The 72,089-nt window shown below is 36.2% G+C and overlaps 4 protein-coding genes across 4 annotated transcripts; all 4 read right to left on the bottom strand.

Annotated features, from left to right (window-relative positions):
• Window positions 1–5,953: 5,953 nt before the first annotated feature.
• Window positions 5,954–7,057, bottom strand: LOC131079282 (dihydroflavonol 4-reductase-like). Its single transcript, XM_059218796.1, has 4 exons — window positions 6,869–7,057; window positions 6,624–6,783; window positions 6,270–6,462; window positions 5,954–6,143 (listed from the first exon to the last, which is right to left on the bottom strand). Exons 1-4 carry the CDS (start codon window positions 7,055–7,057, stop codon window positions 5,954–5,956), a joined length of 732 nt encoding a protein of 243 aa, XP_059074779.1.
• A 9,381-nt stretch (window positions 7,058–16,438) lies between these two features.
• Window positions 16,439–18,792, bottom strand: LOC131079272 (dihydroflavonol 4-reductase). The gene is made up of 6 exons (XM_059218622.1): window positions 18,594–18,792; window positions 18,004–18,173; window positions 17,645–17,848; window positions 17,400–17,559; window positions 16,990–17,182; window positions 16,439–16,846 (listed from the first exon to the last, which is right to left on the bottom strand). The coding sequence occupies exons 1-6, from the start codon at window positions 18,727–18,729 to the stop codon at window positions 16,657–16,659; spliced, it is 1,053 nt and encodes a 350-aa protein (XP_059074605.1). The 5' UTR covers window positions 18,730–18,792; the 3' UTR covers window positions 16,439–16,656.
• Window positions 18,793–34,842: 16,050 nt separating this feature from the next.
• LOC131874866 (dihydroflavonol 4-reductase-like) lies at window positions 34,843–35,495 on the bottom strand. Its single transcript, XM_059218797.1, has 2 exons — window positions 35,281–35,495; window positions 34,843–35,136 (listed from the first exon to the last, which is right to left on the bottom strand). Exons 1-2 carry the CDS (start codon window positions 35,493–35,495, stop codon window positions 34,947–34,949), a joined length of 405 nt encoding a protein of 134 aa, XP_059074780.1. The 3' UTR covers window positions 34,843–34,946.
• Window positions 35,496–35,575: 80 nt separating this feature from the next.
• On the bottom strand, window positions 35,576–37,110 carry LOC131079273 (bifunctional dihydroflavonol 4-reductase/flavanone 4-reductase-like). Its single transcript, XM_059218798.1, has 5 exons — window positions 36,931–37,110; window positions 36,364–36,533; window positions 36,015–36,218; window positions 35,770–35,929; window positions 35,576–35,604 (listed from the first exon to the last, which is right to left on the bottom strand). The coding sequence occupies exons 1-5, from the start codon at window positions 37,064–37,066 to the stop codon at window positions 35,576–35,578; spliced, it is 699 nt and encodes a 232-aa protein (XP_059074781.1). The 5' UTR covers window positions 37,067–37,110.
• Window positions 37,111–72,089: the final 34,979 nt, after the last annotated feature.

Below are 72,089 nucleotides of genomic sequence, written 5' to 3' on the forward strand. Positions count from 1 at the left end.
AAGAGAAAAAAATGAACAAAGTAGAAGATAAGATACTCATGGGATCATGGAAGTAGTGGATAGGGGTTTTCGTAGATTCAGAGGGAGCATCAGGAGGTATGGGTATCCTCTGGAATGTGAACAATCATAAGGTGGAGGAAGGTTGTGCTTCCAATATGTGGTAGGTATGTAAGGTCCATTCCTACCCTCTAAATGCTGATTTCATATTGATCAATGTTTATGGACCCTCAAAACCCAATCTTCAAAGAAATTTTTGGAGACCCTTGTCTTCCCTCATGTGAGATCTGGATGGTGGTGTTATTATTATTGGGGGTGATTTCAATGCTATATTGGACTTGAGTGATAAATCGGGGGGCAAGGGAGGACTTTCTGTGAACCAAGTTAATTTCCAAAATTTTGTGGCAGACAATGGACTCAGGGAAGTCAAATCTAAGGAAGGACAGTTCACATGGTCTAATAGAAGGATCCTAGGACATCATGTAGCAAAGAAGCTTGACCATTTTTTCTTGGGTGGTCCTTGGGCGGAAACCAATCTCCTTTTTGCCTTGAATATCCATTAAATGGTTGCCTTGGATCACTTACCAGTAGAGCTCACTATAGCCTTTGATGGGCCCCCCATCAGATGTCCTTTCAAATTCAAAAAAATGTGGTTGAGGGATAAAAACTTGAGGGAATTAATCAAGGAATGGTGGTTAGGGCCCCTAGAAATATGGGGTACTAAGGCCTTTGTTTTCGTCAAGAAGCTATAGTTCATTAAGTCAAAAATTAAAGAGTGGAACCGAACCAAGTTTGGTAACATTTTTCCTAATAAAAGAGATTTGGAGGACAAGCTAGCGACCTTGCAAGAAGATATAATACAAAAGGGGATGACATCTGAGATGATCTGGCAGGAGCGAAACCTCAAAGGACAATACAGTGAAGTGCTAGCTCCAGAGGAGATTTACTAGAGACAAAAGTCAAGAGAGTGCTGGTTACAGGAAGGTGATAGAAACACAATTTTTTTCCATAACTCGGTTAAGGCGAGACAATCCAGGAACAAAATCACAACCATTTACAACAATGATAATGTCCTACTAGACAACTTGGAGGATATAAATAAAGAGGCGGTTGAGTTCTTTCTAGCATTACTATCCAAGGATAACAAAACCAACGTGGAACATCAACAAAATGGCCTAAGCGTTATCCTAAAACTGATAACAGAGGTGCAAAATCAGGCACTGGTGAAACCCATTCAAGCTGAGGAGGTCCGAAATGTAGTTTTTAGCATGGAAGGAGATAAAGCGCTAGGGTCGGATGGTTTCCTGACTTTCTTCTATCAAACTTTCTGGGAGGTTGTAGGAAATGAGGTCTGAGTAGTAGTGGAGGAATCACGGAGCAAGGCAAGTGTTGCAAAGGAGCTAAATTGCACACTACTTACCCTCATCCCCAAGGTGGAGCACCCTATTAATTTCAATGAATTCAGGCCAATCTCCTTGTGCAACACCATTTACAAAGTGATAACTAAAGTGATCTCAAATAGAATAAAACCATTGTTGAGTCATATTATCTTAGAAGAACGGAGCGGCTTTGTCCCAGGCAGGTCGATTGTGGAAGGAATAATAATTGCCCATGAGGCCATCCACACAGTTAATCAATCGAAAGTGGATCGAATGCTAATTAAATTAGATATTAGAAAAGATTATGACATGGTGGATTGGGAATTTCTTCTCCAGGTTTTGTAGAGTTTTGGCTTCTCTAAAGAATGGATTAGCTGGATATGAGCTTGTATAGGGGGGGTGTGGACTTCTATTTTGGTCAATGATAGCCCACAAGGCTTCTATCAAACCACACGGGGGCTTAGACAAGCGGACCCTTTATCGCTGTTCCTATTCATAATATTAGCAGAAGTCTTGGGAAGACTTATTCGATCACAACAATAATGAGGAAGATAGAAAGGAATTAAAATTGCGGAAGGAATGGAGCCAATTACTCATCAGCAATTTGCAGATGATACCCTACTGTGTGGACAGTCTTCAATTCAAGAGGCCCAAGTGATTAGAAAGACAATAGATATCTTCTACAGAGCAAGTGGGCAGCAGGTTAACTGGACCAAATTAGAAGCTATTTTCTTTAATACAGAGGTTGGTAGGCAGCAAGAAATTTCAAATATCCTAGGGGTCAAAATGGGTACCCTACCTGGAAATTTTTTAGGTACCCCTTTATTTGGTGGGAATAATGGTCCTACCTTATGGAACAACCTCATTGATGCTTGTGCAAATCACCTTGAAGGGTGGAAGAGTAAATGGCTTACTCTTTCCAGGTGGATCATGCTACTCAAAGTGGTCATCTCTGCCCTCCCCATCTTCTCTATGACAACCCTAAAGATTTCGAAGAAAGTGATTAATTGTATAAATAGGGGGATGAGAAAATTCTTATGGAATGAAAAAGAAGCAAATGAAAAAATCCCCTTGGTTGCGTGGGATAAAGTCTGTCAAGGCAAACAGGTAGGAAGAGTAGGACTGAGAAACTAGAAACTTTTAAATGAAGCAATCAGGGCAAAACTGATTTGGTAGATTTATGCCCGGCGGAATCAGAAATGGGTACAAATCTTAAAACATAAGTATTTAGATCAACTGAGTAGGCAACACATATTCACTATCACCACCTTACCAAAAGGCTTAGCCATATGGAATTTTATTACCTCTTGCAGACATTTCATTACGGAACACATTACTTGGGAAATAGGCAATGGGACAATGGCCAATTTCTGAACAGATTCATGGGAGGGGAGACCAGCTCTTTTAGATAGACAAGACATTGAAAATATTAAACAGGTTACTAGAGTCCAATGGGGAGAAAAGGTAGGAGATTTTCTCTTGAAAAGAAGGATTCAGGGGGTAGATATGTGTGAATGGAAAGATATAGAAAATCTACCATTACCAATAAATCAAAAAGAGTTATTAAGAGGGATCATGCAAGAGTACACCCCTATGCTATCCATAAAGGAAGACACTATAAGATGGTGTGGTTCAAAATCAGGGCAGTACTCGGTCAAGATTGGTTATAGCATCCTTGAAAATATGGAAGAAAGAAGGGAATGGCCAAAAAGACTTATTTGGAGTTCCCCAATATGACCAAAAGCAGGAGTCTTCACTTGGCTGGCTTTGAAAAAGTGTATCCTGACAGGGGAAAGACTGTGTAGACTAGGCTTCTTGGGCCCTTTCAGACACATAATGTGCAAGAAGGCAGAGGAATCTCTGGATCAATTGCTTCTACAATGTGAGGAAGCGCAGAAGGTATGGAGCTTCCTTTTAGGGAAGCTAGGATGGATGGCCCCCCTACCTAACACAGTCCTTGCCCTTTTTTCCAACTGGAATATATTGAGCTGTAGGTTATTTTTTTCCAGTTTATGGCTAGTGGCGCCATCCCTTGTTGTATGGGAGATCTAGAAGGAGATAAACAGAAGAGTATTTCAAGAGAAAGAGGAATCAATGGAGAGTTTGTTACTAAGAGTTGAAAGAGCGATAGTTGAAGCAGTATTAGTGATAGCTAGAAATCACAATCTGGCAAAACTCCCTTATACTAGTGAGGACAAAAATATTTAGGCCAACTGGCCACTTGTGAACTGTCAACCCGTTAATGGGTCTTTGTGGGTTAATCCCCCTCTAGAAAAGAGGAATTTAAATGGGAGCCGCCAACTAAGGAGTGGATAAAAATAAACTTTGATGGGGCATCTAGAGGAAACTTGGGAACATTAGGAGTCGGAGTAGTCATGAGAAATGATAAAGGTGACATCCTTTTCAAGGGTGCATGACGGTTGCAGGATGGAACAAATAACGAAGTAGAGTACAGGCGGCACTAATGGCAATTGAATTGGCTATAAGCATGAAAATTCCAAAGTTACACTTGGAAGGAGACTCACAAGTGATCATCAACACAATTGCTAAGGGCAACACCCCATCATGGAAATTATCCCATTGGGTGGAGATAATTCAAGAAAAACTCAACCTCTTTGAGGAATTTCGAGTCTCCCATGTTAGGTGAGGTGCCAATGCAGTGGTGGACCTCCTCTCCAACATCAGATGTGACATGACAAGCCAGTTGGCCAAGTGGTGGAAGGGAGATGGCAGAGTGTGGATGTGGAGTTAATGTAGTCCTAGAAGTATGAAATAATCACCAAGCATGCAAGGTATCCCATAAAGACAAGTACGCTCTATCAACAACAATGCAATTAATGAGATAGTTACCAAGTGTAGTGTATCGGTTCGAGACAATGGTGAAGGGTAGTAAATCTGCTGTGAAATCTTTTTCCCTTCATATCAATGATCATGCATTTATGACCCATTGCAAATGATGGTGGAGGAATTACTATTTTGGTTTATGAGCAAAGTATTATCAAATAACCGAATTAATGTGAGTTTTATGTCATTTGCATTGTAGTGTCTGGAGTTAACAGGTTTTGTGCAGGTTCAATGGAGGCAAATTTCACTCTAAGAACTGAGAAGAAATTGGTTCCTTTTTTGGGGACGATGTAAGATAAAAGAATACAAGGACTCTTCAAATACAAAGAAGAGAAACTATGGAGTCCAGTGCATCTAATGCTGGGGGAGGAGCTGGTGCACATTCACTTCCGGTATAGGATGAATATGGAGGTCCATTCCTTGATTATGGCTTGGGCTTGCAAATTCGAACCAGAGGTGGAGAAAATAAAGCTCAAGATGACAAAGTTGATTGATGGGGATTATCTGATAAACCTGGACTCTATTTTGGAACGGGTTATCCCTCAGACTAGAATCCACATTCGGGAAGGAGATGTCGAGAAGGAGATATTACCCTTTGTTCGAGGGCCAAAAAACTAAATAAAGGAGCAATGCCGGGAGCGAGCACGCATAGGCTGGGAAGCCATGAAGCTATGTGTCAAACTAATAAGAACAAATGAAGTGCTGAAAGCCCTCAAGGTGGTGGCGCATATGGAGGTGGGGAGAGAACTAAGAGATCGATTTGAGGAAGGGCGGGCGGACCAGTTTTTAGCAAGTCTAGAAGGAGACCCTGATTTCGGGAATTTGGATTGCATCTCGAAAATGAAGACTGAAGCAGCAAAAGGAAAAGCACTGACAGACATTATAGATGAGGAGAAGCAGACGAACCAAAGTGACACCAAATGAGAGGCAACGGGTTTAAAAAATTCTTTTTTGCTTTACAAATACTGTTGGTTTTTTAAAAAACAATATTTTATGGATGACTGTAATATTTTAGTGCAGAGATGCATAGTACTGGTGTTGTATTTCCTCTTTTTAGTTTGAATGCCCTACTTAGTAGGCTAGGACTGTTAGTTTTGTGGGTCGATGTTGAAATCTGGTATGGCCTCGGATTAATGTATTTCTTTTTTGGAAATCAATATAATACAAAAATTACCGATAAAAAAAAACAAATACAATATTTAAAATATTAAACAAAAGAAGTTAAATTAACTATTAAGAAATTCAATATATAAATAAAATTATCAATTACAATTACATAATATTAATGAATAAATTATATTTTTATTTAAAAAATAATTTTCAATTTTGATATAATTTAAAAAGAATGAAGTGGTTTTATTAAATTCTGTCTAATTTTTTTTTTCTCATCATAGTATATATAGACTATACAAAAATTCAATTTTATAACAAAATAAATAAATACTAGATTCTAAGAGATTCAATTTTATTGAATCACCACTTAACTTTAACAAGTCTGAAACAAATACTACTAACATTACTTTAAAAAATAAACATATAGAAACCAACATTTAAGAAAAGATAAAATCTATTTAAATTCTTTTTTAACACATTATTAATCTTTCCATATAACATTTTAAATCTCACACACTAAACTTTGACTTCTAAACTTAAAAATATTAAACACTGAAAATTGACTTACAGAATTGCTTAATGATAACCTATTTTAAACACTTATTAACCAACAATGGAAGCTACTCAGTATTATTGACGATGCCACTTGGTGCTCCGATTCCTATTTTTGGCAAAAGTCCCTTCTCCACACAACTTTGAATGGCCCCATCAAACATGTCATCTATGGTGGACTTGAATTGGAAACCCATGTCAACAAGCTTTTTTGATGAATATGGTACAACTGGCAAAGACTCATCTGCATCTTTAAATCTGTAAACATCAATTGTACTCTACTTAGCAATATAAAAATCAATGTAAACATCAATGTTTTCTATGGCGTTTTCCTAGTTTGAGGTCAATCTTAGTAAGCCTTAGAATGTTAGTATGTTCACTTACTCGGTTGGAATATTGTACTCTGGATATTTCTGAGCCAATATTTTGGCCAACTGAACAATGGTGACATCATGCGAGGAAGAGATATATCTGCCCTTTGTCCAGGGACGTTCATACAAGAAAATGAGTGATACGCCCAGATCATATAAGGGAACCAGCTGCACTTGTCTCAATATCTTGTAATGTGCTTCATTTCCTGCAATGCATATGAGTATCCATTTCATATCATATATTAGGTTTTGATTTCTAAGCTTAAAAATGATAATCAGAATTGACTTAATATGTTGCTTAATGTGTGTGATTTAAGAATGATCAAAGTATACTGATTTGAAAGGTTTACAAGAGAATGGTACATACTTGTTAACAGTGCCAATGCTGTAACTAAGCTGGGAGGCATAGTCTGCGTTAAAAAAGACCCAACTACCAAAGTTGGTACAACTGTAATGAGATCAACATTGTTTTTCTCTGCAAACTCACACGCAGCCCTTTCTGCAAGTGTTTTGGACACGAAGTTCATCTGTACATAAAACACAACATATCTCTATCATCAAACAAGTAAATGTGGATAGAGGAAAAAAAATGAAGTACTGTAATGATCGTACCCAGCCAGGCATTTTTAAGCTCCTACAAAGCTCGACATTGGTCCAGCATGTTTCATCATAAATTTTGCCTGGTGTTCCAAAATCATCAGTAAAATTCACTGCCCCAGTACATGAGATGAAGACAACTCTTCTCAATGATTTGGCCTTGGCACATGATCTCATTGTTGATAAGTGATGCTGTTCTAGCATGCAGTTCTATGCAACTCCAGTTTGGACATGAAGCTATCCATTCATCAGCATGCATAAGCTATTTTTAGTTAATAGTTTTTTTTTTGTTTATTCATGCAAATAAAGCATGTACTCCAACATGCATGAATCCTTAGGACTATTTTTAGTTTTGCTTTTTGCATGAGTTTGTTTTTAGTAAATAAAGCATGTTGTGCATGCACTTATTGTATTCTTAATTTAGGGAGTAGTTTGCTTTTTTTAGTTTGAGAGCCTTAGTAGCTTTCCATGCAAAGCTAGGAATATATTTAGAACTGCAGTTATTATTTATTCTTTTAGACTGCAAATTCTTTATATATACAGCTTCTATGTAATTTTTTAATTAAGCTTCAATAAAGATATTGGTGTTTTCTCTTTTTTTGTTGTTATTGTTTGCTAATCAGTTGGTTCAGAGATGATAGGTCAGGTTCAAAATTCTACAAGTGGTATCAGAGCAGGTAAAATTGTTTTGGGTTAAAGTTTTATTGTTGGAATTTCGCCAAAGTTAATCATGTCGAATTCTAATCATATGCCCGTTCCAGAATTTGATGGGAATGATTATGATTATTGGTGCATTAAGATGCTGACCTTTTTGATTGGAAAAGATTTGTGGGAGATTATTGAATCAGGTTATGAAGAGCCAACTAATTGGAATGCCCTTACAGCCAATGAAAGAACAGCAAGAAAGGAAGCAAGGAAAAAGAATGCTCAAGCTTTGTTTCAAATTCAGATAGCTCTTGATAAGAGCTTATTTCCAAGAATATCAGGAGCAACAACTGCCAAAGATGCCTGGAAGATTCTACAAGAAGCTTACCAGGGTAGTGATCAAGTTAAAGTGGTCAAGCTTCAGACATTGAAGCGAGAGTTCGAGAATTTGAAGATGCAAGAAGCTGAAAGTATAAGTGATTATTGTGTCAAAGTCAAAGATGTGGTCAATAAAATGACTACACTTGGAGAAATTGTAAGCAATGAAGTTTTAATTAAAAAGGTGTTGAGATCTTTGACACCCAGATGGAATCATGTAGCAATAATCATAGAAGAAAGCAAGGATTTGACAAAACTACAATTTGATCAACTGGTTGGATCCCTGATGTCTCATGAAGAAAGATTGAAAGATTCTTTTGAAGGTGTAGAGAAAGCGTTTTCCTCTAAATTGCTAATCACAAAAGATGAAGATACAAGCAACAGTAGTGCCAAAATCAATCAAGGCCAAGGTAAAGGGCAAAGCCAAAATTCTTCAAGAGGTAGAGGTAGAGGAAGAGGTGGCTCAAGAGGAAGTGGTGGTTTCAAAGGAAGAGGTAGAGGCAGATTTGATAAGAGAAAAGTTCAATGTTACCATTGTAATAGGTATGGCCACTTTGAAAGAGAATGTAGATTGAAAGAAGGTAAAAGTGCTAACTATGCTCAAGAAAGTAGTGACAATCCTCCTGATCACTTATTTTTATCTTATGCCAAGGGTGAAAATACTAGTAAAGATGTTTGGTACCTAGATTCTGGATGCTTTAACCATATGATAGGGAATGAGAAGTTGTTCTCAACAAAGGATGGAAGTTTCAAATCCAAGATCCAGCTTGGTGATGATAAATCATTGGAGGTTGCTGCCAAAGAAGCTATGGAGGTCCAAACAAAAGAAGGTATAAAGAGTATTCATGATATTTATTATACTCCACAATTGAAGCACAATTTGTTAAGTGTTGGGCATACATTCCAATTTCTTTTTCCTTGCTTCCTTTCTTGCTGTTCTTTCATTGGCTGTAAGGGCATTCCAATCAGTTGGCTCTTCATAACCTGATTCAATAATCTCCCACAAATCTTTTCCAATCAAAAAGGTCAGCATCTTAATGCACCAATAATCATAATCATTCCCATCAAATTCTGGAACGGGCATATGATTAGAATTCGACATGATTAACTTTGGCGAAATTCCAACAATAGAACTTTAACCCAAAACAATTTTACCTGCTCTGATACCACTTGTAGAATTTTGAACCTGACCTATCGTCTCTGAACCAACTGATTAGCAAACAATAACAACAAAAAAAGAGAAAACACCAATATCTTTATTGAAGCTTAATTAAAAAATTACATAGAAGCTGTATATATAAAGAATTTGCAGTCTAAAAGAATAAATAATAACTGCAGTTCTAAATATATTCCTAGCTTTGCATGGAAAGCTACTAAGGCTCTCAAACTAAAAAAAGCAAACTACTCCCTAAATTAAGAATACAATAAGTGCATGCACAACATGCTTTATTTACTAAAAACAAACTCATGCAAAAAGCAAAACTAAAAATAGTCCTAAGGATTCATGCATGCTGGAGTACATGCTTTATTTGCATGAATAAACAAAAAAAAAACTATTAACTAAAAATAGCTTATGCATGCTGATGAATGGATAGCTTCATGTCCAAACTGGAGTTGCATGGAGCTGCATGCTAGAGCAGCATCACTTATCAACACCCTTTTATTCTAATTCTCATGGAGTAACTCCAATGAAAATGGAAGGGTAGATAGAAGAGTGGTAGGCATCTGGTATCACGTTTAAAGCAAAGAGGAAAAAGTAAAAACATGCACAAATATTCGGACCAGAAGATAGATGTTAGGAGTTAGATGATAGAGAGAGCCAAAAAGCTGAAGAAAAACATGTTCGTTATCTTTCTAAAATTTAATAAGGGAGAGGGGTTGTAGTTGTATAGGGTTCAATAGTGCTTATAATATCTGATCTTGTCACATATTTATACTATATATTGTAAATAAATATTAAAAATATTTATTGTTTAAGTGAGCATCTTTTTTTATAAATATACAATATATAGTATAAATATGTGGCAAAACTAGATATTATAAGCACAATTACTATAATGACTATTAGACCCTGTACAACTACTGACACCTCATTAAATTTTAAAAAGACGAAGAACATGTTTTTCTTCCGCTTTTTGACTCTCTCTGTCATCTAACTCCTAACATCTATCTTCTGGTCCAAATGTTTGCTTGAAACGTGATACCAGATGCCTAGCACTTTTCTATCTAGCCTTCCATTTTAATTGGAGTTACTCCAAGCCTCTTCAATTTCAAGCAGCGACCAAATCCCACATTTCTTTTCTTGCTGCAATTTCTAGCCTTGCAATTTCTTTTCTTGCTGCAATTTCTTGATGACAGAAGTGATAGGCACAGGAGCTTCTGGTTTCATTGGTTCATGGCTTACAATGCGTCTACTTGAGCAACTGTAAGAGACCCAGGTTGGTTTCTATGGCTGTAAGCTAAAAAGGCCTTTAAAATGGGAAACCTGCTTTGAATGAAGATAATTTCTATGTAATTGGACTGTTATACTTACCTAGTGTTTTATTGATTCTTAGTTCAAGATTTGCATACTACAAATTCACTTGCTTAACAGAAAATTAATGTTGAAATTATTTAAAGAAAGATGATCCTCTGACTTCAACTGCACACCAAGATTGAAATTTCAATGTAACAGTTGTTTGAGTACTACACCGTTATTTTAAATTAGACGCTTTCTAACTGCCATATTAGTTATATGTAGTAATTATAATATTCTTTAGTGGATTTTATCAGTTGATCCTTATCGAAGATATAAATGGTAGGTGTCGTGGCTGCTTATGGTTTTATTAGTTGATTCTTTCTAAAAGGTCGATATCGGATTTCCATTGTTTAAACCTTATATTTCAAGTTGAACTACCTGAAGCCAAGGAGAGGCTGACTCTTGGTAAGCAGACTTGGACGATTGCAGTGTCATTGATGGTTGTAAAGGTGTTTTCCATGTTGCAAAGGCAATAGATTTTGAGTCCCAAGATCCAGAGGTTTGAGCTTCTCCACTCTTTCTCTCCTGGATGTAGAAATACTCTTATTTTATATATATATATATATACCACAAAAAATTGAAAGTTCTTTTGTAGAGTAACCATTAAATGTGGAAGGAAAAATCAATATCAATTTCATAACATTTTCTGTTCAAAGTTACTGTGGAGTTTAGGTTGCAGTCATACATATATGTGTATATATATATATATATATGTATGTATGTATGTATGCATGTATGCATGTATGTATGTATGTGCACACACACACACAATGAATAGTCTTTGTGATTGATCGAAACCACTAAAAACTGGAAATCTTTTTGCAGGGTATCCATTATATATGGAAGGAAAAATCAATAACAATTTCATAACATTTTCTGTCCAAGGTTACTGTGGAGTTTAGGTTGCATACATACATACATGCATACTTACTTACATACATGTATGCATATATGTATGTATATGTATATGTATTTATATAAATCTATACATACATACATACATACACACACACCTGTGTGTTTGTGAGTGTGTGTGAGTGAGTGTGTGTGTGTGTGTGTGTGTGAGAGAGAGAGAGAGAGAGAGAGAGAGAGAGAGAGAGATGTTGGAACACACAAGATACCCTCTCATAAAAAATAGAAGACAAAACTTACTAATTTTTCCACTATATTTAGCTTTTCTATGTTATTGTGCGTTCCATGGGTTTTGTTTTTATACAAATAACCCCCTCATAGAAAAACATAAGACACAGCTCACTGATTCTGCCACTATTTTGCCCCTCTATTTTAAAGCCATGGTAATTTTTGTTTCTTTTCTACATTTCTGTTTCTTTTAAGATATGATGAAATTAATCATTAATCTTTCCAAGAAAGACTCCCTTGCATTCATTACAAATAGCTAATTATTTTGCAAAACTCAACACATTTTCTTAACTTTTTCATTTTTGTTACAAATCTAGTTGTTAAAAATTGTGAAGACATATTGCTACATTAGCCTTAATCTATAGAAAATTATAACTCTTGATCCAAGTATGCTTATCTACTCATAAAGAACAAGAGACATAACTTCCTAACTTTGTCACTTTATTCAACTTCTACATCTTATTCTTACAAATTTGGTCACTCTATTCAGCTTTATCATCTTATTGCTCATAGAGAACACAACTTTTGTTCATATTCTATATTTTGTGCTTCATAGTAATATCATGCTCTTTGGTAATAATAGTAAATTCTATTTGTAAGGTGCATAATCTAGACAATGTGAAACATTCCAATACACACCAACATGAAGAAAAGTATACTTGCTTTGTAGACAACTAAAAGTCATAATTTTGTTTGAATATTAATGAATGTTATTTTTTATTGAAAAATTGTAGTTTCCAACCCATTACTTCACATGGCTCTAGAAGTTTCTATCTAGCCACATCTCATTTTCTATGTAGATATGTCATTCACCGATTATTTTTTTACCCACACTTATTTTTTTTAATATGGCTTCTACATGCTTCTATCTACACACAACTCATCTCACTACATACGTGATATTCTTCCTAAGAGATCAATGTCTCCCATTGCAAGATTGACACTTTTGAAATAATATAATATGTTTTCCATTGTTCATGTCTTTCACTCATTATTTTTTAAAACATTCTCAAGTTCTCTTTGAATATTAATAAATGCAGGTAATTTTCCTCTAATAGCTCATTGTTTCCCATTCAAATCCCACCCCTTTCAAAGACTCCATTTTTTTATTTTTAATATTAATAATTATTATTTCATATTGGAAGATTGCAATTTTCAAAGGATTACTTCATAGAGTTCTACAAGCTTCAATCTATGCACATCTCATTTGTCCATGTGGGTAATTTCTTCCATTCAAAGATTGCAGTTTTGAAATAATATATTTTGTCTTATTGATGTCACACTTATAATTTTTAGAAGATTGTAGCTTTTAAAGACTCTACTCACTATGCAACACCCTCTCTCATTGTACCCATAACCTTCTCACTCTACAAGTACTTTGCCACCCTAACAGGTTATTGTTTCATATTGGAAGCTCATGGTTTTGAAAGAATATAGTTTATTTCATGTTGTTCATGTCATTCACTAATGGGTGAACCCACAATAGTGGGTTACACTTTTTTGCCAACTTTGACACTACAATATTCATTTTTTCAGAAAAAACTTCAGCTTCAAATACCTATTACTTCTAAACCGTAAGGAATTTGTAGATGGTGTGAACGAATGATTTGTCTCATTTTGTATGTAGATTCTAAATTTTTTTTTTTGATAATTTTGGGAATCAATTTTCTTCCATTTTTCTATCTCCCTCGAAAACTAGTTTTTTTTCAAAAAATAACATTTTTAAAGAGTGATACTCACTCTATATAGCATAACTTTTTTTCAATAATAGATATGAATATTATTCTTTTGAATTTGGTTTTGAAACATCCATATATAGTGTTTTAAATTGGTTTTGTAACATTATCTTCAATATTTCATATTTTATTAAGATTTGAAGTCGAGTTAACTATAATTTTGACATATGTCCATTTGATATTACATAACTTGTTGTATATGTAATGAAAATCAAATTCTTTTTTGTTTTTGGAAAGAGGACTTCAATACCTAGTGCGTAAATATTTTCCAATTTTTTTTGGGTGATGTTTACTATTTTTCCATAAGCATTGCACAAAGAAGTTCATGTTTGGTGAAAACCCTACATTCATAAGAAATAAAATAAAAATATATTAATGAAATTAAATATATTAAAATTATACCATTTGGAAAGATTATAATATGGGATAAATACTTTAAAAAAAAAACCTATAAATGAATTCATTTGACCCCCCAAAAGCTAATGTAAATTTGGTTTTTTATTAGCATTTGATAGATGCAAAGGAGACTCCATTGCAAGTATGATTTAGAAATAGAGAGCTTCTATACAAGAAATTTTGATCTAAGAGTCTTTGATCTAACTCTCTTCAATTAATTACTTCAAATGGGACCTCTTAAAGCTTAAATATTTTCTTAAACATGTATGATTTCAGCAAAAATCAGGATGTACAAAAAATTGGGAACCAACATTGTGAGTTCACCCTAATAATTTTTTTTCTCACACTCAAATATTTTTTCAATATTAATGAATGTTCTTTCCCATTGGAAAATTCAAATTTCAAAACCATTACTTCACACATTTCTACAATCTTGTATCTAGGCACTTCTAAAAAATATAGTATGTTTTGTGTTGTTTAAGTCATTCACTCATTTCTTTAAAAACATAATCAAACTTTCTTTGAAAATTAATAAATGTATTTTCCTACTCAAGGATTGCACTTTTTAAATGATTGCATCATATGTTTCCACAATCTTCTATATAGCCACAACTTCTCTCTCTTCACATGTAATTTCCCCCTTATTGGTCATTGTTTTCCATTCAAATATCACACTTTTAAAACAATATAGCCTTTTTTATGTAATTCATGTCATTCACTGATAATTTTTTTTTTTAAATGTTAATTTATATTGTAAAATTGTAGTTTGCAAGGGATTGTCTCAAAGGATTCTACAAGCTTCTCTCTAGCCATGTCTTGTCTCCTTGTACATGTAATTTAACCCTAACATCTCACTCTTTCCTGTTCAAATTCCACACCTTTCAAATACTTAATTTTTGTTTGAATATTAATAAATGTTATTCCATAATAGGAAGATTGTAGTTTTCAAAGGATTTCTTCACAAGTTTCTACAAGCTTCAAGCTACACACATCTCATTTCTTTTTGTAGTTGATTTATACTATATTTTTTCTTATTAATATCGTTCATTGATAATTTTTTGGCTTGCAAGAAATCTTTGTTGCACTATCGCTAAATTATAGCTCTCAAAGGCTCCACTCAATACACAACATTCTCTCTTAGTTTCCATTTCAATTGTATCCCCATTAGAAGCTTGCACTTTTCAAAGGATCATCTTCAAATAGGTCTTATCTTCCTCTAAGTGCACACTATTAACCAAATCTATTGACATATATGTCATTAACTCATTTCTTTTATTACTAACTTATATTTGTATGGTATATAATATCGACATTTCAGAAAGCTCTCATACACTAACATGGAACATGGTGACTTTATTTCATTCACAGTCGCTCATATTGAAAGAAGTGTTGTAGTTTATAACCTGCATTATGGACAAAATATTGACAATATTTAAAACTGATTCTATGGTCACCAAAAACATTCATCATTATATAGTTGATCAATCTATTTTACTGGAAGTTGATTTAAATTAACTTTCATAAGAGATGTATACAAACGTATGCATTCTTAATTACCAATATCTTCCAACGATTCCTTTCATTCAATCTTCCTTTTGACTTATACATTGTGGATCATTGCAAATTTTCTTCACATAAATAAATGATTTCTAACACTTCAAATAATTATTAAAACATGTAATTTTTTTAACTTCATTGAATTGGTTGTTTCTATAATATTGATATGAAATTGGATTGCTTCCATATGTATACCCTACTTCGATAAAACATATTTTATGTTATATTTTTTATATTTTTCAAAGGATCATCTCTAGATAGGTCCTATCTTCCTGTAAGTACAAACTATTAACCAAATCTATTGACATATACACCAAGTTTCATGTGAGATATATACAAATTTATGTGTTCTTAATGACCAAAATTATGAAATTAAATAGGTATTAAATATTAAATATTTATACCAGTGCTTTTAAAAGTCATTTAATTCAAATACACACATGCAAACAAATTTCTAAAAAAAAAAGAAGATAGAGTTTACAATTGCAACTACAAAATATCAACTACATTAAAGTTCAAGGCTACTTGTGTAGCATATCCGAGATATATCCTAATATATTTTTCTAACACTCGAAATAATTATTAAAAAATGCAATTTTTTTTCTCTTCATTAAATTGGTTGTTTGTGCAATATTGATATGAAATTGAATTGCTTCCATATGTATACCCTACTTCAATAAAATATATTTTATCTTATATTTTTTATATTTTTAAAGGATCATCTCTAGATAGGTCCTACCTTCCTCTAAGTACACACTATTAACCGAATCTATTGACATATATGTCAAGCTTCATGTGAGATGTATACAAAAATGTATATGTTTCATTGGATTGGTTGTTTGTGCAATATTGAGATGAAATTGGATTACTTCCATATATATTAACCAAATCTATTGACATATACATCAAGTTTCAAGTAAGATCCATACAAATGTATGTATTCTTAATTACCAAAATTACAAAATCAAACAAATATTAAATATTAAATATTTACAAAATTATAAAACTAAACAAATAATATATAAATTTAAATACCAAAATTAAACTATAATACTTAAATTTTCTACGTCTATTATTCTAATATACAACAACTTCACAATTATATTTAATCTAATTATTAAAATGACTACTTAAAAAACAAAAAACAAACAAAAAAATATTATAATAAATACCAAACAAAAACATTCCATTAAACGTTTAAAACATCCCCTCAAATAATAAACTTAAAACTTCATATGGTTATGCAACTGCTAGTATTAACATTACTTAAAATAAACATATAGAAGCTAGCATTTGAGTGAATAAAAATCACCTTATACCCTTCTTTATCAGATCACTTATCTTTCTATATATGAGAATTTATTATAGAAATAAGTTGTTCTAAAATGATAGCCAAGATTATTTATTATAAAATCTTACACAAACAAGGGAAGCTAATTATTATTATTGAGAACGCCTGTTGCTGCCCCAATTCCTATTTTTGGCAAAAGTCCTTTCTCCACACAACATTGAATGGCCCCATCAAACATGTCATCTATGGTGTGCTTGAACTTGAAGCCCATGTCAACAAGCTTTTTCGATGAATATGCTACTACTGGCAAAGACTCGTCTGCATCTTCAAACCTGTAAACATCAATCATATTGTACTTAGCAAGGTAAACATAAATGTAAACAATCAAATCAAGTAAACATCAACGATCTCCATTGCGATTTCATAGTTTCAAGTCAATCTTAATAAGCTTTAGCAAATTAGTATATTTACTTACTTGGTTGGAATATTGTACTGTGGGTATTTGTCAGCCAAAGTTTTGGCAAGCTGAACAATGGTGACATCATGTGAGGAAGATATATATCTGCCCTTTGCTTGGGGATTTTCATAGAGGAAAATGAGTGACATGCAGAGATCATCCAAGTGAACCAGCTGCACTTGTCTCAATATCATATAATGTGGTTCATTTCCTGCAATGCATATATTACCCATCTCTCATATCACTAGGAATCACTAGTGTTACATATCTCTATAATTGTATCACGCCACAAGATTTTCAAAATTTAAAATTATACTGATTTAATATTTAAATACATAAGCTAAAGATTTTGAACATGGTATTACAAAGCAGCTGGCTTATTAAACTTGAGCAATTAATTAAAAGGTTTAAGAAGGAGTAGTACATACTTGTTAACAGCGCCAATGCTGTAACCAAGCTGGGAGGCATAGTCTGCATTATAAATGGCCCAACCACTAATGTTGGTATAACACTAATGAGATCAACATTATTTTTCTTTGCGAAATCAAACGCAGCCCTTTCTGCAAGTGTTTTTGACACAAAGTACATCTGTACATAACAAAAAAACATATCTCTGTCATCAAACAGGCAATGTGAATAGAGTAGAAACAATGAAATACTGTCATGATTGTACCCATCCAGTCATTTTTATGCTCCTACAAAGCTCCACATTGGTCCAGCATGTTTCATCATATATTTTGCCTGGTGTTCCAAAGTCATCCGTAAAATTCACTGCCCCAGCAGATGTGGTGAAAACAACTCTTTTCACTGACTTGGCCTTTCCACATGATCTCATTACATTCAATACCCCATTCACTGTTGGCTGTATCACCTCATTCTGCGACAACGTATCCCAACTCCACAGAGGAGAAGATTAATTCATTAATATTCTTAAATATAATAAAATAATATTTACACTATTTTATTATTTTTAAACATAATAAAATAGTAGTATTTCTACATGCAAGAGAGAAAGAGTGAGGAAGATGAAACCTCTGGATCCTGGGACTCAAAATCCATTGCAGTTGCGACATGGAAAACACCTTCACAACCATCAATGACATTGTCAAAGCTTCCTTCATCATCCAAGTCTGCTTTCCAAAGAGTCAGTCTTTCATTGGCCCCAGGTAGTTTCAACAAATGACTGGTCTTCACTGGATTTCCTGAATATTTACAGGTAACAAGAAAAACCCTAGATGTATTAGAAATATAAGGTTTAAACCATAGAAATCGGATACCGACTTTTGATATCCACAGTAAGAATCAACTGATAAAATCTACGAAAGAAAATTAGCATTTCTACATATAAGTAAGATGACAGTTAGAGCCTTAGACATAGAATTTGCAATTTAAAACAATGGTGCAGAACTTAAACACCTGTTACATTGAAATTTCAATCCTGGTGTGCAGTTGAAATTGGAGGATCAATTTCAATCCTACTTATCTGTTAAGCAAGTGAATTTGTAGCATGCAAATAACTAACTATCAATACAACACTAGATAAGCATAACAGTCCAATTACTTAAAACCATCTTCACTCAAAGAAAGTTCCCCATTTTAAATTAACAAGTGTAGAAACCAACCTGGATCTCTGACAGTTGCTCTTACAACATAACCCAATTCAAGTAATCGCATTGTAAGCCATGAACCAATGAAACCAGCAGCTCCTGTGACACAGACTGTGCCTTTCACTTCATTGTGTGTCTCTTCTGCCATCATCTTTTAACAGCTAGAAATTGCAGCAAATAAGGATAGAAATATGAGATTTGGTTTCTGATAGAAATTGAAGTGGCGTGCCCTTTTATTCTCATTCTCATGGAGTAACTGCAAAGAAATTGAAGGGTAGATAGGTATCAGGCGGTTGGATAGAGAGGAAGAGACAAAACAGGTGCAGATATTGGGACCAGAAAAGCGACGTTTAGGGATGAGATAACAGATAAAGTCAGAAAGGGGGAAAAAGCATGGTCCTCATTAGCAATGAGTATATTTAAATAAGCGTTAATAATTCATGAGTTGGGTAGTATCTGTTTCGGGCTACTTTTATTTCAGTAGAGAATTAGTAATGAATATATTTAAACAATCTTAAATATATACGAGTATGAGTTAGGTAGTATCTGTTTTTCAAAAACGTTGCATGTTAAAGAAAATATGATAAAATTAATAAATAAATGTCACGTTATTTTAGAGGTAACAATAGTTTTCACAATAAAACAAACAATTACAATCTAAGATGTCAATTTGACAATGTCTTTATAGAATCTTATAATAGAGGAACAATAAAATATGAATTGTTGAAACCCATAAATCAAGAGTTTGATATTAGTATTTTTTTTACTAACATAAAAAGACTTAGTGAATAGCCCACTTCTTATACCAATATAAAAATGCTTAGTGAATAGCCCACTTCCTAAAGGTAGAGCTATCCCCGCTTCATCTAGCATTCTTCTCTACTTACAACTAGCTTCATTAGTTAGTCACATCATCCCAAATATTTTTAAAAAACACATAAAATGAGGTAAAATGTAAGCATCATGGAACACTTCCTTATTAGGATAAGATCAAATGATAGATTTTTTGTAAAAGATGTGAACTATGAGCATGCTTGTGACCCTAAGGAACCCTTTTGAATGTTTCACCATAAGACTCTCAGAGATCCTCTCTGTATCACTATGCTAGGTTTGGAGGAATTATTATTATTTAAAACAATGTTTAATACTTTAATTTTATGTTTAATAATTTATTATCTTTCATATTGTATTATTTTAATTTTCTTTTTTTTTAATAATAATTTAATTTTACTCGAGGTCCTTTTTATTTTTTATATATTAAGTAGGGGACAGGCACTTATACTAGCCACAAACAATATCAAACTTAGATATAGTAAAGAGGAGTTCAAACCTAAGTAACATTAGAAATAGCACACATGCCATAATTATCAACTTCAGAAATAACAACTAAAATAGAAACAATAAAGGAAAGTAGCATTCCCTGCAAAAACATAACTTATTTTATCAAGTCTAGCTATCAATTGGGGATTCTAGGGATTCCTCCCAAACATCCTTAATTATCTTTTTCCTTAATTATCTTTTTCTTGCCTTTGGTTTCTTCCTTCTTTTTAGCTCTAATTTCTTTATTATACTTCTTTAGATGCTTCCTTATCTTTGAAATCCCCTAAAACTCTATTCATGACCACTTTGTGCATTATGCCATCTATTATTTGAATTTCTACGAGGTCCTCTTCCATCTTTTTAAAATTCTCTTGATTAGTTTCTCCACTCTATTCTTTAGTTCTGCCACTTGATTCTTTAACTCAACAACTTGAACTTTAAGTGTGTTCATTTCTACATTGTTCTCTCTTGATCCTACTCCTTGCTATTCGTTTTCTCTCTAGTTTCCCATCTCTTGATTAGCCTCCACCAATCCACTATCATATTCGGCTTTTTTTTTTTCATCCCCGTCCTCCTTATTCTCTTCATCTTCAATTTCATATTCCTCATTACTAGCATGATAGTCTACTTTCTCCTCTATATGTACTACATCTTGACCCTCCTAACTATCCTCCACAACTTCCTAAACTTCCTCTTCCATTTGGGGAACACATTCCTCTTATTTACATTGTTCTTCACTAAGTTTGGTTTGTATTACTTTGTCTTTTTCCTCTGTGTTTAGCAGCATAGGTGTAGAAGAGGAAAATCAAACCACTAGGAAAGATAGTCAAACCGAACAAGGACTCCATTAACTTCTTTCCTCTCCAAGAAAACCTTGGGGGTTCCATAGCCTCTATGTTCGTTCACTAGCATGATAAAGTGTACAAAAATATGTAATGCTGAACGATAAAAGTATTATGACTATAATAAAGTAAATGTGGATAGAGTACAAAGCTCATTTTTAAGCTCCTACAAAGCTCGACATTGGTTCAGCATGTTTCATCATAAATTTTGCCTGGTGTTCCAAACTCATGCGTAAAATTCACTGCCCTAGCAGACGAGGTGAAGACAACTCTTCTCAATGACTTGGCCTTGGCACATGATCTCATTACATTCAATACCCCTTCACTGTTGGCTGTATCACCTCATTCTGCAATAACGTATCCAACTCTCACAATCAAAATACAGACTATAAGATAAGGAGAGGGGGAGATTAGTACGTTAATATTGTTAATAAGTATATATACAAACAAAAATATATTTCTATATTATTTTAAATGTAAAATATAATTAAATAATAGTATTTCTACTTACAAGACAAAGAGTGGAGAAGATCAAACCTGTGGATCCTCGGACTCAAAACCCATTGCAGTTGCAACATGGAAAACACCATCAATGGCATTGCGAAAGCTTTCTTCATCATCCAAGTCTGTTTCCCAAAGATAAGTCTCTCGTTGGCACCAGGTAGTTTCAACAAATGACTGGTCTTCACTGGATGTCCTGAATATTACAGGTTACAAGAAAAATGTTGAATGTTTAAGCCATGGAAATCCGATTCCGATCTTTCATATCTACAGTAAGAATCAACTAATAAAATCCACTAAAGAACATTAGAATTACTACAGATAACTAAGATGGCATTAGAAAGTCTGTAATTTAAAATAATGGTGTAGTACTTAAACAACTATTACATTGAAATTTCAATCTTGGTGTGTAGTTGAAGCTGGAGGATCATCTTTCTTTAATTAATTTCAATCTTAATTATCTGTCAAGCAAGTGAATTTTTAACATGCAAATCTTGAACTAAGTATTAATACAACACTAGATAAGTATAATAGTCCACTTACTTAAAAACCATCTTCACTCAAAGCAGGTTCCCCATTTTAGAGGCCTTTTAAGCTTACAACCATATAAACCAAGCTGGGTCTTTCGCATTGTAAGTCATGGGAAAGGGTTAATCCAGTTTCTAGAATGTACCAAGATTACAATACTCTTCATATATTATAAAGTATTTTACTTTATAATAGATGCTTGGAGCTTTCAAAGAGCTGGTTAGCCATTTCTAGAAGCCATAAACCAGCAGCTCCTGTGACACAGACTGTGCATATCACTTCCTTGTATGTCTCTTCTGTCATCATCTTTTAACAGCTTGTTAAAGACTAGAAATTGCAGCAAATAAGGAAAGAAATATTGGATTTGGTCGCTGCTTGATCGAAGAGGAGTGCCCTTTTATTCTCATTCTCATGGAGCAACTCTAATGAAAATGGAAGGGTAGATACCAACTTGAAAATGTTCTTATAAAATATTATGGTAGGGGACCCAAAAAAAAATAGAACTTGTTGTGATCCATAAATCAAGAGCTTGACACAAGTATCTTGAATACCAACATATAAAATCCTCCAAAGCCAACAACCTTCTCCAATAAATACAAAAAAAACTTGATGAATTGACCACTTCCTAATATACTAGTAGAGCTATCCCCAACTAATCTGGTGTTTCTCTTTAATAATTAGCTACACTATGTAACCATATCCTCCCAAATATTTGAAATAAACACAAAAAATGAGGTAAACAAATATCATGGAACACTTCATTATGAGATTGAGATCTAAGGATGGATTTTGTGCAAAACACATAGATGGCTACTTTTATTTGAGTAAAAAAATAGCAAAGAATATTTAAACAAGCATTAGTAACATATGCGTTAGGTGGTATTTGTTTATTTTTGAATAATTAAGATTAAGAAGTTGCAAAATCTATATGAATATTTGCTTAGAATTATAAATAATAGTATAGTAATAAATGTTGAAGAATGTTTTTGATTAATTACGCTGATTTTGAAAGACCGAAAACCTTTTACAATGAACCACATAGAGAAGATCAATACCCATCATGAAATAGTAGAATAAGACATAATAGGACTATTAACAACATAGTTGGAACAATGTAGCATGTTATCCAAGAGGTAACTAATGATTGAACTGCATTTGAATCAATCTTGAGAATATCCATGTATCTTTTCTTTCTATGAACTATTGTCCACCTAGAGAAATCATCAGAATTTGAAGATCTAGGGGATGAGAATCAAGGAACCCCTTCCACAACACCAACAAAGGAAGCAACACCAATAGGTAGAGCAAAAGAAGCCTTCAAAGGAAAATTGGTAGGTTAAGAAGAAATGATAAAAAGAGATTCAGAATTAGCAGAACAAATATCAATAGAGGACGCAGTAGGAGGAATATTAACCTTATTGATAACCTAATTGGAAGGGGCAATGGTGTGAATTAAGGAAACTGAAGATAGTGACAGAGATTAAAAATCCTCTAAATTGTTAGAATCATCTAGAAATAGAGTAAGATGTTTGGGAAGATAATTAGTCCACCAAGAGGAAGAGGAAATTTGAGAACTTTGAGAATATCTCGAGGCCAAATGCCTAGTTGCAAATCAACATTTACATACGAAGGGAATACTTTCATAATCAAATGACAGATTCCAAAGGTGATCATTCACCTAAAAAATAGTCTCACTAAGAAGAGTCTTTGATAGATCAATCTCCACCAAGATACAAGAAAAGGATGTGTTGGAGAGATTAATGGTAGTAACATCCACCTTCAAAACTATCCCAAGGCATTGCCAATCACCTAAAAGGTAGATTTACACAAGAAATATAAAGGGAGTTGAGGCAATCTTATCCACACATGCATAAAATTAAGAAATTCAAAAAGAGGGTAAAAAACGGGAGATGAAGGATGAAGAGAAAGAGGGTGTCAATCCCACAATTAGTCCCCAACCTTGAAAATAGCATTTATGTTAGTAGAAAAATAAAAGGAAACAACAAGAAAGATTTGGCATACTGGTAGATCTCCATCTTACCACTAACAAGAGGAAGCCACTGTTAAAAAATCCAATGGTTGAAATGTCAAAGAAATTTAATAAGAGAAAGAAAATATGATAAAATTAATGAACAATCAAAACCATACAAAATGCCATATCATCCTAGAGGCAACAACAAGTCCCACAATCGAATAAACATCTACAATCCAAGATCTTCTTTTGAGGTGAAGATTGTTGTTGGTGAAGATCTTGGAAGGTGTCGCGTGGGAGTTGATGGAAAAAATATTTATAAGGAGATATTTAGTTATTTTCTTTTCCTAGGTTTTCTTGGGCTTAGAAGGGTGTTTCTTTTTATCAAGTTTGATTATCAGGTTATGGGAGCCTACTTAAAACCCAATATGATTTGATCTAGTTTCGACCATGGTTGTGTTGTAGACGGTTTCCTAATGTTTTAATATTTTTGGTCTATTGTTTTTGTGTTGTTGTTCATTATTGGTTATTCTTTGGCATCTTGTCTTTGTGGGTTCCAGATCCTGGAAAAATCTATTTGTAATGGGTTTTGGGTCCCTTCAAAACTTGGATAACAATTTGGTAGGGGAACAAAAAAAATATTGTTATATAACCATATGGTAGGGAAACAAAAAAATAGGACTTGTTGAAATCCACAAATCAAGAGCTTGACACAAATATCTCAAATACAAAACAAATCCTCCAAAGCCAAGAACCTTCTCCAATAAATACATAAGAAAATCTTAATGAATTTCCCACATACTAATATAAGAGTAGAGCTATCCCAACTTATTTGGTATCTTTGAATACTTACAACTAGCTACATTATTTAGTGACATTCTCCCAAATATTTGAAATAAACAAAACAAACATCATGGAACACTTCTCTATGAGGATGAGATCTAAGGATAAATTTTTCTCTCTAGTTCAGTGAACTTGGTGTGAAGTTACATAGACTTCTCTTTGTATGTGCTTAACCTGTTGAAATGTCAACTGATCAGCAAAGTATTGTACACTCAGCACGTATCCTCACTGGGGTCTGGGGCCGGGCCGGGCCTCGGGCAGGGGTTCGGGGGCGGCAGCCCCCGAGAAATTTTTTTTTTGCCGTTTTTGTTGATGAAAACTGACATTGTAATAAAACCCTAAAAAAGGCCGACTTTGTTTGTTGCCCTAAAAACGCATGTTATAAGCGGCTGGGATGCTTAAGGCATTGTGAGGTTGACGTACTATTTTTGCTGGATAATAAGAAAGATTGGACGGCTGTGTATGGTGGATGTAACCCATTCTGGGTGAACCACATTAAATATCTGTGTTATCTGTGTCCTGTTTTTATTTCTTTATCTTTTGTATTTAAATCTGCATATAATTGTTAGTTCATATTTGCTTCGGATCTGCTTGAAACCCTAACAATTGGTATCAGAGCGAGGTTTTCTGTAAATTGGCAGGACTTTTAGATTTGAGTGGGAGCAATGGAGGATTCCAAATTCAAGGTCGAAAAGTTTAACGGCCAGAATTATCAGTTATGGAAAATGCAGATGGAGGATTACCTGTATCAAAAGGATTTGTGGCGGCCATTGGAAGGAAAGGCAAAGAAACCAACCACAATATCAGATGAAGAGTGGGACATTTTAGATAGAAAGGCACTAGGATCCATTCGATTGTGCCTTGCGTCATCTGTAGCATTCAATATAATAGAAGCAAAAACGACTGTAGATTTGATGGCAACATTGGCTAAGCTATATGAGAAACCCTCGGCTTCGAATAAGGTATTTCTTATTAAGCATTTGTTTAATTTGAAAATGAGTAAGGGAGGATTTGTAGCGGAGCACTTAAATGAATTTAATACAATTACCAGTCAATTGTCTTCAGTAAAAATTACCTTTACAGAAGAGGTTAGGGCTCTCTTGATTTTATGTTCTTTGCTAGAAAGCTGGAATAGCTTGGTTATGGCTGTAAGTAACTCTATCTCTGGTAAAAATACTTTGGTATTTGATGATATTGTTGGTGTTATCCTAAGCAAGGAAATGCGAAGGAAAAGCACAGGTGAGACTCCAACATCATCGGGTAGTGTTTTGAATGTGGAGAACAGAGGAAGATCAAAGGAAAGAGGAAAAGGCCTTGGGAATGAGAAGTCACGAGGGAAGTCAAAGAAAGGACGCTCTCAATCTAGAGGAAAGAAAGATTGCTGGTACTGCGGAAAGCCTGGTCATCTAAAGAAAGACTGTTGGTCTCAGAAAAACAAAGAAGGAGACAAAAATGAAAATGACAGTAAGGAAGCTAATATTTCAAGTAATACTTTACAAGATGCTTTAATCTTATGTTTGGATAATGTTAATGATTCCTGGGTAATAGATTCTGGGGCTTCATTTCATGCTACACCCCATAGAAAATATTTTCTAGATTATGTTCAAGGTGATTTTGGACAGGTATATTTGGGTGATGATGAGCCCTGTCAAATTGTTGGAAAAGGAAAGATAAAGATCAAGTTGCAGAATGGTAATGATTGGTTTCTGTAGGAGGTAAGACATGTTCCTAATTTAAGAAGAAATTTAATTTCTGCAGGGCAACTAGGTAGTGAAGGTTGCATAGTTACCTTCTCAGACAGTATGTGGAAGGTCACTAAAGGATCATTAGTAGTAGCTAAAGGTGTGAAGGTAGGCACATTATATCTGTGTACTGGTAACACTTACTCTAGCTTAGCTACTACATATAAAGTTACTGTAGGGACAACAACAATAAATGTTGCAAGAACAGATTCGATAATGTGGCACCATAGGCTTGGGCACATGAGTGAGAAAGGGATGAAAATCCTTCACTCCAAAAATCTATTGCTAGGACTAAAGAAGATTGATTTAGAGTTTTGTGAAAACTGTGTTTATGGTAAACAAAAAAGAGTCAGATTTCTCAAGGTTGGGAAAGAGAAGAAGAGTGAGAAGTTAGAGCTTGTACATTCAGATGTATGGGGACCGGCTCAGGTATCATCTCTTGGTGGCTCTTGTTATTATGTTATTTTTATTGATGACTCAACCAGAAAAACATGGGTATATTTCCTAAAACAAAAATCAGATGTTTTTGAAACTTTTAAGAAATGGAAAGCTTTGGTTGAGAATGAGATAGGAAAAAAGTTGAAGTGTCTCAGATCGGATAATGGAGGTGAGTACTGCAGCAAAGCATTTGAAGATTACTGTTCCTTAAAAGGGATTCGAAAGCAGAAGACAATTCCAGGAACTCCACAGGAAAATGGTGTGTCAGAGAGAATGAATAGGACCATCATGGAACGTGCGAGGAGCATGAGATTGCATGCTGGATTGCCCTTACATTTTTTGGGCAGATGCTGTACATACTGCTGTCTATTTGATAAATAGAGGACCTTCAACCCCTTTGGATGGTGGTATTCTAGAGGAGGCATGGACTGGTAAAAAGGTAAATTATTCTTTTCTAAAAACTTTTGGTTTCGAAGCTTTTGTCCATGTTGATAAAGAAAACAGAACCAAGCTTGATGCTAAATCTCATAAATGTACCTTCATTGGATATGGGATAGATGAATATGGCTATCGGTTATGGGATTTTGAAAATAAGAAAATAATTAGAAGTAGAGATGTTATATTCAATGAGAAGGTTATGTATAAAGAACAGATGCAGGAAAAGAAGCATGAACAGGACAAACAAGAATATGTGGTGTTGGATGAGATTCCTGAAAATGAAATGCCACAGGTACCTGATGCTCAGCAACAACAAATTGTCCCACAAACTCCTGCAAGTGTTAGACATTCTACGAGGACAAGTAGACCCCCTGAAAGATTTTCTCCTCCTTTGTATTCTATTTTATTAATAGATTCTGGTGAACCAGAAGAATATGAAGAAGCAATGCAGGTGGATGCCAAACAACAGTGGCAGCTAGGCATGAAAGAGGAGATGGACTCCCTGATGAAAAATAAGACTTGGGACTTAGTTCCTTTACCTGCAGAAAAAAGAGCCTTGCCTAACAAATGGGTTTATCGACTGAAGGAGGAGGAAGGAGGTCAGAAAAGATATAAGGCCAGACTTGTGGTAAAAGGTTTTGCACAGAAAAAGGGTATAGATTATGATGAAATATTTTCTCTAGTTGTAAAAATGACTTCAATTAGAACTGTACTTAGTCTTGTGGTTGCAGATGATTTACATCTTGAACAATTAGATGTCAAAACAGCTTTTCTCCATGGAGATTTGGAGGAGAAATTTGCATGTTGCAACCACAGGGATATGAGGTCAAAGGTAAGGAGAACTTGGTGTGCAGGTTGAAGAAAAGTCTGTATGGCCTAAAGCAAGCACCTAGACAATGGTATTTAAAATTTGATAGTTTCATGGCTGAACACGGTTATCATAGATGTCATTCTGATCATTGTGTATACTTTAAGAGATTTGATAATGGCAGTTATATTATCCTGTTGCTTTATGTTGATAACATGCTTGTTGCTGGGTCTAACATGCAACATATAAATGATCTTAAACAGAAATTAGCCAGGTCATTTGCTATGAAGGATTTGGGTGCAGCTAAGCAAATTCTCGGTATGAGGATTACACGGGACAGGAAAAATAGAACCTTAAATTTGTCCCAAAGTGAGTATATAAAGAAGGTGTTGAAAAGATTTAACATGCAGGATGCAAAAGCAGTTAGTACACCTTTGGCTAGTCATTTCAAATTGACTAAGGAGATGTGTCTAAAGGCACAGGAAGAGGTTAATAAAATGTCTAACATCCCGTATTTATCAGCTGTTGGCAGTCTGATGTATGCAATGGTATGCACAAGGCCAGAGATTGCACATGCAGTGGGAGTTGTGAGTAGGTTTTTGAGTAATCCGGGTATGGAACATTGGAAAGCTGTGAAATGGATTCTTCGGTATTTGAAAGGAACTACTACGAAGGCATTATGTTTCAAAGGATCTAATGCTGCTCTAAGTGGATTTGTTGACTCTGATCTGGCGGGTGATATTGATTCACGGAGGAGTACTACAAGGTATGTTTTTACTATAGGGGGAACTGCAGTCAGTTGGATTTCTAGGCTGCAAAAGGTTGTTGCACTTTCAACCACTGAAGCTGAGTATGTTGCTGCTACAGAAGCCAGCAAAGAGATGATTTGGTTGCAATGTTTTCTGAAGGAATTGGGTCAGACACAAGAGGATAGCCCATTGTATACTGATAGCCAGAGTGCCATTCATCTTGCGAAGAACTCTGCTTTTCATTCAAGGACAAAGCACATTCAGCTTAGGTACTACTTCATCCAGACTATTTTGGAGGAGGGTCAGTTACGGCTTGAGAAGATTCACACAAGTGAGAATCCTGCCGATATGTTCACAAAGGCAGTTCCACAGGAGAAGCTGATTTCTTCATTAGTTTCTGTTGGTCTTCTTGATTAATAATTGTGGAATTTATACTAGTCAAGTCCTAGTGTTTTATCCAGCGGATGTTGCATGTACAGTGGTGTCCTGTAGTATCAGTCTCCAAGTGGGAGATTGTTCGGTGTGGAGCCTGATCAGTCTCCAAGTGGGAGATTGTTGAAATGTGGCGACTGATTAGCAAAGTACTATACACTCAGCACGTATCCTCGCCGGGGTCCGGGGCCAGCCCGGGCTCCGGGCAGGGGTTCGAGGGCGGCAGCCCCGAGAAAGCGAGGGTTTAGGGGCGGCAGCCCCCGAGAAATTTTTTTTTTGCCGTTTTTGTTGATGAAAACCGACATTGTAATAAAACCCTAAAAAAGGTCGACTTTGTTTGTTGCCCTAAAAATGCATGTTATAAGCGGCTGGGATGCTTAAAGCATTGTGAGGTTGATGTACTGTTTTTGCTGGATAATAAGAAAGATTGGACGGCTGTGTATGGTGGACGTAACCCATTCTGGGTGAACCACGTTAAATATCTGTGTTATCTGTGTCCTATTTTTATTTCTTTATCTTTTGTATTTAATTCTGCATATAATTGTTAGTTCATATTTGCTTCGGATCTGCTTGAAACCCTAACATGACCTTTCTTCCTTTGAATCAACTAGAGCATTCAACAGGTGTTGTGCATATGCATCAAGTGTTTTTGCATCAACCTCATAACCCATTGGCAAAATCCACACTGTGCAGGGTTCATCTGCCTCCATAAGACATTCATCCTTGTTAACCATAAAACATATTATCCCTTCATATTTGGTAACAATTTCCTTTGGAATTCTTACTCTCTACTTTATCTTCTCCTGGAAAATTTTTAAAAATTCCCATAAAGAAACATTCTGATTATCTCTGTTTTGAAGTCTATCAAGACCTTATTTGATCTATTGGGCTACTGGTATGTCAAATGCCCACTGCACTCTATCGGTTCCAAGAATTTGGTTCAAAAAGTAAAGAGCCAAATAGATAACCAAAGAATCATATTTGAAAACATATTTTTTTGTCTTACTTGATTTTCTTTAGATTAATCATGAGCTCCTCCAAAAGAACACTGCACGGATCATACTATGCATCTTCCTTTACCATTTGGTAAGCTGCATGAATGGTTGTCCTTGACATTGAATTCAGCCAGTTAGACTGATACACCTTATACCCAATGACCATTGAAGGAAAATTCACATCATCATCTTTAATTGTGTTAATCTTCATAGATCTCCCATCAAATTTTGCACCAGTTAACTTGGTAAATGTAGGGTTTGTAACCTTTTGCAGCCCTGGCTTGTCACCACTTTGATTCAAGCATGCCATTTCCCTAATCACCTTAGGTGTGTTCTTGTAAGGCTGATCCAATCAGATAAACTCATGATGAATTCTGCTCAACATTGAATGATACAAAATTCACGAACTGGTTGAAACCCTTTCTCTGCAGATGCATGAATTTGTCTCCCCCTAAGGCCAAAATACCTAGTTACCGGATGAGAGTTTTGCACCAGATATAGGTACAAATCCACCATCTTCTTTAGATTCATCTTTTCTCACCCACATCTTCTCATGTTTGTCTTTGATCTCTTCTACTTTTTCTTTTCCCTTCTCATCTAATTTGTTCTTGTCTACCAGAGCACTGGTCTTTCTTCTGTAGTACTTTGCAATGTGGCTGGTTTTATTACATGCACGACAAACAACATTATTCTGCATAGGCCCAAAGTTCATCTGATTTGACCTTGTCCAACACTGATTAGAGATATGTCCAAACATCCCACAAGCATAGCATCTTTTGTTTTCAAATTTATTCATTATTGCTCTACATATATTTGACTTGTGTCCAAAATTATTGCATAGGAAACACTAGCCGGTAAAGGTAGGAACATTATTCATGTTGTTCATTCCATTATTAATCCTATTTCTACATTGATTTGCCATATGACCAAACTTATTGCAAGTAAAGAATCTACCATTGAATTTGTGAGCATTAGGCTATCTTACCAGAGGATTCTTGCTCTTCTTTTGATTAGGTTTTACATTGCTTTGTCTAGATCTAGAGGATTCACCTTTCTCAAATCGTAGACCTCACATGTCCTTTCCATGTCTTTGAATTTCCAACATCTCATCAAGCCTTGCTGAGCTAGCTTTGAATTTGTATTTGTATTAATTGGCAGTAGCAAGTTCATCCCTTAAAGTAGCAATCTATCTTTCAAGTTCTTGACCATTATTCCTTGAATGTGTCAACTCAAGCTTTAACTAATCATTCTCATAGGTAATCCTGAAGCATTCATTTTCTCTTTCCTTCAATGATTGTGCTAGATTTTCTTCATTTTTCTTCCGGTCCTCAATTTCCTTAGTCAGCCTCATCACAATGGATTGAATCTCATTCTTTAAAGTAGAATTCTCTGTCTCAATCTTGTTAAACTCATCAACTTTATCCTGGTATTCCATGCTATGATCTTCTTTCTCCTTAGATTGTCCATCAATTCCTTCCTCTTCTCTATAGAGATGTTAGCTTGATCCTTTAGGTCATTAATGAAGTCATCAACAACATTCAGGTTCTTCTTCAAGGTACAAATCTCATTTATAGCTACATCAAGATCTTCAAGTGCCACACCAAGTTGTCTTTGAAAACTAGAATCCATTGAATCAATCTCCCAGAGCTTCCTCAAGTCGTTAAGATTCCTTGGAGGAACTAGCCTCTGATACCAATTGTTAGAATAAAAGAACACTAAGAGGAGGGGGGGGGGGGTGGTGGCTGAATCAGTGTTCTTCCAGAGATCACACTCAAAAAATTAATCTTTATCCACCGGTTAGCAATGTATAACACTAAAGAACATAAGAAAGCAACAAATAAACCATAGATCCACAACATAAAAATTTTTACGTGGAAACTCGGAAAGGAAAAAACTAAGGTGGGGATGGAACCCACAATATTCATATACTATGGCCAAGAGTACATAAATATTACATAGATGGGGAATGCACTTACATTCAGGCTCACTGCCTAGAGCTCACTGCTCAATTACAATGACCTAGAAGGCTACAACCTTCAGGGAAGTCTCTCTGACTTACAATTTAATTACAATGAGGAAATACAATTAAAGAACTCTAAAATAACATCTAACAATGCAAGAATGTTCCAGTTAAGCACAATATCTCTAACTATACTCCCTCTACAATATGCTCTATTTGTGTCTCAGTTAGCTACCGAATCACCTGGGAATCAAATGCGTAGGTGAAACTACGTTCAATCACACCAAAATGGATCGCCATAATAGTAATACTCCAAAAACTAATCACCAATTCAATCTTATTTATTTGGTCATATAAAAAATAATCTCCTCCAAGTTGGCTATCAAAAATGTAACGTGTAGCTTCAAGTCAGCTTCAATTTCTAACAAAACATATCACCAGACCAAAACAATTTTCCAAAATGCTTCACCAATGTTGGCCTCATCATTTTCACCTCGAACTTAGTCACCAAAATCAACGCAATCAACGAAAATCTTTTCGGACCAAAACTACATTGGAATAATCTTGATTTACCCGTTAATTGGCTATTGGTTAACACTTTCTTCCAGATAAGAAGAATCACGACCACCAGATCGAATCTCCAAGAAGCGTTGTCATGAATGACAACCCTAAACCATAAATCAAGCATCAAACATAAATCAAGCATCGAAAATCACCAGATGAGTGTCAATTGCAAAAAACACCATAGGCTCATTTTGAGATATATTTTAGAAATTAGTAAAGGGTATCCAAATCAAGTTTCATATTCTTGAGGAGTGGGTGGAGTAGGGAGAGTCTTTCACCAGTCCTAAAAAGGAGGGCTATTAGGATTTTTGGGTGTTTGTGAAGGGTCACACCATTCCTTTTATTAGAGACCATAACCAATGCTCGATTCATGTTTGGTTGGGTGTTATAAGATGTTTTGGAAGTCAGCCTTTGAAGTAATAAGCCAATTTAATTCCTTCTCTATATTGAGTCCTCTTTGCCTAGGTCTAGGAGGCCTAGTTTGCTAGGTGAGTTGGGAGAAATATCTCCCTAAATGTGTATCTATCTTGTTGATTTGTAAACCCACTTGTAAGTCATTCCAATCATCTATCCACCTTTGCATCACTCCCATTCAAAGTTTGTGCTTTATAAAGAATATATTATATTTTATCTTATTAATCTCGTCCACTCATAATTTTTTGGCTTGTAAGTTTTTTTAGTTGTTCATACCATTCATTAATACTCTTTTCCCTCCACTCTTGGATTTTGTTTCACTATTAATAAATGCTTTGCACTATTGAAAAATTATAGCTCTCAAAGGCTCCACTAATTATGCAACATTCTCTCTGAGTGTCCATTTCAATTGTATCCCCATCACAAGCTTGTACTTTTCAAAGGCTCATCTCCAAATAGGTCCTATCTTCCTCTAGGTGCACACTATTAACCAAATCTATTGACATATACACCATTAACTAGTTTATTTTATTACTACCTTAGATTTGTATGGTATATAATGCATGAATTTAAGAAAGAGCTATAATACACCAACACGGATCATGGCAAATTTATTTCATTCACAGTCACTCATGTTGAAAGAATTGTTGTTGTGTATAACATGCAATATGAACAAAATATTGACAATATTTAAAACCAATTCTATGGTCACCAAAAGCATTCCTCATTATACAGTTGATCAATTCGTTTTTACTAGAGGTTGATTTATATCAAGTTTCATATGAGATGTATACAAATATTTGTGTTCTTAATTACCAATATTTTTCAAGGATTCCTTTCATTCAATCTTCCTTTTGACTTATATATTGTGGATCATTGCAAATATTCTTCACTTAAATAAAAGATTTCTAACACTTCAAATAATTATTAAAAAATGTGATGTTTTTCACTTGATTGAATTGGTTGTTCGTGTAATATTGATATGAAATTGAATTGCTTCCATACATATACTCTACTTCAATAAAACATATTTTATCTTATTTTTTTAATATTTTTTAAATGATCTTCTCCAGATAGGTCCTATCTTCCTCTAAGTACACACTATTAACCAAATTTATTGACATATACATCAAGCTTCATGCGAGGTGTATACCAAAATGTATGTGTTTCATTGAATTGGTTGTTTGTGCAATATTGATATGAAATTGGATTACTTTCACATGAATACCCTACTTCAATAAAATATATAATATGTTATATATTAACCAAATATGTTGACATAAACATCAACTTTCATGTAAGATCCATACAAATGTATGTGTTCTTAATTACCAAAATTAAACCACTGTTCGACACATGAAATTAATTTGTAAGCAAGTATTAAATATTAATATTTACAAAATTACAAATTAAATCTAATAATATATAAATTTTCTTTGTCAAAATCTTATTCTAATATACAACAAATTCACAATTATATTTAATCTAATTATTAAAACAAATACTTAAAAAAAATATATATATATAAAAAAACATTATAATAAATACCAAACAAAAACATTCCATCGAACATTTAAACCATCCCTTCAAATTAAAAAACTTAAAACTTCCTATCATTGCTAAATAATGTATGCAACTTCTAGTATTAACATTACTTAAAATAAACATATAGAAGCTAGCATTTGAGTGAATAAAAATCACCTTATAGCCTTCTTTATCAGATCACTTATCTTTCTATATATGAGAATTTATTATAGAAATAAGTTGTTCTAAAATGATAGCCAAGATTATTTATTATAAAATCTTACACAAACAAGGGAAGCTAATTATTATTATTGAGAACGCCTGTTGCTGCCCCAATTCCTATTTTTGGCAAAAATCCTTTCTCCACACAACATTGAATGGCCCCATCAAACATGTCATCTATGGTGTGCTTGAACTTGAAGCCCATGTCAACAAGCTTTTTTGATGAATATGCTACTACCGGCAAAGACTCGTCTGCATCTTCAAACCTGTAAACATCAATCATATTGTACTTAGCAAGGTAAACATAAATGTAAACAATCAAATCAAGGTAAACATCAACGATCTCCATTGCGATTTCATAGTTTCAAGTCAATCTTAATAAGCTTTAGCAAATTAGTATATTTACTTACTTGGTTGGAATATTGTACTGTGGGTATTTGTCAGCCAAAATTTTGGCAAGCTGAACAATGGTGACATCATGTGAGGAAGATATATATCTGCCCTTTGCTTGGGGATTTTCAAAGAGGAAAATGAGTGACATGCAGAGATCATCCAAGTGAACCAGCTGCACTTGTTTCAATATCGTATAATGTGGTTCATTTCCTGCAATGCATATATTACCCATCTCTCATATCACTATGAATCACTAGTGTTACATATCTCTATAAAAGTATCACTAGGAATCTCTCATATCACTAGGAATCACTAGGAATCTCTCATATCACTAGGAATCTCTATAATTGTATCACGCCACAAGATTTTCAAAATTTAAAATTATACTGATTTAATATTTAAATAATAAATACATAAGCTAAAGATTTTGAACATGGTATTACAAAGCAGCTGGCTTATTAAACTTCAGCAATTAATTAAAAGCTTTACAAAGGAGTAGTACATACTTGTTAACAGCGCCAATGCTGTAACCAAGCTGGGAGGCATAGTCTGCATTATAAATGGCCCAACCACTAATGTTGGTATAACACTAATGAGATCAACATTATTTTTCTCTGCGAAATCAAACGCAGCCCTTTCTGCAAGTGTTTTTGACACAAAGTACATCTGTACATAACAAAAAAACATATCTCTGTCATCAAACAGGCAATGTGAATAGAGTAGAAACAATGAAATACTGTCATGATTGTACCCATCCAGTCATTTTTATGCTCCTACAAAGCTCCACATTGGTCCAGCATGTTTCATCATATATTTTGCCTGGTGTTCCAAAGTCATCCGTAAAATTCACTGCCCCAGCAGATGTGGTGAAAACAACTCTTTTCACTGACTTGGCCTTTCCACATGATCTCATTACATTCAATACCCCATTCACTGTTGGCTGTATCACCTCATTCTGCCACAGCGCATCCCAACTCCACAGAGGAGAAGATTAATACATTAATATTCTTAATAAATATTTCTACACTATTTTAAATATATAATATAATAAAATAGTAGTATCTCTACATGCAAGAGAGAAAGAGTGAGGAAGATGAAACCTCTGGATCCTGGGACTCAAAATCCATTGCAGTTGCAACATGGAAAACACCTTCACAACCATCAATGACATTGTCAAAGCTTCCTTCATCATCCAACTCTGCTACCCAAAGAGTCAGTCTCTCATTGGCCCCAGGTAGTTTCAACAAATGACTGGTTTTCACTGGGTTTCCTGAATGGTTACAGGTAACAAGAAAAACCCTAGATGTATTAGAAATATAAGGTTTAAACCATAGAAATGGGATACCGACTTTTCATATCCACAGTAAGAATTAACTGATAAAATCCACGAAAGAACATTAGCATTACTACGTATATCTAAGATGACAGTTAGAGAGAGACATATAGTTTGCAATTAAAATAATGGTGCAGAACTTAAACAACTGGAAGATTGGAGGATCATCTTTCTTTAATTAATGTCAATCTTACTTGCCTGTTAAGCAAGTGAATTTGTAACATGCAAACCTTGAACTAAGTATCAATACAACACTAGGTAAGTATTAAAAATAAATAAAAATCTTCACTCAAAGCAGGTTCCCCATTTTAAACTTACAAGTGTAGAAACCAACCTGGGTCTCTGACAGTTGCTCTTACAACATATCCCAGCTCAAGTAATCGCATTGTAAGCCATGACCCAATGAATCCAGCAGCTCCTGTGACACAAACTGTGCCCTTTACTTCATTGTATGTCTCTTCTGTCATCATCTTTTAACAGCTTGTTAAAGGCTAGAAATTGCAGCAAATAAGGACAGAAATGTGAGATTTGGTCGCTGCTTGATTGAAGAGGCATGCCCTTTTAAGGAGTAAGTCCAATGGAAATGGAAGGGTAGATAGAAAAGTGTTAGTCATCTGGTATCGCCTTTCAAGCCCAGTTGGTGGCTGTAAAAGCAAACATGTGCACAATTATTGGGACATGAAGAGAAACGTTTAGGTGTGACATGCAGATAAAGCCTTCCAAAATTTAATAATAGGAGGTCTGCTTTTGTCCGTGTCGAAAATTAGCAACATATGGGTTAGGTAGTATTTGATTAAGATCGAAAGATTTTTTTGTTTAGAAAAAGGAATATTAATAAAAGAATTTAGAAAATATGATAAAATTAGTAAACAATCAAAACCATACAAAATGTCATGTTATTCCATTGGCAACAATTCTTATAGTAAAATAAACAAAGAATTCAAGATGCCAACTTCAGAATTCGAGATGCCAACTTCAAAATGTTCTTATAGAATCTTATGTAGGGGACTCTTGCAAAATAGGATTTGTTGAGAACCACAAATCAAGAGCTTGACACAAATATCTCAAATACCAACAAAATAAATCCTCCAAAGTCAAGAATCTTCTCCAATAAAAAAAAATATGGTTAATGAATTGTCTGATAACTCAATGATGAGCAAATAGTACCAAACCAGTACTGAGAGCGAGGGGGGGTGAATCAGTACAGACAAAAATACAGTCCTAAACCGGTTTGACAACAGACATTTCAAATGACTGGCAGACAGTGACACCAATTTGAAACAGAGTGCAACCAATAAAGCTAAGAATGTCTGAGACAAGCATTAACCGGTTACTCACTTAGCTTTTCACTCAACTTGAGACTACACTACCATTTCACCCTTATGCATAAATAGGTAATCAATCATCAGATCATAATAACAGTTAGTTCAACATGTTTTACTGCCAGACATAAAACATAGAACCATCACATGCTTGACAAACAATAGCAAAGCATCACAAAATAAAAACATCACACATGACACACATATTTTTCACGTGGAAACCCAACTCAGAAAAAGCACGGTGGGGATGAATACCCACAAGCTATTTTTGAACTCTTTGGAAGTCCTCTCTGTCAGGAGCCTTGTCCGGTTAGAGACATTACAATAGGTTCTGCTAGGAACCGATCTTATTAGAGATCACCCAGTTAAGGGATGGCTACAATACCTGGTTAAGGGTTAAACCCTATTAAAGGTTACCTTGTTAGAGGATTTCAAGAACTCAATAGCTAAAGGACTTCAAACTCAGTAGCTTTGAGTTACCCTGTTAAAGGATTTACAGCAAGCCGGTTAAGGCTACCCTGTTAAGGGATTTTCCAACTGTTGAGGTGGTTAGAGATCAATAGGTATTACAATGATCTGGTAACAACACTCAATGCCAATGCGGATCCGTTTAAGCTCCTCTTTACCTTCTGCACTTACACTCTGTAGGTATCACTTCTCTCCTTTTGGTCTAGAAAGAATCACGTATCCCTTCTCTTGAATACTCACACACAACTTTTGCCAACAACCCTAGAAAGAGTCACAACATCGTCCTTATAGGAAAACAGTTAGGTCGGTAGCATAAACCCTAAACCCTAAACCTAATAGGTTAAGGAGTTCAAACGATTCAATCCTAACCGTTGAGCATACTGCATTAATCTCCATCGTTCATTTTCCACCGATTTCATGGTGGCTGATAACCCATCACACGTTATCACCGTTTTACAGTCTTCACACATTCCTGAGATAGATAGGCAAGATCTTCTTCATGCAAGATCCTTCATGCACACAAGACTTACGTGGCAATACGATCTGTTCTTTGTTGTCATGCTAACTCATCGCACAAAGTCACTGGTTGAGCCACACAGGTTTGAAGCACTTCAACCGGAAACCCTAAAGTTGAGACTACCAACCAATAGTCATACAACGCTTCCATGTGCCGGTTCCCATAACCATATTCCGGTTTACCTTTAATCAAGCACACCGCTTCACTTTGGCACACATGCCGGTTCACAGTGTTATACCGGTTCTCTCATATGCCGATTCTCACCTCTTTAGCATATTGACATCAATGACAACATACAATGTCATTATGTCCTCATACCAGTTCACATAATGCCAACAATCTCCCCCTTTAACATTGATGGCAATATACAAAGATATCTCTCCACTTCACATCTTCTCCCCCAATTTCTGCAGATATCTTCTTTGCTTCACATCTTCTCCCCCTTTGACAACAATGCCAAAGTGGAGGCACAAGCTTCCCTGTTCCATTATGCTGCTCCCCCTGAGGAGTAGCATCCTTCAACACATCAATCCAAAATAAATTTGACTATGCAATACCTGATTGATGTGGAGTATATGCTTTTAGTTCACCTCCTGAAGGGGCAATACCCCTAATTCACCTCTTATGTATGTAAATGTAGTCTTTGCGAGAGGCTTGGTGAATATGTCTGCTAACTGCTCCTTACTGGAAACATGCTCCAGTGCAATCTCTTTGTTCTGAACCTTTTCCCTCAAGAAATGATACTTAAGCTCAAAGTTCTTGGTTCTAGAATGTAAAACCGGATTCTTGGAGATATTAATTGCCCTAGTATTGTCACAAAATATAATTACTGGTTTAGAGACAAGAACTTTGAAGCCATTCAATACATGCTTCATCCAAATTGTCTGAGTGCACTTGAAAGTTGCAACATACTCTGCTTCTGCTGTAGACTGAAAGATACAACTCTGCTTTTTACTCATCCATGAGACCAGTCTACCACTAAGGAAGAATGTACCACCTGTTGTGCTCTTGCGGTCATCTACATTACTAGCCCAATCAACATCTATGAATACTTTCAGGTTGTAACGTCGTAAATTGTACGCACTTGCTAGGGTGGTACAATTTCACACCTAGTTTAGCACCCACCTTGGTGCATTTTATATTTTGCATTGCATTTCTCCTTTAGCACTTAATTAATAAAATTAATTAGGTCTAAGGTCCTATTTCATCATCCTTCACATCACAAAGTCGGGCCCTTTCATTAAAGTGTGCCCCTTTTCATTTTATTCCTCCAATACATCATCTAATCAAAAACCCTAATTAGGCTTTCTTTTGAACTTGGAGGCTTGATTTTGGGGGTCAAAACATCTCGAAATCACCTGTAACTTCGGGATTCTCTCTAAAATCATCATATCTGATGGCCCTGAAAATTTGGTGAAAAGTTGTCGGGACCATGGCGCCCGGAGTGCACACGGTCCCGGACATTTTTCTCGAAATTTTAGGAGCACGATCCAATCATAAAATAAAGCTTAACCCCAAGAAATTGGCGGGATATTCAATCTCTAGGTAGGCCAAAAGACGAAATTACGACCTAGGGCTTCATACATAAGAGCTCTCTTTCTTCATTTGAAAGGATCCGAATTTTGTTTTCAGGAACCTCATATGCAGCGAAAGAGCAGATCTTTGAAGACTTCAACAACATTCAACATCCCTCTATCAAGCATTTATCAATTCCATTCATCCATTTAGGGCTTGGAAGACATTGAAGAACAATGGGAGATTACCGACTGAAGATTGGCTTGTACCCCTCCCTTGGGGGTTGGGTATGATTTCATGTTGTTCTCATGTCTTTGCATAAGCTTCAATATATCATTTATTCATGCTTTAGATCACTTTGCATCTTGATTTAGAGCATTTACATTATCATTTACAAGCAATTAGGGTTTACTTTCGAGGTTGCTCTAGTTTGCTTACTTGCATTTTAGGATCTTGCACACACACAAGGTCTGCACACACATTACTTTTACAATACAACTTCTCTATTCATGGAGGTGGAAATCACCGAAGCGGGGGTTTGACTAAGGCAAAACCCTATATAGCCGTCCAAACACCTTTTTCAAATACAAGTGCAGGTTTCGGGACTCGGACGACGCCGCAGGTTGCAGATCCGAGAAAAGCAGGTCGAGACAGCACTCCACACCAAATTGCAGAGCAAAAGACCAGGACAGGGGCGTGGGGCACCCTGGTCCTGCCAGGACAGGGGTGCTGTGTGCCCTGGTCCCTGGGACAGAGGCGCTGGGCACCCTGGTCCTCCTGACAGACAGCATTTCCGACAGTTTTCCAGAGTGCAAAACAACAGTTTCAGGTGTAGTTTCCGGGACAGAATCAGGACAGTGGCGCCCGCGCCCTCGTCTCGAACATTTTCAATCAAATTTTGACTCCGGGTACGCATCTACATTCTCTTCTTTTCCTTGTGTTTGCAGCTTTCCATTGTTTAAGTTCAATTCTGCAATCTTGTTATTAGTTCATGCTTGCATTTTAGGGTTAGGAATTGAACTTGCATAATCTTACCTTTCAATTACAACAAAGGAATAGAAATCCTAATAGGTAGCCCGTGGCTCTCTCTTTCACAAAAAGAAGTAGCCAATTGTGTGGTACCTCTAGGCTCTTTCGTATTCCGTAATGTGTGTCAAAAGGTAGGATTAGGGCATGTTAACCTAGTCTCGCTTTTTCCCCCACACATTTTGGTGAACCCGACGTGAATCTATCATTGCTTCCTCTTGCATTGTATTTGTTACATCTAGATCTAGATTTAGTGTGTTTTCATTTCATTTTCATTAAAATGAAAAAAAAAAAAAGAGTGTGTTTCTTTGCATTGTGTGTTTAAATTTCATGCAACTTTTATTTCAAAATGTCAGACTTCTATTTGCAAAATGTTCATGCTTATGATGATTATTATGAGTATAGCCAAGATGAATTAGATGAAGCTTTAGATGAGTTTTTGAACCCTAAAGATGCCAAACCTTCATTTTACCAAAGACTCATAAACCTTGTTACTATGTCATTTAGGTATGATGAGAAAGATAAGTTGAATGGTTCCTCTCAAGGGTACATTCCTATCAACTCTTCCACTAAATCTAGTAACATGGTTGTTTTCAACAATCCCCTCTATGAAGAGATATCTCCTTTTGAACTAAAAGATAAACCTTTTGATAGCTATGATCATACTTTGTTGGATGATTCTCTTGATGACTTTGTGGCTTTATCAAAATCTTTAAACAAGAACAAGACTTCTAAATTGGTTAACATGATAAACTGGAATGAGCATAATAAGCCTCTCTTTGAAGTCCAAGGTGCTTATCCTTCTCCCACCTTTCAAGTTCCTAAATCACCTCTCCTTACTGTCCAAGGAGGGTATGATCATGATTCCTTTCGTACTTTGAATAAACCAATCATCACTGTGCAAGGAAGAAAACCTATAAGTCCTTATAGTTATGCCAAGCAAATAACTAGAGAGAGTTATCATGCGGTTGCCCACACTTATCATACCAGAAATAATAGGCAACCTAGTCCTCCTCCGGTTACTCCAGTTTCTCTTCTGAATCCTCAACCAATTCTTCCGCAAGCTCCATGTATTTCACAGGTTCTTAGTAAGGAATATGATCTCATAGAACAACTTAAAGCTACCCCTGCTAAGATATCCCTTTGGGATTTGATTCAAACTTCTTCCGCTCATCATGGAATGTTACAAGATGCCTTGAAAGATTTGAATGTTCCTCCACCGAATACATCTAGTAATATAGCATCTTTGGTTAACTCTGTGATGAATCCTAAAGCTCAAATTGTGTTTACCCAAGATGAGTTGCCTACTAGTGAAATTCAACATCAATATGATCCCTTGATGATTGTGGTTATCATGAAAGACACCGCTATAAGACGAACACTAGTAGATAATGGCTCTGGTCTTAATGTGTGTAGCATTAATCTTTTGCATAAGATGAATGTGGATACATCCCTCATTGAGCCTGACTCTCGTCCCATTCGAGGCTTTGACAATGTGGCTAAGACTTCATTAGGTATTATCACCTTACCCCTCACAGTGGGGCCTGTTACTTTGCCTACTCCTATCCATGTTATGTCGGGAAATCTAACATACAACTTGTTATTAGGGAGACCTTGGATTCACAGTATGCAAGCTGTCCCCTCTACATTGCATAGACAAGTTAAATTTGTCTATAACAATAAGACATATACCTTGATAGGTGATACTAATTTCCAAGCTTGTTTACAAACATCTACTTCCAAAGGGGGTTCTTCTAAGCCGTCCTCGTCTAGTGATGACTCTTTAAACAAGATACCTATCGATGAATCCTCGCTCTCTGATGATCAAAATTCTTTGGATGAGTCTGGAGCTCCTGAAGAAGACTCTTCTCGACTTGAAACTACACATAAGAAGGATTTTGATCCTGAGAAGGTTCTTGCAGACGACGATTGGGGATCCCTTGATTTTAATCCCACCTTTGTAGGTGAATATAAGGTTCCTTCTAGAGAGCTTAAAGTTGAAAAGAAGGAAGAAGCTAAAAATCAATCAACATTACCTGAGCCTATGAGCAATAATTTTGTGGCCGCTTCTCAAACTTCTTCTCCTCACACCTCTAATTCTCAAGAGTTTGATTCTTTGTCTTATGAAAAACCGCCTTCTCTTTCTGAAATGGCTGATCGTTATGGTCGTGGTTTTTGCATTTTTGCTATGCATGGGTACCATGGAAATGGTTGTGGCGCTCATGAACAAGGGATAAAGGTTCCTCTAGAGAATAATCTTCACAATTATGCCTTTGGACTTGGCTATAATCCCTGCAAGTGCACTAAAGCTTCTAAGAGACCATGTATTAGTGTTAATGCTATTTCTACATCTCTATCAATGCAACACCCCGAGTACATTGATGAGGATCCTTCGTGTGCCTGTGCTTTGGATGTTTTTCCTACCGATGATGCTTTAGCTGAGTTTTTAGGAGCATATGATACTCTTCCTCGTTATCATCACAATAGAGGACTCCCTTATTGTTTGAACACTGAAGCCTATTTTGGAAAAGAGATTGATAATGATGAGATTGTGAAAGAATTCCCTTAGTTAAAGGATACTCCTCAACAAAGTAATCTTCTCATAAGTGACACCACTAATGTTAAGATGGATCCTTGCAATGAAGAAAAAGTTATTAAAATTGGAAAATGTCTGGACGAAGAGGAACAAAAACAATATGAAGATTTATTGCATGAATTCCCTGAGATCTTTGCTTGGACATATTCTGACATGCCTGGTATAGATCCTAAGATTGTTACTCATAATATTGTCTTAGTTCCTGATGCTAAGCCCGTGAAACAAAAGATTCAAAAAATGAATCCTAAGGTGGCTCTGCTTGTTAAGGCTGAGATTGAAAAGTTATTGGAGGCTGGATTTATCTACCCTATTGATTATTCCCCGTGGATTTCAAATATTGTCGCTATGGCTAAACCAGATAATAAAATAAGAATGTGTACCGATTTTTGAGATTTAAATAAGGCTTCTTTAAAAGATGATTTCCCTCTTCCAAACATTGACATGATAGTTGATTCTACGGCAGGACATGCCTTGTTATCCTTCATGGATGGTTTTTCAGGATACAATCAAATTTACATTAACCCTCAAGATCAATTCAAAACTGCTTTCACCACTCCTTGGGGTACCTTTTGCTGGATAATGATGCCTTTTGGACTTAAAAATGCCGGTGCAACTTATCAACGAGTGATGACCCTTATCTTTCATGATTATATGCATAAGATTTTAGAGGATTATGTTGATGATATTTTGGCCAAATCCATTCTTCGCATAGATCATATTAAAATCCTTCATCAAATCTTTGAAAGAATTCGTAAATATCACATGCGCTGGAATCCCCAAAAATGTGTTTTTGGTGTGGATAGTGGAAAACTATTAGGATTCATAGTTTCGCATCGTGGGATTGAGGTGGATACTAAGAAAACAGATGCTATTGTCAACATGCCACCTCCTAGAAATGTGTCTCAACTTAAAAGCTTACAAGGAAAGATTCAAGCTATTCATAGGTTTGTATCTCAACTTGCGGATCGTACTTTTCCTTTTACTCAACTTCTCAAAAAGAATATCACTTTTCAATGGAATGAAGATTGTCAGCAAGCATTTGAAGATTTAAAAGTGTATCTGGCTAATCCTCCTATCCTTCGACCGACCGAACCTTCTAAACCCTTTCTTCTTTATACAACTGCTTCCTCTCATGCTCTTGCAGCATTATTGGCACAACATGATAAAGATGGTAAGGAGTGTCCGGTTTATTATATAAGTCATACCTTACTTGATTATGAGACCCGATATTCTGCGATAGAAAGACAATGCTTGGCCTTGGTGTTTGCAACTCAGAAATTGAGACATTATCCCTTAAATTCAGAAGTCCACGTCATGGTAAAGTTTGATCCTTTGAAGCATCTTTTCTCTAAAACTGATTTATCAGGATGCCTAGCTAAGTGGGTTATGATGTTAACTGAATTTGACCTTAAATTTGTTTCACAAAGAGCAATTAAAGGGCAAGCGTTGACCGATCACCTAGTTGAGGCCCCTTCACCTTTCTCCTTCCCTAACCCTGAGTCTTTTCCTGACGACTTCATTCTTTGTACAGAGAAAGATGAAATTTGGGAGTTATACTTTGATGGCTCTAAGTGTCGTACAGGATCGAGGGTAGGGGTTGTTTTGATTTCTCCTACAAAGAAGTCCATTCCCTTATCTTATTGTCTCAATTTCCTATGTACCAATAACATTGCTGAGTATGAGGCTCTTATAGCAGGAATAAAGGCAGCCTTAGCTTTGAATATAAAACACATACATATTTTTGGAGATTCTCAACTGATTATAAGACAAGTAACAGGACTATATCAAGCGAAACAAGACAAATTATCACAATATAAAGACCTTGCTATCTCTTTGTTACAAAAATTTGATTCTTACACCATGGAACTTGTTCCTCGAAAAGATAATCGACATGCGGACGCAATGGCATGTGTGGCTTCTTTGATATCTTTAGAGGACCCTATGGTTGATCTTAAATTTGTTATTCACAATCTTATTTCTCCAGCTATTGTAGATGATTCTAGCTTGGTAACATGTTGTGATTTTATAGACTCAGATGAATGGTATTCGCATATCGTAAGATACTTGATTGATGGTACCTTTCCTGATTCCGCTAATAGGAACACTAGGGCTAGAGTTCGCAAGCTGTCCGCTAGATATATCATTCTTTCTAATGTTCTTTACCGAAGGGGTTATAATGGTCTTCTCCTTCGTTGTCTTAACAAATCGGAAATCCCTATTGCTCTTGAAGAGGCGCATTCAGGTGCCTGTGGGGGGCATTTTGGAGGCAAATCCTTGGTTCAAAGGTTGCTTCATATGGGATATTATTGGCAAACTATGCAGCAGGATTCTTTTTCATTTGTTAAGAAATGTCATCAATGTCAACAACACAATAATTTGATTCATGCTCCTGCCCAAGAACTTCGTTCTCATGTAGCTTCTTGGCCTTTCTCCGCATGGGGGCTGGATCTTATCAGTAAAATCTCTCCTCCTTCATCTCAAGGACATACTTTCATTATAACCGCAACAGATTACTTTACAAAGTGGGTAGAAGCCGTTCCCCTTCGCTCTACTACTGCTGAAGTGATTTGTCGATTCCTTCTAGAAAACATTATTTCTCGATTTGGGATACCTTCCACTATAATCTCTGATAATGGGACATCATTTAAGAACAAGGATGTGAAGAAATTCCTCGAGAAGTATCATATCAAACATCAATTTTCTACACCATACTATCCCCAATCAAATGGTCAAGCCGAGTCATCCAATAAGATAATTGAACAAATTCTTCGTAAAACCGTGAATAAGCATGGTAAGGATTGGAGTACTCAGCTAATCTATGCTCTTTGGGCCTACCAAACGAGCGTACGAATTGCTACCGGAACTACACCTTATAATCTTGTTTATGGTGCTGATGCTATTATGCCTTTAGAATTAGAGATTCCATCACTTAGAGTTTCTCTCAAAGGTATAGTAGATGATGACACTTATAGAGAACAAAGACTTCAACAGCTTGAGATGCTTGATGAACAGCATATAAATTCTCTTGAGCACATTCAAGCGTATCACAAAACTCTACAATGAAGCTATAATGATAAGGTTATTCAATGTTCCTTCTCGGTGGGTGACTTAGTGCTCTATGAGAATCAGCGCAACGTGAATGCCTTGCCTGAAGAAAAGGGAAAATTTAGTCCTAATTGGCTTGGACTGTATATTGTTATTGAAGATTATGGATCAGGTGCTTATAAAATAGCGGGTGTAGACGGTACGTCTCTTAAAGACCCTATAAACGCTATGCACTTGCGTAGATACTATGCTTAATTCCTCATTCCTTATCATTCATCTATTTCCTTTCTCACTTCTTCAAAATTGGATAATATGTTAGCATATCTTTGTTAGAGAAAATGGAATTAAATGATGTTTTGTTTAATCTATATTGCTTCATTCCTGACAAGCATGTTTACTTTATGGTTTGTCTTGAATTCATTTTATGTAAATTGCAAAAGATTTACATTTTTCATTATGTTGGCATATTATACAATATCTTTATGTGTTAAGTTGAATCGTGTCATGTTGTGTTTAAATTCAAATTAAATCACATTAGTTATATGATTCTTAGGCTTAACACATATTTTTCTTCCCTATCATCAATGTAGTACTTGATCAAATATTTTAATTAAGTCACACATGTATCAATTTAATCATGGAGCATTGAGAAATGAATCACATGGAAATTAAATTCGGAACATACATGTACATCTACCAAATGTATTAACTTTAATCAAAATACACATTGTTTTAGACATTAAAGATAACACGTTTGAGACAAAGAAGCATGTATATATATATATATATATATATATATATATAGATATATATATATATATATATATATATATATATGTGGATCAATATACAAAGGTAGGTCACTACACATCCAAAATGTGACCTACCCTACATCATAAGATCATCTCCTATCCCTAGGGCTAGTGGCTGGAGAGTGACGACTAGATGCTCCCTCCTGATCCGGCCGTGCGGGTGGACCCATAGGGGTATACCGTGATATAGATCATGAATGGCTCTGAGAGGAACTCCTACGATCCCTATCCATAAGGATCATGTGATACGAGGTAGACTCGGCCTGAGCTGCTGCTAGATCACGCTGTGCCCGCTGAAGGTCCTCTGATAGAGCTCTCTCTCTCTCTCCCTCCATATCTCTACTTGTACCTGAAATGGGGAAAACAAATCATCATGCCGACCCGCGTTCCCTTGAGGTCTATAAGCAACCTGTGAGGAACTAGGGATCTGCGTCGTCGTGGAGATATCTATCACTGCTTGCTGGATCAGAGAACGCCACTCCTACACATTAGATATAGCAATAGAACAGATCGTGTATTAGTACCATTTTATATCATCAAAACATCAATTAATCAAATATAAACCTACTATACCTGGATCTCCCTCACGCCAGTAGGGATCGTGATATGGTAGCATCTGTGACTGGGAACTACTAGGCTCCCCACGCTCAAATAATCTGTGCACAATGGGTGTAGGCTGGCCCATACTAGAAATAGGTCTCCGTATTGCCTCATGTTCCCCCTTTTGGGGAATAAGAGGAGGATCCAGGGCTATGGTATCATCTCCTAAATGGTGGGGAGCGGCATCTGACCCCTCCTCATCATCTCTATCCTCATCCTCATCCTCATCCTCGTCCGCATCCTCACCTGCATCCTCATTCTCCTCATCTATATCTGTGTCATCATCCTCCTCCTCCTCGGCACTAAGCTGATCCCCTGTGGGTGGATCACGATCTCCTGCGTCCTCATGACCCTCTCCCTCCTCCGACCTGGATCCTTGATCCTCATCTCGGTCTCCATGTCTCCATGGGCCTAGAAGGCCTGTCGGGTGATCTGGTGGAAAGATAGGCCCTGGGTATGATCTCATAAACCATGAGAGATACCTGCGCTGTGCCTTAGGATTTGCAGCATAATCAGTGACCACATCCTGGTCGGACCCCTCTATATCTATGATCTTGATATCATCTATCATAGGTCTCGTTACTACTCTGGGTCTAGGAAGGACTTGTGAGTGTCGAGTGTAGATGGGCACATCGGCTGGAACACACTACTCTAGCCCAAACTACCTCCATACTCGGTCAAAGTAGAATGGGACTATGATGTGTGGATATCGCCCTCTCAGTAGGCGGTTCCTCTGTAAGCATGCTAACTGTCTCTCCATCCCATCCCATCTGTGCATCCGCAGATATGGTCTCCACACAGTCACCTCAGCTATCAATCTGTCAAATGCCACTCTCCAATACAGTAGATCTCCAAATCTCCACTCGTTGGTAAGTGGATAAGCAAATACCCTAGGTCGCTCGCTAGCCGCACTCATCGGATAGCCGACAGGCCTGGTGCATGTAAAGTGCTCAAATATCCACACCTGCAGAAGTGTGCATGTCATCAAGCTGCAACCCTGTCCAAAAACATACACCTCAAGGTCGCGATAGAGATGTGCAGGCATACTCCGACCCCAGGCATATACTCTCCTGTGTCTCTCCATAGCCCTGATGCACCATGTGAGACCCCCATGCATGTCCGTACCTCGCCCATTAGGGCAGATAGCTAGTGCAATGATGGCTATCATAAGACGTCTCATGAGGGGCACCTCTCCTGTAGGATGTAAGAGCCAGCTGACCATGATACGACCTCTCATCTCACTCGGCATGACTCTCCCTATGAAATATACTTGCTCCCTCTGATGATCCTCTACTGACCGATCGGTCGCATATGTCACGGTAGCTCCTCTGATCGGTAGGCAAAGAATGCGGTACACATCCTCAAGTGTCACCGTCATCTCCCCTACTGGAAGCTGGAACGTGCATGTGTCAGGATCCCATCGCTCCATGAGTGCCATTAGCATCATGGGATGAAATCGAATGGCCGGCATAAGAATCATAGACCATAAACCCACGATCGACAATGTGTCTCTCTCTGCCTGAGTCAGCCGGGGAATCTGATCTCGCAAACTGCGAAGAATCTGCCCCGCCGTATGCTCTCTCATGTATGGGAGACCCTGCAACACAAAAACATAACTATAATTAGTACTCAATCATCAAAATCATTCATGCAAACTGTCGAACATTATATGCTAACCCTGACATCTCTCGGCAAGTCCTGATTGGGACCATGGCGCCCTGTCAGGGACCATGGCGCCCTGAAGGGACCATGGATCCCCACAAGGACCATGGCACCCTGAAGGGACCATGGCACCCCACAGGGACCATGGTGCCTTGGGTGGGACCCAGGGTCAGATTCCAGGGCCCGCAAATGATCATAGAAAGTCAAATGTAGAAAATCAAAAGTCAACGTTCAGTCAACTCACCTCATCCAGTGGCTCGTCATTGATCACGGCCTGCCGCAGGATCTCAATCCTCGTGGGACGCTCCGGTCGTCGTGAAGGCATGATGATGGCTATGTGGGCTCCGCTGCAATAAACAATATTCAGAAATCAACAAAGTGACAAATGCAAATGTCACTTTCAAGGTATATACTTTCATTCCTTTACCTTTACTTTCAAAACCCTAATTTTCCTCTATCACTCATTTCATCATAACTTGAGTTTGGGAGATGCGATTTTCAAACCGTTTGTTGCATAGGAATCGTATTTTCATTCCCCTACTCTCGGGATGTTCCAAAAAGTGCTCTGATGAAGCCTTTTTAGTGAACATACCTCATCAATACTCTCTTACACAATTTGTCGTAAGTAAACATGCTACCCTGTTTCACCTCCCTAATAAGCAAGTCGAAATAGGGGGGGGCATATAGCTACTCACAAATTTCATCACCTTCCTTAGTAAGAATTAGGTGATTTTGTGATCTAACGTGTGTTTTGTAGGGTGCAATTCCTAATTGTGTACTGCAGATACCGCTGGGGGCTTCGTTCAACGAACTTATGGATATATCTTTTTTTCAAATGATGTTTACTTTCTGTACTTTAGCTTGCATATGCACGTAGTACTCATATGACCACTAAAGTGGGGGCTAAATGTAACATCGTAAATTGTACGCACTTGCTAGGGTGGTACAATTTCACACCTAGTTTAGCACCCGCCTTGGTGCATTTTACATTTTGCATTGCATTTCTCCTTTAGCACTTAATTAATCAAATTAATTAGGTCTAAGGTCCTATTTCATCATCCTTCACATCATAAAGTCGGGCCCTTTCATTAAAGTGTGCCCCTTTTCATTTTATTCCTCCAATACATCATCTAATCAAAAACCCTAATTAGGCCTTCTTTTGAACTTGGAGGCTTGATTTCGAGGGTCAAAACATCTCGAAATCACCTGTAACTTTGGGATTCTCTCTAAAATCATCATATCTGACAGCCCTGAAAATTTGGTGAAAAGTTGCCAGGACCATGGCGCCCGGAGTGCACACGGTCCCGGACATTTTTCTCGAAATTTTAGGAGCACGATCCAATCATAAAATAAAGCTTAACCCCAAGAAATTGGCGGGATATTCAATCTCTAGGTCGGCCAAAAGACGAAATTGCGACCTAGGGTTTCATACATAAGAGCTCTCTTTCTTCATTTGAAAGGATCCGAATTTTGTTTTTAGGAACCTCATATGCAGCAAAAGAGCAGATCTTTGAAGACTTCAACAACATTCAACATCCCTCTATCAAGCATTTATCAATTCCATTCATCCATTTAGGGCTTGGAAGACATTGAAGAACAATGGGAGATTACCGACTGAAGATTGGCTTGTACCCCTCCCTTGGGGGTTGGGTATGATTTCATGTTGTTCTCATGTCTTTGCATAAGCTTCAATATATCATTTATTCATGCTTTAGATCACTTTGCATCTTGATTTAGAGCATTTACATTATCATTTACAAGCAATTAGGGTTTACTTTCTAGGTTGCTCTAGTTTGCTTACTTGCATTTTAGGATCTTGCACACACACAAGGTCTGCACACACATTACTTTTACAATACAACTTGGCTATTCATGGAGGTGGAAATCACCGAAGTGGGGGTTTGACTAAGGCAAAACCCTATATAGCTGCCCAAACACCTTTTTCAGATACAAGTGCAGGTTTCGGGACTCGGACGATGCCGCAGGTTGCAGATCCGGGAAAAGCAGGTCGAGACAGCACTCCACACCAAATTGCAGAGAAAAAGACCAGGACAGGGGTGTGGGGCGCCCTGGTCCTGCCAAGATAGGGGTGTTGGGTGCCCTAGTCCCTGGGACAGAGGCGCTGGGCGCCCTAGTCCTCCTGACAGACAGCATTTCCGACAGTTTTCTAGAGTGCAAAACAGCAGTTTCAGGTGTAGTTTCCGGGACAGAATCAGGACAGTGGCACCCGCGCCCCCGTCCCGAACATTTTCAATCAAATTTTGACTCTGGGTATGCATCTGCATTCTTGTCTTGTCCTTGTGTTTGCAACTTTCCATTGTTTAAGTTCAATTCTGCAATCTTGTTATTAGTTCATGCTTGCATTTTAGGGTTAGGAATTGAACTTGCATAATCTTACCTTTCAATTACAACAAAGCAATAGAAATCCTGATAGGTAGCCCGTGGCTCTCTCTTTCACAAAAAGAAGTAGCCAATTGTGTGATACCTCTAGGCTCTTTCGTATTTCGTAATGTGTGTCAAAAGGTAGGATTAGGGCATGTTAACCTAGTCTCGCTTTTCCCCCCACACACAGGTTAAAATCATTATTGTATGGATACCATAACCCATAGTCAATAGTTTCTTTCAGATACCTAAGAATCCGCTTGACTGCAACCAAGTGGGATTCTCTTGGACTTTTCTGGAATCTTGTAGTAATGCCAACTGCATGTGCAATATCCGATCTGCTATGCACTACATAATGCAATTTACCAATCATTGATCGGTATTCCTTCCCATCAACCAATGTAGAGTCATCCTCTTTGGATAGTTTGCAACTGGTCACCATCGGTGTACCAACCAGTTTGCTATCTTCCATGCCAAAGGTCTTCAACACCTCTTTGACATACTTGGATTGAGTGATAAAGATTCCATCCTTCATTTGCTAGATCTGCAGTCCAATGAAGAACTTAATCTCCCCTATGAGTGACATTTCAAATTCTTTCTTCATCTCATCTACAAACTCATGACTCATCTTGTCATCTCCACCAAAGATAATGTCATCAACAAACACCTCACAGATCAAGATCTGATCTCCTTCAGACTTCAAATAGATATTGCTATCTTCACTTGTTCTCTCAAATCCAATCTTCACAAGATGTGAATGCAGGCATTCATACCATGCTCTAGGTGCCTGCTTTAGCCCATATAAGGCTTTATGTATCCTACATACCATGTCATTGTCTTCCGATAGGGCAAACCCATTTGGTTGCTCAATATACACCTCCTCTTCAAGTACACCATTTAAGAATGCAGATTTTACATCCATTTGATATACTTTGAAGCCTTTAAAAGCTGCATAAGCAAGAAGCATACAAACTCCTTCCAATCTGGCTACAGGGGCAAAGGTTTCTCCATAGTCTTCTCCTTCTCCTTGGGCATATCCTTTGCACACCAGTCTGGCTTTGTTTCTAATCACTGTGCCATCCTCATTCAACTTATTTCTGAAGACTCATTTGGTACCAATGACATTTTTGTGCTCCGGTCTGGGTACCAAGGACCATGTACCATTTTTCTCTATCTGGTCGAGTTCCTCTTCCATTGCCTTGATCTAGTCTTCATCCTTATGTGCCTCTTTGAATGTTTTAGGCTCTAATTCAGAGATCATACATGAGTTTTTTCTGACTTTTCTTCTTGTAAGGATTCATGCATCCTTATCTCTTATGATCTGCTTAGGATCATGATTCAACTTGACATACCGAGGAATGGTCTTTGATAGATTCCTCTTGCTTTTCTTCTTCATCCTCATCTCCATCAGTATCAGCATCTACATCTGCCGGTGTAGGAACACTGTTACTGGTACTCGGTTGACTGACAACCGGTTCCTAGAAGGTTGCAACTGGTTCACTTACCGCTTGCTCACTATCGGTTTCCTTAGTTTTCTCAAAGGTTTCATCAACTCTTACATTGATGCTTTCCATAATTCTCTGAGTCTTATTGTTGAAACACTTGAGAGCTTTTCTCTTAGTGGAATATCCTAGGAATATTCCCTCATCACATTCCGCATCAAATTTACTCTGGTGTTCACTTCTCTTGATGTAACATTTGCTACCAAACACTCTAAAGTAGCTAACCACGGGTGTCTTACCGATCCAATACTCATAAGGAGTTTTATCCTTACCTTTCTTGAGTGTCTAGTTCATTGTGTAGACTGTAGTGCTCACCGCTTCTCTCCAAAAGGTGTGAGCTACCTTTCCTCGAATCAACATGGTTCTAGCTGCTTCAACCACAGTCCGGTTATTCCTCTCTGCTAGGCCATTCTGCTATGGAGTCCGTGGGGCAGACAATTTCCTCTTGATGCCATGTTCTTCACAGTACTTGTTGAATTCATCGGAAGTGAATTCCCCTCCTTGATCAGTTCTTAGGCAATTGATCCTTTTACCATTTTCCTTCTTCACTAATGCTCTGAAATCTTTGAACTTTACAAAGGCTTTAGACTTGTCTTTCAAGAATGTGACCCACATCATTCTTGAGCAGTCATCAGTGAGAATCATGAAGTACCTATCACCTTGCACACTCCTAGTTTTTATAGGACGACACAAATCAGTATGCACAAGATCAAGCAAGTTGTCAGTAGTGAAAGATTTACCTTTTTAGGTTGAGGAAGACATTTTTCCCAATTGACACTCTCTGCACAAGGTATTATCCAGTTTGCTTAGCACCGACAACCCTCTAACTGCCTTGATCTTACTGGCCTTTACAATGTTATCAAAGTTTACATGACAGAGTCTCCTATGCCATATCCAGCTATCATCAAATTTAGCCATAAGACATGTACTTATACTTGCATTCAGATGAAATAGGTTACCTTTGGTCTACATGCTGGTGGCCACCAATTCACCATCTTTTCCTTTGATTCTGCAAACTCCATTCTTGAATTCCAGAGTGAGGCCACTGTCATTTAGCTGGGCAACACTCAGAAGGTTGTGTCTGAGACCATCAACCCAATACACATTATCAACACTACTCTTTCCATTCAGAGAGATGGACCCTCTGCCTTTAACCATGCATGGTGCATCATTGCCAAAGCGAACCACACCACCATAATACTCCTCTAAGGATAGAAACTTGCTCCGATCACCAGTCATATGGTGAGAGCAGACACTGTCAATGATCCACTCATTGGAATTATCAAACCAGGAGACAAGAGCCTTCTTGTTTGGCACATATTCTTTGCCAACAACAAACACAATATCTTCATTCTCTTCATCCTCTGATTCTTCATCTATGACACCATCATCAACTGCCACAAAGTAGTTTCTCCGGTTTCCTCATTTGAATTTCTTGAACCTTTTCGGTTTATCCTTGTTGTCGCCATTAGGACAGTTTACAACAATATGTCCTATCCAGTTACAAGAAAAGCATTTCAAAGGTAGCTTACCTTTGTATTTGCCGGTTCCCTTAGGAAGTTTTCTGGCAAGGAGAGCTTCAAATGCCATCAAAATCTCCCCATCATCCATTTCTCTACTTTGTCTTGGTTCACCACTAGTGCTAGCTTCTTTTCCTTTTCTGGATGGTATAGTAGAAGCTCTAAAGGCTGATTCACTCTTTTGAACACTGCCATCAAAACTATTTAGCTCATAAGCTGTCAACTTTGCTATGATGGAGTCCAAGGATACCTTGGTCTTGTCTATTGATCTCAACTCCTGAATAGCAGCAACCCTTATTGCATAGACTGGCAATAGGGATCTCGGGACTTTGCTTACCACAGTGGAATCTTCTATTTTACCACCTACACTCTTGATATCTCCAACAATGGTTTTGATTCTTATTCCATACTGTTGAATGGTCTCACCTTCAACTATCCGCATATCTTCAAACTTCCCTCTCAGGCTTTCTTCCTTAGACTGTTTTACATGCTCATCATCGCCATAGATATTTTCAAGAGTATCCCATACCTCTTTGGGATTTACCTTGTCCTGAACATCAATAAACTCAATGTCAAATAAACTACTAATCAGAGCTTCCATGACTTGCCCATTTTCGTGTATCTCTCTCTTTTGGTCATCAGTGAGAGTACCAGTAGGGGCAACATAGACATTCTCAACATAGCTCCAGTGTTGAGCACCCATGCTTCTGATGTATATCTTCATCCTATCTTTCCATATACTGAAATTTTCCCTGTTAAACTTTGGACCTTCCCTCTTCATCATTAGACTGGGATCTTTACCTCAAGCGGTTAAGCTTATAACATAGAGGACCTAGAGGATGCTCTGATACCAATTGATAACTCAATGATGAGAAAATAGTACCAAACCGGTACTAAGAGGGGGGGGGGGTGAATCAGTACAGACAAAAATATAGTCCTAAACCAGTTTGATAGCAAACACTTCAAATGACTGGCAGACAGTGACACTAGTTCGAAACAGAGTGCAACCAGTAAAGCTAAGAATGTCCGAGACAAGCATTAATTGGTTACTCACTTAGCTTTTCACTCAACTTGAGACTACACTACCATTTCACCCTTATGCATAAACAGGTAATCTATCATCATAATAACAGTTAGTTCAACATTTTTTATTGATAGGCATAAAACACAGAACCATCACATGCTTGAAAAACAATAGCAAAGCATCACAAAATAAAAACATCACACATGACACACATATTTTTCACATGGAACCCCAACTCGGAAAAAGCACGGTGGCGATGAATACCCACAAGCTTTTTTTGAACTCTTTGGAAGTCTTCTCTGTTAGGAGCCTTGTCCGGTTAGAGACATTACAATAGGTTCTGCTAGGAACCGATCCTGTTAGAGATCACCCGGTTAAGGGATGGCTACAATACCCGGTTATGGGTTAAACCCTATTAAAGGTTACCTTGTTAGAGGATTTCAAGAACTCAATAGCTAAAGGGCTTCGAACTTAGTAGCTTTGAGTTACCCTGTTAAAGGATTTATAGCAAGCCGGTTAAGGCTACCCTGTTAAGGGGTTTTCCAACTATTGAGGTGGTTAGAGATCAACAGGTATTACAATGATCCGGTAACAACACTCAATGCTAATGTAGATCTGCTTAAGCTCCTCTTTACCTTCTGCACTTACACTCTACAGGTATCACTTCTCTCCTTTTGGTCTGGCAAGAATCATGTATCCCTTCTCTTGGATACTCATACACAACTTTTGCCAACAACCCTAGAAAGAGTCACAACATCATCCTTATAGGAAAAAAGTTAGGCTGGTAGCATAAACCCTAAACCCTAAACCCTAAACCTTATAGGTTAAGGAGTTCAAATGGTTCAATCCTGACCATTGATCATACTGCATTAATCTCCATCATTCGTTTTCAACTGATTTCATGGAGGCTGATAACCCATCACACGTTATCACCGTTTTATAGTCTTTGCACATTCCTGAGATAGATAGGCAAGATCTTCTTCATGCAAGATCCTTCACACACACAAGGCTTACGTGGCAACACGATCTGTTCTTTCTTGTCATGCTAACTCATTGCACAAAGTCATCGGTTGAGCCACACAGGTTTGAAGCACTCTAACTGGAAACCCTAAAGTTGAGACTACCAACCGATAGTCATACAACACTTCCATGTGCCGGTTCCCATAACCATATGCCGGTTCACCTTTGATCAAGCACACCGCTTTACTTTGGCACACATACCAGTTCATAGTGTTATACTAATTCTCTCATATGCCGGTTCTCACCTCTTCAACATATTGACATCAATGACAACATATAATGTCATTATGTCCTCATACCAATTCACATAATGCCAACATTGTCCACTTCCTAATGTACTAATAGTGCTATCCCCATCTTATCTACAATTTCATCTACTTATAAATAGCTATATTATTCAGCCACATCCTCCCAGATATTTTAAATAAACACATAAAGTAGGTAAAACAAACATCATGGGATGTTTCCCTACATTTTTTTAAAAAAATTATTGAGATTAAGAAGTTGCAAAATCTATATAGGCTTTTCTTTAATAATTATAAATAAAAATATAATGATAAATGTTGAGGAATGTTAGTAAGAGAAAAAAAATGCAACAAAGTTGATAAAAAATCAAAACCATACAAAATCTCATGTCATTGTAGAGGCAATAATGACTCCCATAATCAAACAAACAACTACAATAGAAACAAAAATAAACTTTTCTAGATCCAATAATCTTCTCTAATAAATTCAAAATAAATGCTTGTGAATTACCCATATGCTAATACCAGTAGAGCTATAGCTTCCTCATCTAACATTCTCTACTTACAACTAGCTACATTATTTAGCCACATCCTCCCAAATATTTGTAATAAAAACATACAATGAGGTTAAACAAACGTCATGGAATCTTTCTTATGAGGATGAGATCTAAGGATAAATTTTGCACAGAACACATGGACTATGAACTTGCTTGTGACCTTTAAGAATCCTTTGGAATGCGTCACTATAAGGCTCTCAATGATCCTCTCCATATCATTATGCTATGTTTGGAAAATTTTTAAATCATTTCACATTCCGCACTACTAGTATGACAATACCGGAATACATAAACCAAATACTGGAATAACAAATATATCAATTAAGTACAAACATAAACCATAAACCAAATACCATGAATCCACAACACATAACACCAAGATTTGTAAATGGAAACCCCGGTAAAGGGAAAAACCACGGTGGGAAGCCCACCCATAGTCAGATAATACTTCTGCAGTAAGTATGTGATTACAATAAGGGGCCTACACATGCAGGAAGACCAATGGCCTAGAGCGCACTGCTCATCACAAAGGAGCCTCACTGACTACAAAAGAAATCAAGACTACAATCTGGAAATAAGAATGAGCTGCAAGAATAGCATCTCCTATGCCTAAGTACAGTTCCGGTTAAGCTCAATGCTAGAGATCTCAAACCTCTTACACAAACCCAATTCGATCACCTATGATCAACCAAATCCTCTACATATAATTACAACTTTATTCACACATAGATAATCCTATAACCATCCTTGACCACGCCTATATGATCTAAAAAGAGATCTTACATCATATTTATACCAACCTGGGACCTAAACAATTAGGTCGGCCACTTAAAAGATAATATAATAGATCCATTACATAAGCCCACAAACCAATGATAAACCAAGTCGGCCTAAGACCAGAACAACATTAACCAAATAATAAATCCAATCGGTAACGCATCGGGAGCATCCACCAACACGTTACATAAACTGATCCATAACCAAGCAGAATAACATTGGACCTAAAATAGGTCGCCATAAGCCAAATGAAATACCACCAATCAACTGGAACACAAACATGATAACCATCAAGATCCTAAAAACCTTCTAGAAGCCACACCAACACCACTTAGTGAATTCATCAAAAGATATTCAACGAAGCCTTGCCAGTAAAACCCTTACCGGTAACCAAAAGGCTTACTAGAATATATGATAGCTTTTGGATCACCATATCCCAAGCCAACTGAATGAGACACGCCTCTGAACCACATGAATGACCAAACCAAACCAATTCCACCAATCAAAACATAGTGGAGACAAATCTCCTGATCATCATCAAAGTCAACCACTCTACCAGAATCCGGTAGACAACTAATAAGCTAGTGTTGACATGAATGACAAACATCAATGCAACACATAATCAATTCTTCCAAATTGGCAACCCATGGAACACTTCCTTATTAGATTAAGACCAAATAATAGTTTTTTTTGTAAAACACGTGAACTATGAGCTTTCTAGTGACCCTTATGAATCCTTTTGAATGTTACACCATAAATCTCTCAAAGATCCTCTCTACATCACTATGCTAGGTTTGAAGGAATTATTATTATTCAAAATAAAGTTTAATACTTTAATTTTATGTTTTATAATTTATTATCTTTCATATTATTATTATTATTTTACAATATTTTAATTTTACTTGAGGTTCCTTTTATTTTTGATATATTGAGTAGGGGAAAGGCACTTATACCAAGATTGGAATTGTTGAAAAATGATAAAAATTAACAGTTAGTCAAACAGGCCTCACGCCAAATTAAAATGACATGCTAGCCATAGACAATATCAAACTTAGATCCAACATAGAGGAGTTCAGACCTGAGTAGCATAAATAACACATAGGCCATAACTATCAGCTTCTGAAATAACAACTAATATAGAAACAATAAAAGATAGTAGGATCCCCTGCAAAATAGAACTCACTTTATTAGGTCTAGTTATCAATTGGGGATTCTAGGGATTCCTCCCAAGCATCCATAATTATCTTTTTCTTGCCTTTGGTCTCTTCCTTTTTTTTTTCTCTAATCTCTTTGTTTTGCTTCTTTAGATGCTTTCTTATCTTTGAACTCCCAGAAACTCCAAGCTCATGACATTTTTGTGTTAATCCTATGAGGATCCGGTTAATATTGAGAGGGGGGCTGAATCAGTATTAAGACCAATTCAAACATTAAAATCAAAATCAAACTAATCTCAAATCTGAAATCATTTAACAAATACCTCAACTTATTTAATCAGATCTAATAATCTCTTTATAAGATTTGCTTAACACATCAATCAAATCATTTATCAATACTTTCACCACCAAAGAAATAATATAAACCTGATCATTTACCAACTCATTAACCTTATCAATCAGAGAAAATACTTTCTCAAACAACTTCTTATCATTATTGGTAACCTCTGATAAACTTCTGATAAAACATCATAGCCGGTATCTCAGAAATAATGCATGAAATAAAATATAAACAAGAACATCACATGAAAAACATTCCATACATGAACACCATAAGTTTTTGACGTGGAAACCCAAATAGGGAAAAACCATAGCAGGAGTTGGTACCCACAAATATTTGTACTCTTTTGAAGTATGCCCTATTAGGAGCTTACAATATGTCTGGTTAGGAGCAGGCCCTATTAGGAGTCACCCGGTTAAGGGATTTTCCTTGCAGCCCGGTTAGGAGCTTGATTATTTGTTAGGATCAACCTCGTGAGGGGATTTAACACTCTTTTGAGAGCTTCCTTGTTAGGGGACTTAAATGTTTAAGGCCTATTAGGACCTACCCGGTTAAGGGATTTAACCTGCTACAACTGCTAGGGAACAACAATGAAAGAATGATATGGTACTTGCACTTTTCCGCTTGCTTGATCAGATCCAATTATACACAACACTCAGCAACTATCAGATCGATATCACACTTTACTTGGATGACTTCACACAATCTCTAAGACCACCGATACAATGAACATCAACTGTGTCATCCTAAATAGCCATCTCAACTAGGTCAGCGACAAAACCTAATTACATCATGAATTTACAATTGAAATCATAAGAGATCATCATAGATCATTACAAAAAATTACAATGCAATATTAACTATTGGTTGATCATAACCCATCACAAAAATAAAATCTATATCCTCAAAACACTCTACTAAGTGTTTCATTGATTTCCAAGAAAATCTTCCTTGAATCGTGCCAAAAAAATAATTAAATTTTTCACGCGGGTTGTTCTGTGTTACCAATCATGTTCGATTGATTGTGCATCTCTTATGTTTTGGATCAAACTTCTGAACTATTGTTGTTTAATAGAGGCACCTTCTTGGTAGAAAATAGTATCTAATGTTACAACTATTTTAAATAAATGTCACAAATTGAGAGTTGTAGAGTGTGAAGCATATACTGGTTTATCCATTATGGGAGGAAGTTGTCCAAGATCGCCCGCAAGGATTATAGAGACCCCACCAAAGCTGTCATGTTGTTTATCAAAGAATGCTTGGCATAGCCAACTGTCAATCTTCAATAGTAATTTTGGTCCTAAGAAGCTCATTTAAACTATTAGAATATATTTAACATTCTTGAAATGCTCTTGGAATGTCAACAATGCTTGTCCTGTCAAAGGATGCATTTCCTTTATAGGGATTCAAATCCCTACATGAATTGTTGTTCCTTGAATATTATGTGGAGCAACACCTGTAGGAGAAAGAACCAGCAATGGACTTGCCTTCAGGCCTGGAGAGATGTTCATCTTTTATCTAATGCAATCTATTAAGAATGATTTGCCAATACCTGCTGTTCCTTGAATAATCATTCGTCGGGGTGTTGTTGTAACTTGTTTAGAATAATGTTGTAGAATTATGTCAAGTGCAAGTCTTTGTTGAGAGGAGAGATGGAATTTCTCCATGTCTATGCCCAATACTTGGATGCAATCTATTAAGAATGATTTGCCAGTGCTTCTTGTTCCTTAAAATTGGAATTTACTTGTAGATATGAATTGGACAACAATAGACTCTAATTGCTAATCTGCAATATTGGTGGGCCACAAGTAGTTAATATCATAGTCACTTCGGCCTAGCATTTTCAACTCATTTTTGGTAAAGTTATTTGTAGCTCCCATCCGTGATAGAAAATCCCACTCATATAGATTTGAGTCTTCTTGATGTTGACAATCATCATTGTCACTATCATCTGCATCTTGAGTTGCAGAAGTATGTATAGTTTGGCTAACGTACAACCAATTATATCTGGTCATACTGAAGTCTTTCCAATTGGCTATAATTTGATCTTTTGAAGTCCCTATTTTTGTTGGTATGTCATGGGACAGTTTGTACAACAATAGTTTAGACCGACAAAAAATCTCAAACTCATCACTATCTTCATTGGAGGGTCATGAAAGTGTGGATATATATTTACAATTTCTTTTTCTCTCTAATTTTCCATTTTTCCTTCTTACATTGAAGAGCACATGAAAAGTCCTATGCAAATTGCAAGAGAGTTGTTGCATTTAATTCAGAAGGATGCTGCATGTAAGCATGGATATAAATCATTGACAGGTTAGTTTCATCATTTGATTTTGTGATATGATGTTGTACTTTCCTTCCAACATTAAGAGAAATAAATTGTCGGCTACAACTAATGAGTAGCAATTTTTGTTGGATATGACAAGTCTGTTGTGCACTGATATCACGATCTGCTATTATCCCATCATAATTTTTTGGTATAGTGATAAGATGCTATCTTCAGATTCACTTGCATTTACAATAGTTTTTAGCATTTCAGTATAAGATTCAGATCTTTTTTCAGATTTCAAAGCATACTTTGAAATGTATTGAAGGACAACTTTTCTTGAAGCTATAGGTTGGCAATCAATGTTAGCCCTCCATATTGAAAGCATGCAAGGATTGTGAATATTCAAGCGGTCATCATTTCTTGCAGTTGTATAACATGCATTCTTGTCACTATCAATTGTTAATGTAAATGTCTCTTGTTCTGGCCATGGAGCTTTGTAACGACATTGTAATGCATGGCCTTTTTTTTTGAGACATGTATTTTCTATGCATTTTGTGTATCTCTATAAAGTATTAACCAATGCCTCATAATCCAATACAGGGTCCATCCGTAATTTTTTTTTTTGTATCGAATAAGCATGGATCATCCATTGTAGTGTAGAAAATTGTATTAGTTCGGTCAGCTATTCTGCGAGGGTTCCAAGCAGATACATATCTGTCAAAGAAAATTTTAGCCATTTTGGACTTCATCATCATTTTTCCAATCAATGATGTCCATACTAGGTACACCGGGAAGCCATATAAAACCATGAATATGCCATAAGCCATGATGTTGCCATTCATATCTATACCAATGGTCTTTTGCTAGGAACAATTTATGAATAATTTCATCTCAAAATATTGTAAATTTGTTGTGCAAGTATAATGTTGTTATGTATGGATTATAGATTACGTTCTCTATAAGTTGTTTTATTGTAAATTGTATGTTCTGACCATGATTTTCATGGAAGAGGCTATGCAGATTAGGGCATTTAGTATCAGTCGAACTCAATGTGAAAAAAAGTGTTGGCATTCCCAATTGGGAGATCATTGTTGTCAGGTATTTTTGAGATTTATTCCAATATGCGCGGGTGCCTGTAAAGGTTGCACCAAATCGTAGTAGTTGTTTTGGTAACTAGTCATCGAGAGTGTTTTATAGCCGTTTACGTAGTGCTTACAAATTGGATGGCAAGGCCTCTTCCATATTAGTTCTAATAAAGGCAGTTGCAAATTGTTGTGAATGGTGCCTCATAAATAAATTGTAAATGTAATAGAGGAACCTAACATGTTGTCCAAATTTTTGGTCAAAGTATCTTATTAAGTGGAATTCATACTCATGCAAATGAACATGTTTGACACGTGGTTGCAACAGAAGAGCAACACCGGTCAGAAAGAGTGTAGGGAATGCCATTCTTAATAAACTTTTAGTTTTATATTCATTTATTGGTGAGAAGTCTATTTGAGGCCAGGATATAATATTATCTTTAGTAGCATCTAGTTGCAATGTGTTTTTAATGGCATCTACTTCGCGAGTTGCAGCAGGCATTTTTGGAATGAAAGATGTTGAAATTCCTGCACCATACTCATCGCAATTGTCAAAAATATCTTCTACTATTGGAACAGTTGGTTCATTGATATTTTTTTCTACACAATATAGTATACCTGATACATCTATTGTAGTATTAGGACATAAATTCATAGCATCAAAATCTATGACAACTTCATTGTAGTACTAGTCACGTGTTCATTAAATGAGAGGGGGGGGGGTGAATCAGATAAACTCACAATTCAATGTTCTAATCAGATTCAACCTCGGTAGAACTTACTTGACATGCAACTATGACTGTAAATCATTCAAACTCATAAACTGATAAACTTTAAACATCAAAACACATTTAACACCATATTTAACGTGGAAACCCAAATAGGGAAAAACCACTGTGGGATTTCGGACCCACAAAGAAAATATACTCTTCTAGAGTATGCTCAGTTAAAAGCCAATCCTATTAAAGATTACATAAACACATTGCTATATGTGACCCGGTCAAGGGATTTCCCTCAGATCTATCAGAATCTTGCACTTTGTTAGAAGTGACCTTGTCAAAGGATTTCAAACACTCAATTAGAATGTTACCTTGCTAGAGGATTTACAAATAAGACTATTAGGTCCACTCACTTAAGAGATTTCCTATCACTTACAAAAATAAATAATAGTAATAAAATATATCTGCAGCTTCACATCTGAAATGTTATGGCAGACTCTATGTGCTCAAAATAATCTTGTCATAAGACTTATCTTCCTCCTTGCTGGGGTTCTCACTCTGTTCTTCAATCAGATCTTCAATCTTCTGTACTCGGTAATCACTTCAGCAGCATCATTGTTCTTCTATTTGCCCGCATGCATTGTTCATCAACTATTCCTTATTTATAAGCAATTCCTAACCGCTTAATCTCCTTAATCACATTTCCCATGATTGATATTAGGCATCAGATCTTCAAACTTGACTAGGTTCATTGAATCCTTCGAATTGAAAAATGTTTTATCTTGCCTTGAAACTTTTATTCCTTCCTTGGTACTTGTGCTCGGTTATGACCGTTCAATCTGTGTTGTAGATCTAACTCTTGAATTTTCATTGCCGTTGATCCTTAGCAAACTTCTTGCACAACATTCCAATCTTCTATAAATCTCCAACTCATTGGAATCCTTCATTTAATAATGTATTTATTCATCCAATGCATTCTGTTACTGCTCGGTTGACGCTTGGTTAATTCTGAACTTTACTCGGTAGATATTCTGTATTTGTCTTGGTTACTGTCTCGGTAGATTTGCTTGCTAACGACACTCAGTGACTTCTTTCTTCTTTAACTGACATCAATAACCTTGGAATTTACCAACTGGCTCCTTGCTCGGTAAAATAGAATAGTATCAAACCTTTACTCATTCTATTGCATAAAATCTTTTCTCTTTCTTACTCAGTCTTCGAATACACATATATAGGATATCAAAAAAATCAAAATAACATAATCTAATCATTGTCTAACTCGGTAATAGTTGCCCATTGAACAACTTATTACTCCCCTTCATTTTCACATTCTTCCAGTGTCACTTACCGACATCTTTATACTCATCAAAACATACTCTTTAAGATATGGCAACATCATATTGAATTAGAAAATCAATTGCTTGACATTAATGACAAAATAATATCATTAAGACAGTAATCATCATTTATCAATTATATCATCAATCTCCAACAACCTTCTCAATATCATCATACCAACAAACTTAATGTAATTCCAACAATCTCCTCCTTTGGCATTGATGGCAATACCAACTTGATTTATTCCAATTGATTTGAACTGTTGTTATTCTTCTCCTATTATCCTTGAGCTATAAACTTCTCCTGTAATCTTCTCCTCCTGTCATTAGTCTTCTCCTCCTTTGACAACAATGCCAAAAGTAAAACTAATCCATGATTAGTTCCCCTGTGAAGTAATTTCCTTGTTGTTAAAACGTATAAAAATGTATCATCTCAGTCTCGGTTGGGCCATCTTGTCTTCATTCATTGTTTCTTGCACAACTTTAAGCAACCTACTAAATTGTGTAAATCAACATCAACTCACAAATAGTGTTCTGTAGAGTCATAGAATTGATGCTTTCACCAAACTCTATCAGTGAGTCCTAGATAGGGGTAGGACCCCTAACTTATTTCTGAGATACTCAAAAGTGTCCCTTGGCAGTGGCTTTGTGAAGATGTTTGCTATTTGTTCCTTTGTGCTAACATATTCCAGCACAACTTTCTTTTCTTGAACTTCTTCTCTTAGATAATGATACTTGATATAAATATGCTTTGTCTTAGAGTGCATTACCAGATTCTTTGAAATGTTAATAACACTTGTATTATCACAAAATATAGTTACTGGTTCAGTAACTGTCTCATTCATACCTTCCAACAGTTGTTTGATCCATGCTATATTCTTACAATTCAATGCTGCAACGACATATTCAGCTTCAACAGTTGACTGTGAAATGCATCCTTGTTTCTTGCTAAGCCAACTCACTAGTCTTTCTCCCAAAAAGAAAGCTCCACTGCTTGTGCTTTTCCTATCATCAATATTTCCTGCCCAATCAGCAATAGTATAGACTTTTAAGTCAGAATCATTCTTCTTTTTATATAGTAAACCATAATCTTCAGTGCCTCTCAAGTATCTGAAAATTCTCTTGATTGTTGTCATATGGGTTTCTTTGGGATCTGCAGAAAATCTTGTAGCTATACCTACTGCATGTGCTATATCAGGCCTGATGTGAACTACATATTGCAACTTTCCAATCATAGATCGGTAAAGTGTCTCATCAACAGATACAGATTCATCATTCTTTGATAGTTTATAATTAGTAGTCATAGGAGTACTTACAGGTTTAGAATCCTCCATTCCAAATTTCTTCAGGATTTCCTTTATATACTTGGATTGAGTAATGAAAATCCCATTTTTCATTTGCAGTATTTGTAAACCTATAAAATACTTTATTTCATCGATTAATGACATCTCAAATTCTTTACACATTTCATTTCCAAAGTTCTTGCATAAAGAATCATTTCCACAAAAAATAATATCATCAACAAATATGGCTGAAATTAGTATTTCATTATCCTCATCATTCTTCATATACATGTTGTTGTTTTCACTAGTCCTCATAAATCCAATCTTTATCAAGTAGGAGTTCAACCTTTCATACCATGCTCTAGGTTCTTGTTTAAGGCCATATAAAGATTTGTTCAACTTACATACCTAATCTTTATTCTTCTCTTCAATAAATCCTTCAGGCTGTTCAATATAGACTTCTTCTAGTATACCATTCAAAAATGCAGATTTAACATCCATTTGATATACCTTGAAATTTTTGTAAGCAACATATGCCAACATTGTTCTCACTCCCTCAAGTCTTGCCACAGGTGCCAAAGTCTCACCATAGTCTATTCCTTCTTCTTGAGCATAACCTTTGCAAACTAGCCTTGCTTTATTCCGAATGACCTCACCTTTTTCATTTAGTTTATTTCTGAAAATCCGCTTTGTACCGATTACATTTTTCTCTTTTGGTCTTCTTGTTCAATCTCTTATGTCATAGCATTCACCCAATCTTCATTGCTTAATGCCTCTTTTACTATCCTCAGTTCAAACTCAGATATCAGACATGTGTTCTATCTCAGTTTGTTCCTTGTCATCACTGGAGCATCCTTATCTCCTATAATCTGACTTGATGTATTGATTCTTCTGACATATTTTGCTAATATAGGCTCAGTAGGCTCTATATGATCTTCTTCATCACTCGGTAACTGAGTATTTTCTTCATCGAATTTCTTGGTTAGACTTCTCGGTTGTACGTATACAAACTCTTCATAATCTTCTGGTTCTTTGGAATTTCCTTCATCATTCCTTTCTGCAAATTCATCAATTTTCACATTTGCACTTTCCACTATTTTGTTAGATGATTTGATCAGACATTTAAATGCTTTACTCCTAGAGGAATAACCAAGAAATGTTCCTTCCTCGCTTTTCTGATCAAAATTTCCATTTCTGTCATCTTTGTGAACATAACATCTACTTCCAAATATTTTAAAATAACTTATATTTGATTTCTTGTCATACCAAATTTCATACGGTGTCTTCATAGTTCCTTTCTTCAATTGTACTCAGTTCAGGGTCTAAACTGCAGTTCTTATTGCTTCTCTCCAAAATATTTGAGGTACTCTCTTTTCTATCATCAAGGTTCTAGCACAATCTACAATTAATCTGTTTCTTCTTTTAGCTATCCCATTTTGTTGTGGTGTTCTCAATGCAGACACTTGTCTCTTTATACCATGATCATTGCAAAATAAGTTAAATTCATCTGAAATAAACTCTCCTCCTCTATCAGATCTTAGACATTTCAACTGTCTTCCTGTTTCATTTTCAACTCTTGCCTTATACCATTTGAACATTTGAAAGGCTTCTAATTTCTCTTTTAAAAACATAACTGGCATCATCCTGGAGTAATCATCCATAAATAATATGAAGTATTTATCACCGTAATAACTTTGAACTTTAATAGGACCACAAAGATCAGTGTGCACAAGATCTAAAATTCCTTTAGAAGTGTAAGACTTACTTGTAAAGCTTGATTTTGTCATCTTACCCATCTGGCATCCTCGACATATTGCATTCTTAGGTTTTTCCAAGCTCGGTAGACCTCTTACTTGGTACTTCTTACTTATTTTGATCAAGTTATCAAAATTTACATGACAAAACCTTTTATGCCATAACCAGGTATCTTATATTTTTGCATACAGACAATCATTCCGAGTTGAGTCAAGATGAAATGTATTACCTCTTGTTTGAGTCCCAGTAGCAGCCAACTTTCCATGTTTGTCATGAACTTTGACAATTCCTTTCTGAAATTCTATTCGGTATCCTGTATTGTTTAGCTATGCTACACTCAACAAATTGTATTTCAGATCTTCAACCCAATATACATCATCACATTTAGCATTGTCAAGAAGTGTGATAGAACCTTTACCTTTCACAGGACATGGTGCATCATTACCAAATCTTACATAACCTCCATCATAATCTTCTAATTTAACAAACTTGTGTTTATCACCTGTCATGTGATGTGAGCATCCACTATCTATGATCCAAGAATCATTATTATTTATGTGTGATATTAAGGTTTTTTATTCATACCTTTCTTCATCTGATCCATCTTTGATAGCTACATATACAACTTCCTCTGTCTCAGTCCCATTAGATTTATCATCATTGGATTCCTCATCAGCTACTAGGCATGTCTTTCTATCCCTCCTTCTGAAGTCTTCATGCCCTCTATATTGGTTGTCTATCTGTCTGTCATCTTGGTATTCTCTCTTTTCACTAGATTCTTTTTCAGGACAGTTAGAAGCCATATGTCCAATTTTATCATAGTTAAAACATTTTAAAGGTAACTTTCCTTTATACTTACCTTTGCCTCTTGGTAACGTTCTGGCCAGTAATGCTTCAAACTCTTCTTGCTTTCTGATTTCCTCATATAGTTTGTGTACTTCTTCCATGTTTTTGTGAAATCTCTCACTTGCTCCACTGTGATTTCCTTCAGCATACTTATACATTCTATCATTGTAATGATTAGATTCACCAAGATGAAAAGAACTGAATGCAGATTCAACTTTGTTTACCGAAGACCCATTGTTATCAAAATTACTTAACTCAAAAGCATGTAGCTTACCGATAGTAGCATCCAAAGAGACTATCATGTTTGGTACAGACCTTAATTCATTAATTGCAGAGACTTGAATGACATAAGCAGGTAGAAGTGTTCTTAGCAACTTACTTGTTACATCCTTTTCTTCAATAGTTCCTCTTCATCCTTTGATTTGATTGACAGTTTCCTTTAACCTTGTATTGTATTGGATTATGTTCTCACCTTCATTCATTCTCATGGATTCAAGTTGTCCTCTTAGATTGTCTACTTTTGCTCTTTAAACATGTTCATCACCACCATACATAGATGTAAGCTTATTCCACATAGCTTTGGCATCATTACAACCTTCTAGATCATTAGACTCTGAGTCGGTCAATGTTGATGTTATATCAATCATTGCTTGAATATGTTCTTGCTTTCCCTTTATTTCTTCCATTGTTATAGGGTAGGTGCTAGGCGCGGTGTAATCATTCTCTAGATAATATGTTGCATATTCTCCAATTCCTGATAAGTGCAGCTTCATCCTTTTCTGCCATGTGGTGAAACTTGACTTGTTCAACTTTGGTGCATCCCTTTTATACATCTTTGGATCTTGCCTCAAGTTCCGTTAAACTTTTCTTTCGGATTTCTAGCTCTGATACTAATTGTTAGTTAAATGAGAGGGGGAGGGGGGGGGGTGAATTAGATAAACTCACAATTCAATGTTTTAATCAGATTCAACATCGGTAGAACTTATTTGACATGCAACTATGACTGTAAATCATTCAAACTCATAAGCTAATAAAATTGAAACATCAAAACACATTTAACACCAGATTTAACGTGGAAACCCAAATAGGGAAAAACCACTATGGGATTTCGGATCCACAAAGAAAATATACTCTTCTAGAGTATGCTCGGTTAAAAGCGAATCATGTTAAAGATTACATAAACACATTGCTATATGTGACCCATTCAAGGGATTTCCCTCAGATCTATCAATATCTTGCACTTTGTTAGAAGTGATTTTGTCAAAGGATTTCAAACACTCAATTAGATTGTTACCTTGCTAGAGGATTTACAAATAAGACTGTTAGGTCCACTCGGTTAAGAGATTTCTTGTCACTTACAAAAATAAATAATAGTAATAAAATATATCTGCAACTTCACATCTGAAATATTATGGCAGACTCTATGTGCTCAAAATAATCTTGTCATAAGACTTATCTTCCTCCTTGTTGGGCTTCTCACTCTGTTCTTCAATCAGATCTTCAATCTTCTGTACTCGGTAATCACTTCAACAACATCAATGTTCTTCTATTTGCCCACATGCATTGTTCATCAACAATTCCTTATTTATAAGCAATTCCTAACCGCTTAATCTCCTTAATCACATTTCCCATGATTAATATTAGCCATCAGATCTTCAAACTTGACTAGGTTCATTGAATCCTTCGAATTGAAAAATGTTTTATCTTGCCTTGAAACTTGTATTCCTTCCTTGGTACTTGTGCTCGGTTATGACTGATCAATCTGTGCTGTAGATCTAACTCTTGAATTTTCATTGTTGTTGATCCTTAACAAACTTCTTGCATGACATTCCAATCTTCTATAAATCTCCAACTCATTGGCATCCTTCATTTAATAATGTATTTATTCATCCAATGCATTATGTTACTGCTCAGTTGGTGCTCGTTTATTTCTGAACTTATTACTTGGTAATAGTTTCCCATTGAATAACTTATTACTCCTCTTCATTTTCACATTCTTTCAGTGTCGCTTACTGACATCTTTATACTCATCAAAACATACTCTTTAAGATATGGCAACATCATACTGAATCAGAAAATCAATTGCTTGACATCAATGACAAAATAATATCATTA

Source organism: Cryptomeria japonica, chromosome 4, assembly GCF_030272615.1.
Source record: "Cryptomeria japonica chromosome 4, Sugi_1.0, whole genome shotgun sequence".
NCBI lineage: Eukaryota > Viridiplantae > Streptophyta > Pinopsida > Cupressales > Cupressaceae > Cryptomeria > Cryptomeria japonica.

What these genes read in the sequence shown, in the direction of transcription:
- LOC131079282 (XM_059218796.1), bottom strand. Translation starts at nt 7,057, where the DNA reads ATGCTAGAACAGCATCACTTATCAACAATGAGATCATGTGCCAAGGCC. An exon ending in GCTTAAAAATGCCTGGCTGG is followed by an intron (nt 6,784 to 6,868) that starts GTACGATCATTA and finishes TTTTATGTACAG; the next exon opens with ATGAACTTCGTGTCCAAAAC. An exon ending in AGCATTGGCACTGTTAACAA is followed by an intron (nt 6,463 to 6,623) that starts GTATGTACCATT and finishes TATGCATTGCAG; the next exon opens with GAAATGAAGCACATTACAAG.
- LOC131079272 (XM_059218622.1), bottom strand. Translation starts at nt 18,729, where the DNA reads ATGATGGCAGAAGAGACACACAATGAAGTGAAAGGCACAGTCTGTGTC. An exon ending in GCATAAAAATGACTGGATGG is followed by an intron (nt 17,560 to 17,644) that starts GTACAATCATGA and finishes TGTTATGTACAG; the next exon opens with ATGTACTTTGTGTCAAAAAC. An exon ending in AGCATTGGCGCTGTTAACAA is followed by an intron (nt 17,183 to 17,399) that starts GTATGTACTACT and finishes TATGCATTGCAG; the next exon opens with GAAATGAACCACATTATATG.
- LOC131874866 (XM_059218797.1), bottom strand. Translation starts at nt 35,495, where the DNA reads ATGGGTAATATATGCATTGCAGGAAATGAACCACATTATACGATATTG. An exon ending in CAGTACAATATTCCAACCAA is followed by an intron (nt 35,137 to 35,280) that starts GTAAGTAAATAT and finishes TGATGTTTACAG; the next exon opens with GTTTGAAGATGCAGACGAGT.
- LOC131079273 (XM_059218798.1), bottom strand. Translation starts at nt 37,066, where the DNA reads ATGATGACAGAAGAGACATACAATGAAGTAAAGGGCACAGTTTGTGTC. An exon ending in GCATAAAAATGACTGGATGG is followed by an intron (nt 35,930 to 36,014) that starts GTACAATCATGA and finishes TGTTATGTACAG; the next exon opens with ATGTACTTTGTGTCAAAAAC. An exon ending in AGCATTGGCGCTGTTAACAA is followed by an intron (nt 35,605 to 35,769) that starts GTATGTACTACT and finishes ATACAATTATAG; the next exon opens with AGATTCCTAGTGATATGAGA.